The sequence below is a fragment of the Sorex araneus genome, chromosome 3, assembly GCF_027595985.1.
Source record: "Sorex araneus isolate mSorAra2 chromosome 3, mSorAra2.pri, whole genome shotgun sequence".
Lineage (NCBI taxonomy): Eukaryota > Metazoa > Chordata > Mammalia > Eulipotyphla > Soricidae > Sorex > Sorex araneus.
This window is the reverse complement of record NC_073304.1, coordinates 76,182,527-76,251,364: the sequence shown is the minus strand read 5'-3', so window position 1 is coordinate 76,251,364 and position 68,838 is coordinate 76,182,527. Positions and strand designations below refer to the sequence as shown.

Below are 68,838 nucleotides of genomic sequence, written 5' to 3'. Positions count from 1 at the left end.
TCCAGAGAGCCAACAGTTGAGCCAGAAGATGTTACATGTTTGCTTTCTAGTCCTGTCCTGTGTATCTCCCACTTGCAAATTATCAACCAACAAAGAACTTGTGAAGTTTAAATCAGGAAGAAAAGAAGGCTGAAGAGCAGATCTCAAACTCCTTCTTGATTTCCCCACCATTCCTGTTCTGTGGGTTATTCTTTTTTTTTTTTTTTTTTTTTTTTTGCTTTTTGGGTCACACGTGGCGATGCACAGGGGTTACTCCTGGCTCTGCACTCAGGAATTACTTCTGGTGGTGCTCAGGGGACCATATGGGATGCTGGGAATCAAACCCGGGTTGGCAGCATGCAAGGTGAATGCCCTACCCACTGTGCTATTGTTCCAGCCCCTCTGTGGGTTACTCTTAATATTTTGTAAGGACAGGGGCTGGGAGGTTGGGGGTTGCTCACCAGTGATGGTGTTTGCTTGGGCTTGGCCAGCAGTGTTGGGGGAGCCTTGGGAGAGGAGTGTTACCATAAGGTATCGAGGATCCAACTCAGCCTCTGCGTGCAGGACATGTGCTCCCACTTGTGCTACCTCGCTGGCCCCTCTGTGGAGCTCCTGCTCCCTGTCTTCACCTAGAGGGCTGGCAGTTTTCAGGCACTATTAGACACTCTCGAGAACACAGTACTGACAGAATAGACTCGGTCTTTGAACCATGGAGCTTAGTTTTGAGTGATCTATGGAGGCAGGGCGGTGTCCTTTAGAGACAGGAAATAAATAAATTCATGTTCTGGGGCCCGGAAGGTAGTTTGTCAGCCACTGAGCCTGCCTTGCGCCTGGTAAGTTTGCCCGCTGCTGCTATTGCTTTCATTGATCTTGGTTCCAACAGGCCTGCTGCTGTGCCTGGAGGCTCTGCGGTCTGTGGTCCGACAGTACCAGCCACTTCTGGCTGCACCACGGACAAAAGTGGGGAGACTGCAACAAAGGGGCTCAATCCTGGCACCCACAAGGTGTTCAAATGTTACAGCTAGACTTTAACCCCTCGTGAGCATGTATGTGAACACACACACACACACACACACACACACACACACACACACACACACACACACACACACACCCCATATACATGCGACTGCCAGAAACAACTAGAATGTGTTTGAGCACAACTAAGTGTGACCCCCCCTGGCTGAATGTGTGAGCTAATGTATTATGACCCAAAAAGCCAGGAGTAACCCCTGAGCATCGCTGGATATGGTCCCTAAACAAATAAGGAATGCAACCCTCTCGTTCAACATGGGAGATGAGAGTCAGTCACTAGAACTGTGAAGAGAGCAAGCTGGCCGCAGGGGAAAGGAACAGAAGGATCCAAACTAGGAATAAGCAAAGCACGTGTGAAGACTTGAAAGGGCCAGGAGTGGCTTCCACATGAAGTTGAGCAGGGAGAGAGAAGGCTGAGGGAACAGCAGGATGCAATTGCCAGGAAAGCACAGGAGGGGAGATGACTTAAAAACAGGGGCTCTGGGTTGCAACCTAGGACAGTCCCCGAGCACTGTGGGAGTATCCCCAAGCAACACAGGACGTTGCCCATAAACTAACAAAATGGGGTTTGAAGTTGTCACACATTAGCGAGGTTTGAGGTGGTAGCCTGACTGCGTTTGTTTTTAAATCATTTTTCTTTTGTTCTTGCTTTTTTTATGGGGGGCAGCCCCAGCCAGCCGGTATTCAGAGGCTACTCCCAGCATGTTGCTTGGGGGTAATTCGCAGCATCTTAGGGAACCGTGTGGTGCCTGCCTAGAACGAGGCCTCCTACATGCTAAGCATGTGAAGTAGCCCTTTGAGCCGTCTCCTCAGTTGGCTGCCAATTTAGACTATCACTCTGGCCAAGGTGCAAAAGGATAATTTATCAGAAGGTAATGGCAGAGTTTATAGACCAGAATGGAAAACAAGGCAGGAGGAGACGGAATGTGTAGACTGGTCTACCGTTTCAGAGAAGACGATTTTTATAGATTTTAATTGGATTTTATTTTTTCTAATTACTGAGAAACAACTATATAGCCAATCATACATTACTACTAAATTAAAGTTTACATTTTGATCACCAATTAGAGAAATTGCTTTCATGAGCAGATGCATCTGCACCAAGATGCCTCCGAAGCTCTGCCCTTATTATAGGCTCATTGGATGGGTAGCGTAAACTCAAGAAAAGGATGGTTACAAGCAGCAAAAGGTTCTAGGGTTTGTTGTTTGGTGGGGGAGTGTTGGGGGGCAGGCACACCAGAACAGTGCCCAGGGCTTACTCCTGTCTCTGTGTTCAGGGGTCATGCCTGGTACGCTCAGGGGACAGTGGACTGATTATATGGGATCAAACCCTGGTCTGCCATGTGCAAGGCAAGCCCCCACCTGCTATACTACCTCTCCTGCCCCCCACCAGCAGCAAAAGTTTTAGGGAACAATAAAAATAAAACCAAAGTCAAGGGAGAAACTAAACATAATATAGAAGTAGAATAAACCGATAAATATGGATACATATACTACAGCAGACTTCTTTCACTAAAATAGCTGAGGATTGATCTCAGATTTCTTTGGAAGGCACAGGCACCACCAGAATATGCTCCTTAAGTCTGTGCCTCTAGCTCTAAAATTGTCCCTTGTAGACAAACATTAATCCCCCTCTTCTTTTATTTTTTTTGCTTCTTGGGGGTCACACCCAGCGATGCTCAGGGGTTACTCCTGACTCTGCACTCAGGAATTACTCCTGGCAGTGCTCGGGGGACCATATGGGATACTGGGGATTGGACCCTGGTGGGCCACATGCAAGGCAAATGCTGTACCCGCTATACTATCGCTCTGCCCTTCCCAATTCACTTTAAAGCAAGGGACACAGCATTAGGCACAGCTCCTCTACAAATAGACAAATAATGTTAACAGCGAAAAATCCCAACCTCAAACACCAAGTAGAGGATGTTGGGAGGACCCATTAGGGTTGAAAGATGCGTGCCAAAAGAAGACTATAGACCAAACAGAATGGCCACTCAATATCTCTATTGCAAACTACAACACCCAAAAGGAGAGAGAACAAAAAGGAATGCCCTGCCACAAAGGCAGGGTGCGGTGTTGGGGGGTGGGGTGGGGGTGGTGGGAGGGATACTGGGAACATTGGTGGAGGAGAATGGGCACTGGTGGAGGGATGGGTAAATGATTACTGTATGACTGAAATGCAAACACAAAAGTTCATAAGTTTGTAACTGCACCTCATGGTGATTCACTAATAAAATTTTTTTTTAATCCCAACCTCGGGGCTGGAGCAATAGCACAGCGGGTAGGGCGTTTGCCTTGCACGCAGCCGACCCGGGTTCAAATCCCAGCATCCCATATGGTCCCCTGAGCACAGCCAGGGGTAATTCCTGAGTGCAGAGCCAGGAGTAACCCCTGTGCATCGCCAGGTGTGACCCAAAAAGTAAAAAAAAAAAAATCCCAACCTCATGTAGATCAATAGTTACAGCTCTTGGTTTACATAAACCAGGAATTCCATGTAAGACACATATGTTTCTTCTGCCCTCTCACATTAAGCTACCACTACCTCCCCATTAGAGCCCCAGAGATCCCAAGCACTGAGAGTATGGCCCAACACCCCCACTCCCCGCCCCCACCCCAAATATAGAACAAGGGCTGAAGAGATATGTAACAGGCAAGACACTTGGCTTGCATGCAGCTGGCTGGGTTAATAATCCCTGACATTATATATGGTCCCAGAACACTCACTAGGAGTGATTCCGAGTGCTGAGAAAGCTCTGAGGACAGCCAAGTGTGGTCCAAAATGAAGGATAATGAAGGCCAAAAATGTGGCTCAGTGGTCTCAGTTCACTTGCCTTGCTGGGACTCGAGGTCAAGTCCCATCATAATCCCCTGAGCACTGATCAGCATCGTAGCACTGTTGTCCCGTTGTTCATCGATTTGCTCGAGTGGGCACAAGTAACATCTCCATTGTGAGACTTGTTGTTATTGTTTTTGGCATATTGAATATGACATGGGTAGTTTGCCAGGCTCTGCTGTGCAGGCGAGATACTCTCGGTAGCTTGCCAGGCTCTCCGAGAGGGGCAGAGGAATCGAACCTGGGTCGGCGGCATTTAAGGCAAACGCCCTACCCACTGTGCTATCACTTCAGTCCACTGATGAGCATAGCCCCCCAAAAGAAACAAAAACCAAATTGAGAATTTTGTTAAAGATTATTATTTGTGAGAAGGAGAGATTTGGGGCCACATCCAGTAATGCTCAGGGGGTACTCCTGGCTCTGTACTCAGGGTTCATTCCTGGTAATGCTCAGAAGACCTTAGTGCTCAGGCTGCTTAGGGATCAAACCAGGGTCAGCCATCTGCAAGACAAGCACCTTATAGACTGGACTAACTCTCCAGCCCCAGGGTTTGTTTTATTACTTACTCCAAAACAGGAATTCTTAAACTTTTTCCACCAGGAGCCCTGTTGTACCTGAAAAACTTTTATGTAATCCCCAGGTATATCAAATAGAAATGCAAATTAAAATAACAAGTCATAAGTTTATTTAAAGCAAATTTTTGTGATATCTACATTAAGTTACAAAGAAACCATATGGAACTGTGAACCACACCTAGGAAGGAAATGGATTTATTTTTTGACCCATAGGGATACAAAAATCACCTTTAAAAATTCTTCAGCTCATCTAGTGGGGTACTCCTAACAACAATAGTGAGGTTTGTGTTGAAATATTGAATGTAACCAAAGTAAACAGAATGTAAAATGAAACTTATCAGTTACAAGATAGGGGGTGAGAGGGCAGGATGGGAGGTGTACTGTGTGGGTTTTTTTTGGTGGTGGTATATGGGCACTGGTGAAGGGATGGTTGTTTCAGCATTGTATAACTGAGACCTAAGCCTGAAAGCATTGTAATCTTCCACACGGTGTTTTAATAAAATAAAATTTTTATTTAAAAAAAAAATTCTTCAGCTCAGGGCCAGAGTGATGGCACAGCGGGTAGGGAGTTCACCTTGCACGTGGCCGACGTGGGTTCGATTCCTAGCATCCCATATGTTCCCCTGAGCACCTCGAGGGGTGATTCCTGAGTGCAGAGCCAGGAGTAACCCCTGTGCATCAACAGGTGTGACCCCCAAAAAAGCAAAATAAAATTCTTTAGCTCTGGCAACTACAAATATTAGTTTTTGTAGTTAGTCAACTTAATTTTTGATTAATCAAAAATTAATCAGCTTTGGAACCTGATGGTTATGTGGCAAAATGGTGATGCTGTGTTCAGGTGCTTCTTACATAGCCTTAGCAATGTAGATTAGCTCCTTCAGTTAATGGTTAAGAGGGGCCCAGGGGATAGGGGTTGAAGCGATATTACAGCAGGCAGAGAGCTTGCCTTGTATGTGACAAGCTTTCATCACAAGCACCACATATACTCCGTGCCCTGAGCCCCACCAGGAGTGACCCTTGAAGACAGATTGAGAACTAAACCCTGAGCACCACCAGGTATGGCCCCTATAAAATAGGGGATCCAGGAGATGGTGCAGAGGCTCTATAGGCATGAAGCCTAGACTTCAATCTGTGGGATCACCACATACACCAATTTTGGAAGTTCTGTTGTTTGTGTCTGAGATTCCCAATGCTGCCAGTGATTTCCTGTGGCACCACAGTCAGGAGTGTGCAAGCATCAAACTGAAGGGTATGACCACTGTTTAAGTATCACTGGTGAGCACTGCAACCAGAATGTGAGCACCACAACTAAACAAGTGTGACCCTCCGGGTGCGTGTGTGTGAGCACCTAAACCTGGTGTTCAAATGTTTAAAGCACCCCAACCAAGTGTGCATGTGGTCACCTCCCCCCAAGTCATGGAAGCATCAAAGGGGGTTTTAAAAGGATGAGAAATTTGGGGAGAAATGTTTGTGGATGCAGGGGAAGGCTCTTATTTTATTATTGAATCGCTGTGAGATAGTTACAAAGTTATCACGGTCAGGTTTCAGTCATACAGTGTTCCAATATCTGTGGCTCCACCAGTGTATATTTCCTACCACCCATGTCAGTGTGCCCAGTTTCCCTCTTCCCACCCACCCCCAGCCCATCTCTATGGCAGGCCCTCCCCCCACCCCTCTTCTCTCTCTCTTTCTCCTCTCTGTCTCCATCTCTCTGTCTCTCTCCCTTTTGGAGCATTGTGGTTCGCCATACAGGTACTGAGAGTTTATCACGTTTGTTCCTTTACCTGTTTCAGCACGCAGTTCTGATCCAGAGTGATTATTTCCAACTATCTTTGTCATGGTGGGCCCTTCTCTATCCCAGGGAAAGGCTTTTAAACTTGATCTATTCCCAGCCTTTAATCCTTATGATTAACATTATGATCTTCCATCTTCTCCTTCGTGTCTCCCCCCAAAAAAACACTTTAAAGCACATTCATTCTCTCTCTCTCTTTCTCTGTCTCTCCACTCTGTCTCTGTCTGTCTGTCTCTGTATGTCTGTCTCTCTCTCTCTCTCTCTCTCTCTCTCTCTCTCTCTCTGAGCTGGCATTTCTGGAGAAAGTGGCATTTAATCACTACAATTATATACGTCATCTTAATAAAATAAACATTTTAAATTTACGAGATTAAAACAATTCCTGGAAAGGAGTAACTGGATCAGAGACCCTTCATCCGAACTCCCTCACGCACAAGCTTTTCCATGAGGGGGAAAAATGACCCTCCCCCTTTTTCCCAGAGCTCCTGGATTCCCAGGACTTTATAGACATCACCTTTACTCAGTGTGAGAACCTTGCAGCCTCCCCCATGCTCCCCCGATTTGCCTGAGTCTCAGGAGTGGAAGGACTGTGGCAGCACGGGAATGAGTGAGCCAGGTTTGAAAGCAGCAAGGGCGGCTCACATCCCGGGAGCGTTGTGGGCAGCAGCGGGGCAGCCTTACAGAGTGGACACCAGGGGGTAGCATCCTCGCACTCTCCCAGCCCCCGGGACTCATCTCCAGCAACTCCAGGCCCAAGAGGCATTCAGGGAAAAGGTCTCCAGATCCGTACTTTGTTGGCTTTATTGGTTTGAAGATGGTCCCTGAGGTGGTCGCCCTCGGTTCTATTTTGACTGTGGAGCAGATGAATCTTCTTGCCTCCCCCCACTCCGACTCCTCAAGGATGAACGTTCTCTCCCCCCCTTTTCCAGATCCAGACGCTCCCCTCTCCGCAACAACCCTCTGCAATCGCTGCCCCGGGCGGCGGCTGCACCCCACGCTCCCGACATTCTCCAAAAGTCGCCCCCTCGCTGCACGGCCTTTGGCGGTCGAAGACTGGCGGTCCGTCCTCCTCTCCGCTGCCCACCCTTTTGGGAGCGTCTCCGCACCCGGCAAACCCTGCCCGCGGCGGCGCTTGCTTGAGGGTCCAGGCATCTGTCCGCTGCGGCTGAGCTTCTGCGGGGCCTCCTGGGACACCCGCGCCCGGCCCTCCTTTCCCATCCAGGAGCGGTGGAGGATGGGACAGCCCAGAACTTTCGGAACTTGGCGAACCCCGCTTTGTCTGCAGCTCCCCGAGCCCTCCTCCCCTCACGGAGGCAGGGTCGACCTCCGCGCTACCCGGATCCAGTCCGGCCCACCCTCGGCCGGCCGAGAAGGGGGCCTTAGGGGCCGGGGCGCGGAAGGGGAGCGCCGTGAGAAAGCGGCAGACGCCCTCCCCGGGCGCCCAGACTTGAGCCACCGTCCCACCCCCTACCCAAGCCCTCGCTGCTCCCGAATTCCCCCGTCCGCCCCCGCCCTGCCGGGGCACACAGAGAAGCCCTTTGTGGGATCCCGAAGGCTCCAGGCCCGCGACTTAAGAGGAAGACACGAGGGGTGGGAGGGTCGAGCAGCCCCAATTTTCCAGCCCTCCGCTACACCCCGGCGGGCAGAGGCGGGATGAGGAGGGGGCTGGGGGCTTCTCCTCCGGAGCCCCAGGTCCTGCCTACGGTCTCCCAATTGCAGGGAGGAAAGGGTCCCAGCTGAGTTGAAGACGAAACCCTCCTAGTCCCGGGCTGGAGACCCCAGCCTCTGGGGCGGGGGAAGGAGGGGTCTCTCTTGCAGAGCCAGACCGGAGCCCACTCTGAGCGCGCCGGAGAGAGGCACCCTCGGGGGCGGGGCGGCGACTCCGAGTCCCGGGGCGCCGTCGAGGGGCCGCACCGAGGCTGCGTGCGGGCTCGGGCGCCCCGGCGGGGGGTCGGGCGGCGCGGCGGAGGCGGTCGGCGGAGGGCGGGGCGGGGCGGGGAGGGGCGGCCGTCTCGGCCCTCCCTGGCGGGGCCCCGCGGCCTGGGCGCCCGAGCGGGCCGAGCCGCCACCGCGGCTGGAGCTGTCCCCTCGCCAGAGCCGGCGCGGCGCGAGCGGCGGGAGGGAGGCGCGCCCCGCCCCGCCAGCCCGTCCGAGCGTCGGACGCGGCCCCCGCCGAGCCATGGTGAGTCCCGCTCGGCCCCGCGGCCCCTCTGCCTCCGCGCTGCCCACTCCCGGCTGCGCCTGCCGCGGGCTGTTGGGGCGCTCCTGGGACTCGCTGCCTCCCCTCCCCCTCTTCTTTTCTTCGCTCGTCCGCCTGTCCGCCCCGCAGTCTGCCTCTGTCCACCCGGGTCCGGCCCTCTCCCTTTCTTCCCCCTCCCCGCGCCCCCTCCCCCAGCCCCCTACGGTCACCCCGCGAATGCACACGCACCACCCCCCTGCGCCCCGCCGTCCTGACCTGTGCCTTCCTTTGCAGGGTCTTTCCTCCCCCGCCCCCTGCCCCTGTCCCCCGCCCCTTCCGCGTCCCCAGATCTTTGCTGGAGGGAGACCCCTGCGGGTGGGTCCGGCGGCGGCGGCGGCCCTGGAGGGAGCCGAGCCTCGGGGTCATGAGAACTGACCTGCCTGGAACCACCATTTTCCAACCCCAGTCCCCAGCCCGGTGCGCCGGGTCCACCCATCCGGCCCTGGGGGACCGGCCACAGCTGTGGCTGGGCTGGAGCCAGGGACATGGCCACAGAGGGAAATTCCCGCGGAGAAAAGAGGGGCTGCTTCAGGAGCGGGGACAGAGAGAGTCCCGAAGGGGTCGCAGTGCCAGGGGGCGTGACGCCGCCAGACAGACGAGAGATTTGGGGTGTGGGAGGTGGATCCCCTCAACGCACCCTCCCCCCACCTCACTGTGCGGGGAGCAGAAGGTCGGCCTAAGAGCACCCCCTTCCTTGGCCGCTGCACCGGAGCGGGAGCAGGGGCGGGAGCTGTGTGCAGGGGACACGGGGGACCCGGGGCGCAGGAAGCAGGAGGGCACTGCAGAGGGGGAAGCCCCTGCCGGCCCGCGGGGACCCGAGGCTGGGAACTTGCATCCCAGAACTACTCTCCGAAGAACCGCGGGGCGGGGGGGGGGGGGGGGGGGACCGGCCCGAGGCTTACTGCAGGGAGTGGAGGAGGGGGAGAGGCCCTGCCAGGGGGCGCTGGTGCAGGGACGGGGAAGGAGGAGCCCCGCCGGGCTGCCCCCTCTGCAGAGGGAAAGCCACCCCCCCCCCCCCGCCCTGGCAGAGAGGCTGGACTGAGAAGAAAGAGGAACCGGGCCAGGGAGAGCTGACTCAGTCGCTCTTGGGCTGCTCTTGGGTCGGGTCTCCCAACCCGCGCCTGCCGCCTCCCACCCCAGACCCCTCCTCCCCGCCTGCCGCGGCCGTTTCCTGTGGCTGCGCCTCGGCTCTGCCATGAGCTCACCACCCCTAATGGGTTGCAGCTGCCTCGCCGCCCCAGCTCCGGCTCCCCCTTCCTGGCCTCCGAGCGGACGGCCCACTCGGCCTGCCCCCGTCTCCCCCCCTCGCGCGCCCCTCTCCGCGCGCCCCCCACCCACGCTCGCCGCGCGGGCCGGGTCCACAGAACACTGGGGGGTCTGTCTCCTCGCCCACACACCTTGGGGCCGGGGCTCCGAGCTGACGCACTGAAGGGCTGTCTCTGGGATAGGCCCACGCCGCGGCTGGAGGGGCTCAAAGTTATACATGCAAGTTTTGTCTTCAGGGCAAAGAAGGAAGCAGTGGGGGAGGAGGGCAGGCGCGCGGCGGGGGTGGGGGGTGGGGCTGATGGGTAAACAGGGCAATGCACTGCCCCTTGCCCATGCGGGGCCAAGATGTCTGATAAAAGGAACTTCAAAGCCATCTTGAAAGGGAAATCAGTTGGTTAAGCAGTAGCCCGAGGGGTGGTTTCCAGGGGCGGGGATGGAGAAAGCATCCCATTGATTCAGGTTTGGAGGCTGCCGGAAGCAGGACTGGGTCTCCTCTGACTGTGGCGTCCAGGTGGAGCCACAAGTTCTGAATCTGCAAACACTTAGGTGCAGGCCTCACTTTTCCCCTGTTCTGCACGTTCCCTTGGTGACTTTATTTTTTCATCTGCCCCCACCCAATGCTTTGTAACTCAATCCCACATGTTCTGGGAAAGGGTTGGCCTGACTCTGAAAAAGAGGGGAATGGGAAGTATCATCAAGTCAGTCCTTCACTCTTTCCCACTCAAACTCATCTCCAGCACAGGCTTGTTTCCGGTCCAGGTGGCCCGTGCAGCCCGCCGCTTCTGCAGGTCTCCTGCTGCATGACCCAGCAGTCTGCCCTGAGCAGGGCCTGTGCAATTGTCCTGATTCAACCTTGATCTCAGAACAGCGCCCTCAAGTTCCCCCCTGGGTCTCAGAGCTTAAGGAGGACATGCAAGGCCTCTGTGCTGACCCAGCCCAGCCCTACTGGAGCCCATTCAGTTGCTTCCCCAATGCCCTCCCTGTGCCACACTGGCCTTGGAGGAACACAGCCAGGCCCATAGCAGTCTGCTCCCCAGGAGCCTCCCTGGCGTGATGTCCGGGACCCTGAAGCCTGTTCTCATCCCTGCAGGAGCCGGAGCCGGTGGAGGACTGTGTGCAGAGCACGCTCGCTGCACTTTACCCGCCCTTCGAGGCCACAGCACCCACTCTGCTGGGCCAGGTGTTCCAGGTGGTAGAGAGGACCTATCGGGAGGATGCGCTGAGGTACACGCTGGACTTTTTGGTGCCTGCCAAGCACCTGCTTGCCAAGGTCCAGCAGGAAGCCTGTGTGAGTGGCTGTTTTTCCTCCCCTGAGATCCATTACCTCCCATCATTCTCCGTCCCCTCCACTGGAACACCTACCTCCCCTGTCATGGATCCCTCCAGCCCCTGCAAGAGGCACTTACCACTCAGATACACTCAGCTCTCGCCTCCACCACCACCACCACCAATCCACCTCTGACATCAACTCCCAAACACCCCAACCCTCCAAATCCAATTCCCGACATACCCATTTCTCCGGTGCCCAACTCCCCCAGACCTAACTCAACAAAGACCCTGGCACCCACAGAAATAAAGACCTCCTAAGAGGCTGGATGGACTCCTCCGAGACAATGGCATCTGCTGACCATGTCTTTGTAATGAGTCACTTCTTTCCTGCCCACACTTGGGACGAGCTTTCTACAAAAGCTTCTTGCCACCAGAAAAATAAAAAAAGAAAAGTCTTATCCCAACCCTTTCCTCTGTAACCTGCCTCTTCCGAAATATCCCCCTCCTGCATCTCGGAACTTCATCATGCTTCGGGCTGTCCCATTCCTACCACCAGCCTAAGCGCTGCTCCCGCTTCTCTCCCCAGGCCCAGTATAGTGGTTTCCTCTTCTTCCACGAGGGCTGGCCGCTCTGCCTGCACGAGCAGGTGGTGGTGCAGCTCGCAGCCCTGCCCTGGCAGCTGCTCCGCCCGGGAGACTTCTACCTGCAAGTGGTGCCCTCGGCTGCCCAGGCACCCCGCCTGGCACTCAAGTGCCTGGCCCCAGGCGGTGGCCGCGTGCAGGAGCTGCCGGTTCCTCATGAAGCCTGTTCTTACCTGTTCACACCCGAGTGGCTGCAAGGCATCAATAAGGACCGGCCCACAGGTCGCCTCAGTACCTGCCTACTGTCTGCACCTTCGGGCATTCAGCGGCTACCCTGGGCCGAGCTCATCTGCCCTCGATTCGTGCACAAAGGGGGCCTCATGGTGGGACATCGGCCAAGCACATTGCCCCCGGAACTGCCTTCTGGACCCCCAGGGCTCCCCAGCCCTCCCCTGGCTGAGGAAGCCCTGGGCACCCGGAGCCCTGGCGATGGGCACAATGCCCCTGCCGAAGGACCTGAGGGCGAGTATGTGGAACTGCTAGAGGTGACCCTGCCCGTGAGGGGGAGTCCCCCGGATGCAGAGGGCTCCTCAGGCCTCTCCAGGACCCGAACGGTGCCCACCCGCAAGGGTGCTGGAGGGAAGGGCCGCCACCGGAGACACCGCGCCTTGGTGAACCAGAAGGGGCAGGGGCCTCACGACCAGGACGGGGCCCGCCCACCAGGCGAGGGCAGCAGCACTAGTGCCTCCCCCGGGTCTCCCCCAGGAGCCGAGGCTCTCCCTGAGGCTGCAGCCCCCGAGGTGGTCGAGCTCCCTGCAGAGGCACTGGGGGAAACCTCGGAATCCTGCCTTCTGAGGCCGGGCGAGGTTGGGGGAACAGTCCAGGGGGCCGAAGGACCTCCTGGCACTCCTCGGCGGACAGGCAAAGGAAACAGGAGAAAGAAGCGAGCCCCGGGGAGAGGAGCTGCAGGGAGAGGAGGTGACAGTGCCCCCCTGAGCCCTGGGGACAAGGAAGAGCCGGGTCCTCCGGAAGCCCCCAGCAGCCTGCTGAAGGAGGAGCCCAAGGACTCGGGGAAACCCGAATCAGAGCCCAAGGAGGAGCTCGGACACGCAGATGACAAAGAACTTCAGGCCCCAGAGCCCTGCGGGCCTCGTGGGGAGAGGACTCCGGAGAGCGAGCAAGAGGCCCTGAGCCCAGAGCATGTGGCTGGTGAGAGTTGAGGCCAGTGGGTGAGAGCAATAGGTGCAGGGCCAGGGGGGATGCTGGGATCAGGACAGCCAAACCCGCCCTCACTTGAGGCCCACAGCTCTGCCTGTGTCTTTGCAGGAGCCACAGGGCCCGGAGAATCCCTGTCCGACTCCCCAGCACCTCCCCTGGAGGCTGGGCAAGAAGTAAACGGGGACAGTGTCGCAGAAGAGGCTCCCCCAGCCTCCGTCTCTGATGACCCTGATGTCGCTTGGGACTTGATGGCTTCCGGATTCCTGCTGCTGACGGGTTAGTAGGCATCTGTGGCAGGAGGGAGAGTGGGGTGAGGAGAGAGAAGCCGTGGCCTCCCCCAGCCAGGACAGCCTGGCCATTTTGTGTCCTCAGGTGGGGTGGACCAGAGTGGGCGAGCCCTGCTGACCATCACCCCACCGAGCCCCCCTGAGGAGCCCCCGCCCTCCCCAGACATGCTGAGCGCCGCGCTGCGTTACCTCCACTCACTGCTCAGGTAATGCAGTCCCCTGTCCCCTGACCTCTGGGACACCTGCTTCCTCAGCCCTCAGGTCTTCACATCCTGCTCTTTGTCTTCTCCTACCTTCCATCCCTGTAATGTAGGTCACTGCTAGGGTTTTATGACATCAAGTCTCTCCCCATCTCGTGCGGTGAGCTGACTCTGAATTCCCACCTTTCCAGAGTACAGAATCTCTCTCTCTCTCTCTCTCTCTCTCTCTCTCTCTCTCTCTCTCTCTCTCTCTCTCTCTCTCTCTCTCTCTCTATCTCTCTCTTTCTGTCTCTCTCTCTCTTCTCTCTCTCTCTCATTTTTGGGTCACACCTGGCAATGCTTAGGGTTGCTCCTGGCTCTGCTCTCAGAAATTACCCCTAGTGGTGCTTGGGGGACCTTATGGGGTGCTGGGGATTGAACCCAGATCTGGTGCATGCAAGGCAAGTGCCTTACCCACTGTTATATTTCTCAGTCCCTCTCTCTTTCTCTTTCTTTTTTTTTTTTGTTTGATTTTTGGACCACAACTGCTGGTGCTTAGGCCTTATTCCTGGCTCTTCACTCAGGCTCTGCACCCTGTCTCTGGCGGTGCTCAGGAAACAGTATGGGGTGCTGGGGATCAAACCTGGGATGGCCACATGCAAGGCAAGTGTCCTACTTGCTGTACCTTCACTCTGGCACCCAGAGTATAGAATTTCTCACATTCCAGACTTTGATTCCATGATTCACTTGCCCTGGGAATAGGTTCCTTAATGCTGGGTCATAAGTTTTGGATACACATCCCAGACTTTGGCCTCTTTGCCTACTGTTTGGCCTCTCCCAAATGTTCCAGGAACTGACTGCTCCTAAGCACTCTTGACGTGAGAACCAGATCTTACACCACCTTCTCCCTCCACCTTGTGCCCCTTTTGCACACACACACACCACTACCCTCCTGGCTCTTCTTGCCTCCGCAGGCCTGATCTACAGAGATTGGGGCTGTCCGTTCTGCTGGACCTTCGCCAAGCCCCACCACTGCCTCCAGCTCTCATCCCTGTCCTGAATCAGCTCCAGGTAACCAACCCCCTGAGACGATACTTCCCCTGATCCTGACGCTCCCACAGTGGCCACCCCCGGCCCAGCAGTCGTCCACAGTTGAGTTATTCTCTGCCTCAGGACGTGGGAGACCCTCCCCTGATTCAGCGGCTGCTGCTTCTCTCTGTGGATGACCCTCCCAAGGAACTCCACGGATTTCAGGTTGGAGCCCCTCAGTGCCACTCAGTCCCCATCCAGAGTGAAGAGGAGAGAAGGGGCTAGCTGGAGCCCCCAAATTCTGAGTGGCCATCCCAGAAACCCCCTTGCATGTCTTCAGGGTGCTGAGTTGCTGTCAGAGAATGACCTGGAAAGAGTGATCAAGCCAGAGGAGCTGCCCTGGAACATGGGAGGCCACCGGGACCCATCTCCCAGACACTGGGTAGAGACACACCAGGTAAGACACTCCTCCCAACCCAGCCCAGGAATGGCCTCATGAAGACATTTTAGGATTTAGGACAGACCTGAGACTTGACCCTGGATTGGGAAAAGTTATTTCCTGTTCCTCCAGTTCAAGAAGTCCCTATGGCTCCCACAACCTGAGCAAACATGCTAAACCATGTTCCATAGGTTGTTGGGGGTATATTTACTATACAGAAGTACAGTAAATAAATTCTCAGGGTCTAGAGAGATAGTACAGTGAGTAGGGTGTTTCCCTTGCAAGCAGCCTGCTTAGGTTTGATCCCTGGCACCTCATATGGTCCCTCAAGCCCTCTAGGAGTTATGCCTGAATACGTTGGGTGTGGCCTCCCCCCAAAATTCTCAGACCAGAAATATGTCTCAGATGACAGAGCACCTGCCATGATTAGGTTCCAGCCCTCCAAAACCCAACACCACCAGGTATGACTCCAAGAACTACAGCAACAACAACAAATAAATTATTTTTTTTTTTTGGTTTTTGGGTCACACCCAGCAATGCACAGGGGTTACTTCTGGCTCATGCACTCAGGAATTACTCCTGGCTGTGCTCGGGGGACCATATGGGATGCTGGGATTTGAACCCGGGTCGGCCGCGTGCAAGGCAAACGTCCTACCCGCTGTGCTATTGCTCCAGCCTCTCTCTCTTTTTTTTTAAAAGGAACAATTTTTTTTGGCTTTTTGGGTCACATCTGGCAATGCTCAGGGGTTACTCAGAATTACTCCTGGGAGCGCGCAGGGAACCATATGGGAAGCTGGGCATTGAACTCTAGTCGACCGCATGCAAGACAAACACCCTACCTGCTGTACTATCGCTCTGGCCCCAACGAATAAATTCTTATGATGTGAAAGAGCACATGTTTTGGCGGGGATTGGGAGGAGATAAGTCAGAACCAACTGGTAAGGACTGTGAGTAATAGCACAAGGACAGAGCTGAAAGGCAGACAGGCCAGCTCAGGCTCCAGGTGACCTTGGCCAAGTGACTGTAGCCCTCTTTCAGAGATAGTGTTTCTCTTACCTGTTTCTGCATCAGCACACCAGCCTCAGGCTCCCCGCCTGTAGAATACAGCAGTTGTGCTGTGATCTCCCGTTCTGTGCCTCTAAGGATGCTGAGTGCTCCAGGGAAGAGATGCAGAGCCGATCTGAGCTGAACCCTCTAGGGGAGGGGTCATAGGATGCGATCCTGAGAGGGCAGAGAGGTGAAGTCCCAGTGCAGGCTACAGGGACAGAGACACATTTGCTCCACTACCCATTGTGCCGGGCCCTTGCTTAGGGCTTCCCTGGCATCGTCTCTTCACACCTCACAGAAATCTGTGTCTTACCCTGAAGAAACGGAGATTCAGGGAGGTTTCTGGACCTGCACAAGGTCGTACAATTAGTTAGCAACAAAGTCGGAATCCGACCCATCACTGACTCCATAGACATCTCTGGGGGCACTTGCATTGCATGCAGCCAACCCAGCTTCAGTCCCGGGCATCCCATGTGGTCCTCTGAGCACCACTAGGAATAATTCCTGAGCACAGAGCCAGGAGTAACCCCTAAGCATTGCTGGGTGTGACTCAAAACAGAAAAAGGAAGTCTCAGAGGTTAGAGGCCAGAGAGATAGCTCAAGAGTTAAGGCACTTGTTTGCAGCTGTGTATGGTACCCCAAGCCTTACTAAGAGTGGGGCTGGAGCAGCAGGTAGAGCAATTGCCTTGCATGCAGGCAGCTCGTGTTCCATCCCCAGTATCCCATGTGGACCCCCAAGCACCACCAGAAGTGATGCCTGAATGCAGAGCCAGAACTAACCCCTGAGCATTGCCGGGTGTGACCCAAAATCAAACAAAAGAAAAGCCCTACCAGGAGTGATCCCTGAGCACCACTGGGTGTGGCCCCAAGCCCTCCCCCACCCCCCACCCCCCAAAAAATCTCAGGCACTGCCCTGTTCTACCCCAGCGCTCTGGTTCCCCTCCGAAAGCCCGTCCCCCCTGGACTCTGTCCCTGTGTGTCCTCAGGAAGTGGCACGGCTGTGCCATCTGTGCCACGGTGTGTTGGGTTCTGTACGAACAGCCATTGAGGAGCTGGAAGGAGCTGCAGAGCCGGAGGGAGAGGTAGGAGGCGAGAGGGGATCAAGGGCATGAGATGGGATGGGGTGGGGCGGGGACTTGCATGGCTCCCCCAACTCTCAACTACTCCCTCTCACTAGGAGGCGGCTGCAATGCCTGAGCCACTGCAGAAGGTGCTGGAGGACCCCCGGCTGACAGAGCTGCAGAGGGACGGCGGTGCCATCCTGATGAGGCTGCGATCCACCCACAGCAGCAGGTAGGAGGGCACTGCGGGGGTGGATATGAGGACTCGACACAGCCGAGGGCTAGCTCGAAGCAGGATCTTCCTAGCTGGGCAGGACATGCTTCTCCCTTTATTTTCTCATCACCCTCCAGCATGCTGGAATGTTTAAATGGAAAATGATGTGTCGGGTCAGATTTGAAGGATCAGAAGTGTCAAACATCTTTTTTTTTTTGGCTTTTTGGGTCACACCTGGCAATGCACAGGGCTTACTCCTAGTTCTGCACTCAGCAATCACCCCTGGCAGTGCTCAGGGGACCATATGGGATGCTGGGAATCGAACCCGGGTCGGCCGTGTGCAAGGCAAATGCCCTACCCGCTGTGCTATTGCTTCAGCCCCAGTGTCAAACATCTTGTCCCAGATTAGTCCATCCAAGGAAGAGTCAGGGTTCAAATCCAGAGGCGTATACTGGGGCTGGAGAGATAGCACGGCGGGTCGGGCTCTTGCCTTGCATGCAGCCAACCCAGGTTTCATCCCTGGCATCCCATATGGTCCCTTGAGCAAGCTAGGACTGATTCCTCTGTGCACAGCCAGGAGTAAAGAAAGCCCTGAGCATCACCAGGTGCGGCCCCCAAAAACAAAACAGAGGCATGTGCTGAGCCAGGGTGCTGCTCCACCTCTGGAAGGTAGAGTGCACAGAGCAAAATGGAAAGGGCGAGGTAGGGGGCCTGCTCAGGACTGAGGTTCATCCTGTCCTACTCATTCCCCAGGCTGGAGGGGCCAGGTCCAGCTGCGCTGTATCAGGAGGTGGATGAAGCCATTCACCAGCTCGTGCGTCTATCCAACCTGCATGTGCAGCAGCAGGAGCAGCAGCAGCGGGTGCGTCGACTCCAGCAGGTGCGTGGGGAGCCCCATGTACCCCTCACTTGACCTGAGCCTCCTTGTGTTCTCCCCTGGGAGGAGTCAGTGGCCCCCTCTCTCTCCCACTTCCCTGTGAGGGTCAGTCATGGTCAGCTTGAGGCTAAGCAAGAGGGAGCTAGTGTCTCAGCATCAGGCAAGAGGGGAAGCCTCTTTTCCCCCATCCCTCTGTTTTTTTGTTGGTTGGTTGGTTTTTTGTTTGTTACAGACTGGAGTGATAGCACAGCGATAGGGCGTTTGCCTTGCACGCGGCCAACCCAGGTTCGATTCCTCCACCCCTCTCAAAGAGCCTAGCAAGCTACCGAGAGTATCTTGCCCGCATGGCAGAGCCTGGCAAGCTACCCATGATGTATTCGATATGCCAAAAACATTAACAAGTCTCACAATGGAGACGTTACTGGTGCCCGCTCGAGCAAATCAATGAGCAACGGGATGACAGTGACAGTGACAGTTATTGGTTGGGTACATACCCGGCCATGCACGGGAATCCAGCCCAGGTTGACCACATGGAGGCAAGCACCTATGCTCTGTTCATCTCTCCAGCATGTACACCCACATGCACACACACACCATGTATGTTTGATCAAGAATCCATAGTTGGGCCAGAAAGATAGCACAAGGGTTAAGGTGCTTGCCTTGTACGTAGCCAGCTCCAGTTTGATCCCTGACACCTCATATGGTCCCCTGAGCACCTCTTGGAGTGATCGCTGAGTACAGAGCCCGAAGCTGTGTGTAACCCAAACCACCCCTTTCTCGGGGGGGAAAAAAAAAACATAGAAATAAATAGAGGGGCCAGAGCAATAGTACAATGGGTAGGGTGCTTGCCTTGCACGCGGCTGACCCAGGTGTAATCCCCAGTATCCCACATGGTCTCCTGAGCTATCTAAGAGTGACCCCTGAGCACAGAGCCAGGAGTAAACCCTGAGCACAGCCAGATGTGACCCCAAAACCAAAATAAATGCATAGAGGGCCAGAAAGATAGTCCAGCAGGTAAGCACTTGCCTCGCGTGCAACTGGCCCCACCCAGTTCAATCCCCAGCACTGTATATGATCCCTAGAGCACTGCCTAGTGAGACCCGTGAGCACAACACCAAGAAGAACCCCTGAGCACTGCAGGTTGTGGCCCAAACACCAATACCAAATAAGGTATCACCCCCAAGGGATACAGTTAGCATGAAAGTGGCTTTTCTTGAGCTGGTGGGTTCTTGAGAACTGTATGAAAAGATTTGCATACAACAAAACTTTGAAGGTTAGGAAGTTAGAGTTCAGGGGTCAAAGAGATAGGTATGGTCCAAAACCAAAAATAAACAAGGAACTGGAGCAATAGTATAGTGGATAGGGTACTTGCCCTGCATGAGGATGACCTGGGCTCAGTCCTCGGCATCCCAAAGGGTCCCTCGAGCCCCACCAACCAGTCATCCCTGACTAGAGAGCCAGGAGTAACCCCTGAGTACTGCTGGGTGTGCCCTCTCCACCCCCCCCCCAAAAAAAATTTTTTTAAAAAGTTTTGACTTTATTGTATAGTTTAAGGAGATAGATCTGGGTCCCTCCCCAAATGTCCTTTTTTTTTCTGCTTGACATAGTGAGCCCTCTTTTTTTTTTCTCCTTTTTTTATTTAATATTTTTTATTGATGAATCACCGTGAGGGTACAGTTACAGATTTACATATTTTCGTGCTTGTGTTTCAGTCATACAATGCTCGAGTACCCACCCCACCACCAGTACCCATTCTCCTCCACCGATGACCCCGGCATCCCTCCCACCCCGGCATCCCATCTCCCCCCACCCCACCCCACCTTTGGGGCAGGGCATTCCCTTTTGCTCTCTCTCCTTTTCCCCAAATGTCCTTTACCCATGCATGACATGACCCGTCTGGTCCCACACTGCCCCGTCCCATGAACGACTTCCTTGTCCCGTTCAAAGTCACCGTCTGTCCAGATCCAGTGCATGGCGACTTGGCCTTGTCCCTGCGCTGTTTTCTCTCCGTGTTTGCTTTCCTGGTCCACAGTCATGTCCCTGGGCCTTTCCCAGGATGTACCCCAGTTGCTCCATGCTGTCCCGTCCTGGCTTCCCTTAAGTGTCCAGCCTGCTGTCTGTCCAGGTGTAGGACCCCTGCCAGATTCTGCCACTTGTCTAAGTCAGTGAGCTTCATCTCACACTGTCTTCTGTCCGGGGAAGCGACCCGACTAGATTTTTCAGTCTGCCTTAGCATACAAGAATGAGAAAAAGGCTGGGGCCGGAACAATAGCACAGCAGGTAGGGTAGGGCGTTTGCCTGGCACGAGGCCGACCTGGGTTCGATCCCCGACATCCCATATGGTCCCCCAAGCACCGCCAGGAGTAATTCCTGAGTGCAAAAGCCAGGAGTAACCCCTGAGCATCGCTGGATGCGACCCAAAAAGCAAAATAAAAAAATGAGCGAAGGGCTGATGGGTAGAAGGGGCAAGAGAAAAAGGGGTGAGAGGAGAAGGACAAGAAAAAAGAGGGCCGAGATAAATGGTGTGAGAGAAAAAGTTGTAAGAAAAGGGCTGGGCCTGGCTGGGGGCTTCCTTTTATCTGCTGCCATCTGTCACCCACATTATCTATTTTGACTGGCTGCCTGTTTGATGGTGAGATATTTGAAGTGACCGACTAAATTCACCTGGCACACCACCCTTCCACTCCCACTGTCACGAGGTCCTGGGTTTGCTCCTCAACACCCGCCAAAAACCAACAACAAAGCTCTTCGCTGCATTCCACGCATGCTCCTTTGCTCCTCTCACCATTGTTCCCCAGAAGGAGGGCAGCAAACACGGCAAAATGCTTTGGGAACCAAGGTCGCTTTGCAGAGGAGTGGCAGGGGACCGGGTTCCCTGAGCCCTGATTCTTCTAGGCCAGGCTTGAGGACTGTTTAGGAGTTTGCTCTCCACTTCCCAAGCAGGGGAGCAGAAGACTCTGAAATCTGATTGTCCTTCTCTAAGCCCCACGCGTGGGAAGGGTCATCTCAGGGTCAGTGTCAAAGGCGGGACAGGACGCTCTGCTTCCCAGCATTTCTGTGTGTGTGTTTCCTCCAGCTCCTTGTCTCGGGGCCTCCCCTGCTGAGGGCTCCTTGCTCACCCATTGTCCCCCTCCCCTCTCCCACCCACTCATCTGAGTCCAGGTTTGGGTTTTCAAATGCTCAGCGTGCGCCCCAGCTCTCTGGGCGTGAGATGTGAACAAGTCTGGAAGCATCTCCGAGTTCCCGAGTCCTCCCCTCTAGAGTAATGAGATGAGTCGGTGAATGCAGCGAAGGTCCTGAGAGGCCCTTTCAGTTGCTCTGCCTCTGCAGAATGGTCTAGGACTCGGCTTTCTCAGGCTCACCCCCGCTTCCTTCAGGGAAGAAAAAAATTTCTCGTCCCTTCTTTGGACATTCCAGAACCAACATGAGCATCCCAAGAGATCCACAACGGGCAGCTGGCACTGAAACATGCACACACATGTGCGCACACATGTGCACATGCTACACCTGGGCTTCATGAACATGAAATTTCCTCGTGGCCTCAGTGCTCTCCTCCTGCCTCGGGCTTCCACCGCAATCCTCCGTTTCCGCACCCTCGACCCTAACCCACGTCCTTCAGTGCTTTCCCCGCAAACTCGGCTTCCCCTGCCTGGGGCTCTTCACCAAACATCCTGTACCATTTCTCTCCACCTGCACAAACAACTGTCGTTCACTACGATTGACTTGACCGATGAGATGAGAACTTGCCCCCACGGTCTTTTGTTTGGGGCAGAGGGTTGAGAGAGAGCCACTCTCGGCATAGGCCTTTCTCTCGCCACGGGTGCCCCCTCCATCGTGGCCCTGCCCTCACCCTGAACCCCTGCCCTCTTGGCCTAGGTGCTGCACTGGCTTTCGGGCCCAGGGGAGGAGCAGCTGGCGAGCTTCGCAGCTCCGGGGGACTCCTTGGCTGCCCTGCAGGAGACAGAACTGCGCTTCCGGGCTTTCAGTGCTGAGGTGCAGGTGAGAAGGGGGAGTAGAGCAGGGAGGGACTGGCGGGGACCGAGGAGCGGGTATGACCTCAGCCTGTCTCCTCCAGGAACGCCTGGCCCAGGCCCAGGAGGCCCTGGCGTTGGAGGAGGACATCGCCACCCAGAAGGTTCTGGATGTCTTTGAACAGCGCCTGGAGCAAGCTGAAAGTGGTCTTCATCGGGCGCTGAGGCTACAGCGCTTCTTCCAGCAGGTATGTGCACAGCCCCTTCGTCCTCTGCCCCCTCCACCCACCCCCCACCCCACCCCATCCACCTGCAGTTGCTAAAAGCAGGGCCCTCAGGGAGCCTTCTTCTGGGTCCCGACACTGTGGAATAACCTAGCCCAGGCGAGGTACAAAACCTGAGCCTCTCTCTAGGCACCCGGGAGGGCTGCAGTGAGAATTATAAAGGAAATAATGAGGCACCACAAGTCTAGAATCTGCCACTGGCCTGTTCTTTCTACTGTCTCTGCCCACTCAGCGTGGCATGGTCTGGCAGTGATTCTGGTTGGGAGGCGGGTTGTTTGGGGGGAGGGGACAATGGGGGAGTTTGGGCCACACCTAGCAGCGCTCAGGGCTTACTCCTGGCTCTGCACTCTGGGATCACTCCAAGCAGGCTCAGGGTACCATACAGGGTGCCAGGGGTCAAACCTGGGTAGTCTGCATGCAAGGCAAGTGCCCTACCTGTTGTCCTATCACTCCAGCCCTGTTTTAGGGTTTCTGCTGTTTTTATTTTGTTTTCTGGCAGTGGTTCTGGGCGTGTGCGCAGACATGTTTGGAGGGAACAGGGAGGGTGGTGAGCACTGAGGGAGTCACTGAGCAAGAGAACAGGAGCTGGGGGTGGACCCCAGGCCCTCACTCCCTCCTCTCCCTTTCCCCAACCCTCCTGGCCCTGCAGGCACATGAGTGGGTCGATGAAGGTTCGGCACGGCTTGCTGGAGCAGGCCCCGGCCGGGAGGCCGTGCTGGCAGCCCTGGCCTTGCGCCGGGCCCCGGAACCCAGCGCTGGCACCTTCCAGGAGATGCGGGCCCTGGCCCTGGACCTGGGCAGCCCCGCGGCCCTGCGTGAGTGGGGGCGCTGCCGGGCCCGCTGCCAGGAGCTGGAGAGGAAGATCCAGCAACAGCTGGGCGAGGAGGCGAGTCCCCGAGGCCACCGGCGGCGGCGAACAGACAGCGCCAGCAGCGGGACCTCGAGGGGCCCTCACAGCCCCTCACCCAGCCTCAGCTCCCTGCTGCTCCCCGGCAGCCCCGGGCCGCGGGCAGCCCCCTCCCACTGCTCCCTCGCCCCCTGCGGGGAGGACTATGAGGAGGATGGCACCGAGCTAGCCCCCGAGGTCGATGGCCGGCCCCCGAGGGCCGTGCTGATCCGAGGCCTGGAGGTCACCAGCACAGAGGTGGTGGACAGGACCTGCTCACCCCGCGAGCACGTACTGCTGGGCCGGGCCGACGGGCCCTGGGGAGTGGGCACCCCCCGGATGGAGCGCAAGCGAAGCATCAGGTAAGAGCAGAACCCCACTCATGGCCAAGAGGCACATCCAGGAAAGGGACACAGCATTGCCGGGGGTTGGGGGTGGGGGTGTCTTGCCGGGCACGAACCTCTTTTCCTCTCCTCCCTGACCCTCCTCTCTGTCATGGTATCCGCAGTGCCCAGCAGCGGCTGGTGTCTGAGCTCATAGCGTGTGAGCAGGAGTACGTTGCCACCTTGAGCGAGCCCGTGCCCGTCCCTGGGCCCGAGCTGACCCCAGAACTGCGGAGCTCGTGGGCCGCCGCCCTGAGCGCCCGGGAGAAACTTCGCAGCTTCCATCGGACACACTTCTTGAGGGAGCTGCAGGGCTGTGCCAACCACCCGCTGCGCATCGGCGCCTGCTTTCTGCGCCACGTGAGTGAGCCACATGCAGCCCTGCGCGCCCCCAGAGCCCCTCTCCACCCCGTACCACCTTCCTGCCACGCCTCACCGGTGCCTGAATGTGTGGTCCAGGGGGTGCCGGCACCGGCCGGGGGTTAGGAGTGGACTCGGGTACAATGAGGGGTGAGAGGTTTGCTAAAAAGGAGGCCGAGTTCCAGGGAGGTGCTGAGTGATTTCTGTCTGAAAGGAGGCGGCTGGCCACTAAATTGGGAGCCTGTGGCCTGGAGCCAAGCCCTGGGCGGTCCCCACCAGGCACCTCCAGCTGGCTGTCCTCAGCTGTGCCCCTCTCCTCTTGTCCCGCCTTCCCAGTCTCCAAGGAAGCCGTTAGTCCCCAGGCAGACTCCGGTCCGTCCCTGGATTGGGCAAATGGGAGGAGGGGGACAAGAGGCCGGTCTGCAGGCCCGAGGGTCTCACCACACCACTCTACCTCTTCCCACGGGTGCAGGGGGACCAGTTCAGCCTTTACGCCCAGTACGTGAAGCACCGACACAAACTGGAAAATGGCCTGGCTGCACTTGGGCCCCCGACAAAGGTAACATGCACCCCAACCCTTAGGAGCAGGGATGGGGGCCAGCATTCAGATTCAAAATCCCAGCCTCAGATTCCTGGGGAAAAGCTTCCTTGGGTGTACCCAGAACATCACTTACCGATATCCCATCCCAATTGCTGAGGGCCTGCCAGGGAACCTGACTTATCGCTTGTGAAAGTGACTTCAAAAGCTAATAAAAAAAAAAAAAAGCCAGAAAACAACAAGGGATTCGTACTCTTCTGATCTGTTCCCGAGGCAGACCATGCTGGCCACTCCCGCAGGCCGCTGCCCTGTTTCAGAGGCCAGGGAGCTTCCGCCTCACCTTTGGGAATCCCCACCTCCCCAGCCTTAAGGAGCTCCCATCTTCCCATCTTACCTGCAGAACGGTGGGGCGCCACTGGCCCTTGGCCCTGCAGCTTAACCCCATTTCTGTCCTCCCCATCACAGGGTAACCCGGAGGGCGGCCCTCACCTGCCCCGGGCCCTGCAGCAACCTCTGGAGCAGCTGGCTCGGTACGGAAGGCTCCTGGAGGAGCTCCTTAGGGAGGTCGGGCCGGAGCTGAGTTCTGAACGCCAGGCCCTTGGGGCCGCCATGCAGCTGCTGCGGGAGCAGGAGACACGGGGCCGAGACCTGCTGGCCGTGGAGGCCGTGCGTGGGTGCGAGGTGAGGCCTTGGCTCCAGTCACCACAGTTCACAGGGGCTTGGGCTCTGATTTTTCAACCAGCTGGGAAAGCCTTGTGAAGTCACTACATTTCATGGGGGTATCTTTTCCCATCTGTCAATAGTCGCTATGCCTTGCCCCTCCGTCCCACCTGGTCCCGTGAAGGCACGTGCTTCCCTGTCCCGTTCTTATCTTTCCTCCTGCATCGATTGTTGCTCCCAGCATTCCTTACTCTCCTCCACGCAATCCCTTTCCGGAGCAGGGAAGAAGCCCTCCTCACCTGGCTGCGATTTCTCCCTACTTCCGGGAGACGTGTCACCCCACCACCGCCCTGGGGTGCTAAGGCAGATGGGTGGTGGGTGGATTCTAGGTGGAGCTTCCCCTTGGTTTCCTGGCTCTGAAAACCATTGCATGCGCCCCCTTGGCCTCTAAATCCCAGGTTTACTTGCCCTCCCACCCCTGCCCCTGCAAAAATGGCCCAGTGCACCAAAGCCAATGAGCTTTCCTTTCCCCTTTCCCAGACAGATCTGAAGGAGCAGGGCCAGCTCCTGCATCGAGACCCCTTCACCGTCATCTGTGGCCGGAAGAAGTGCCTGCGCCACGTCTTTCTCTTCGAGCACCTCCTGCTCTTCAGCAAGCTCAAGGGCCCTGAGGGGGGGTCAGAGACCTACGTTTACAAGCAGGCCTTCAAGGTAGCCCGGCCTGGGTGCAGGGGAGGGGTCAGCAGAGACAGGCTCAGCTGGAGGACTGAACCCAACCGGGGTTCAGCATCTGCTTCCTCTAGAGCAGGCTCTGGCTTGTAAAGGGACCCTCAGGAGAGGGTGTGAGGCTGACTGAAGGAACTTCCTGACATTTGTCTCTCCGTGACATTTTCTTGGTTGTTCCTGTGGGAGTCTCACGGGACAGAGCAGAGGAGGAGCCGTCCCGTGACTAGGAAATGCCTTTCGAGTTCGGGGTGGTCCTTCAGAGGATGACAAAGGACAACCCCCAGGGAGAGGCCTTGCGTGAGGGAGAAACCGCCATCTGCACGATGGGTCCCCTGGGGGCTGAGAGCAGGCAAGGTGGCCTGATTCTAGGCCGGGTCGTGAGACTGTCCACTCCCAGTCCACAAATCCTAGATTTGGGATAGTGTAGAGGTGGGTTTGAACCCTTCTTTCATAAGCTTATGCTAAGCCCTGGGCAAGTTACTGCACATCTCTGGGCTCCCCTGTTCTGTAAATTATGGTTGTTATGAAAACTAAATGTAGAGCACTTGGCACATGGTAGGTGTTGAGCAAACATTTACTGAACATCTACCAGATGCCAGGCTCAGCGTAGCGCTTCTCCATGTGGCACCGTCTAGCCAGGACCCACTCTCCTCCGCTCTTTCTCAGACTGCTGACATGGGGCTCACAGAAAACATCGGGGACAGCGGGCTGTGCTTTGAACTGTGGTTTCGGCGCCGGCGTGCGCGAGAGGCGTACACTCTGCAGGCGGCCTCACCGGACATCAAACTCAAGTGGACCAGCTCAATCGCCCAGCTGCTGTGGAGACAGGCAGCCCACAACAAGGGTACTGACCTGGGCTGGGCAGGGCAGGGGAGGACTGCTCAGGGTCAAGAGTATGGCAAGAGGTTTGCTGGGAGGGGCTGGGGATGGAGGGCAGTGGTGGGTCTCAACTTGCATGTGTGAGGCTGTGGGTTAAATCCCCAGCGTTGCAAAATGGAAAAAAAAAAAAAGTAAAAGAGGTTAGCTAGAGGGTAAGGACAGTGCTTGAGCAAACAGGCAGGGGGCAGAATGAAGGGGAAAAAGGGCCAGAGGCATTGAGGCACTTGTCTTGCTTGCAGCAACCCCAGCACATATGAGCCTTGCCAGGAGTGATCCGGAGCACAGAGCCAGGAGTCCCTGACTGCCACTGGATGTGGCCCAAAAACCAAATAATTTTTTTTAAATTAAAAACAATAAAGAGGTCAGGCACTGGAGTGATAGTTAAGCAGTTAGGGCTCTTGCCTTGTACGGAACCAACCTGGGATCAGTCCCCAGCACCCCTTCTGATTCCCCAAGCACTGCCATGAGTGACCCGAGTGCAGGGCCAGGAGTAAGCTAACCCCTGAGCACAGCTGGGTGTGGCTCCAGAACAACAACAACATAATGTTGGAGGGCTCTAACTTGAGGTTGCTCTAATAGAAATTAGTCGAAGGTTACCCAAAGGAGTGAAGAGCTGGCAAGTATCAGGGAGGCAAGCAAAGGAGAGCTGAGTCTTCACTGCACTGAGGTTCAGGAGCTTTCTGCTCTGTGGCCAAACATGATATCGTTGTTTTTGTTTTGTTTTGTTTTGTTTTTGTGTGTGTGTGCGCATGTGGTTTTGTTTCCCTTTTATTGCTGTTCTGCATTATTTTAAATTATTTGAACCTCATTGCACTTACCTGAAAAGAGGAAAGTGATGAGGGATTAAATAAGGTGATATATTTGGAAACAATAAAATGTAAAGGTGTGTCAAAATTTGAATTTGGGGAGCTGCAGAGATAGCGCAGAGGGCTAGTGAGCATGCTTGTGTATGCAGGAATCCCTGGGGTTTCCTGCCCCCCATGCTCATGGTCCCCAAGCACCACCAGTGCCCCTAGGACTGCCCACTGCCCCCCCCCCACACACACACATACAGTGAATTTTGCTTGTAATGTGCAAGATAAAGGGAAGGTGAGTTTAAGCAAAAAGAAGTTGGGGTAATTAGAGTGCCAGATGGTCTCGATATAATAGAAGACAGACTTCTTGTTGGTTTCGGTTTGGTTTTGGGGCCACACCTGGCTGTGCCCAGAGAGCACCTTTGGCAGGGCTCAGAGGACTATCTGCCATGCCAGAAACTGAACCCAGGTTAGCTGCGTGCAAGCCAAGCACCCTGCCCACTCTACTATTGCTCTGGCTCCAGAGGGCATTCCTAAGGGGGGAAGTCAAGGCCCACCGTGTTCATCTGTGCCATGATAATCAACAGGCAAAGCAAAGAGAGCAGAGGAGCCAGGGAGAAATGAGAAGAGGGAAGGAGTAGGAGACCTGTGACATGTCGGGTCCGGAGTGGTGGAGGGGCAAAGGGATACTAACTGGGCTTCTTTTTCCCAGAGCTTCGAGTCCAGCAGATGGTCTCCATGGGCATTGGGAACAAGCCCTTCCTGGACATCAAAGCTCTTGGAGAACGGACATTGAGTGCCCTGCTCACTGGAAGAGGTGAGGGCCAGAGGGCTGGGGGGTGGCCCCCCACCCCCAGAAGACCTTAAGCATGAGGGCACAGGGAACACCTGGTGAAAAGTGAGGGAAGGTCTATGTCTTCCCAGAAACCGGGGACTGACTGGGATGCCCTTTGAGGATGAACTGAGGGTCATCTCTGGAACCTAGGAGGGCTTTTCCACACCAGCACCCTACCCCCCACCCCCCCTTTCTGCAGCCGCCCGCACCCGGGCCTCGGTGGCCGTGTCATCCTTTGAGCATACCGGCCCCTCCCTTCCCGGCCTCTCGCCGGGAGCCTGCTCCCTGCCTGCCCGCGTCGAGGAGGAGGCCTGGGATCTGGACATCAAGCAAATTTCCCTGGGTGAGGCACCTCTCAAGGGGTGGCTCCCCACGGCTGGGTCTTCGTGGTGATATTCAAGCTGCCTGCTGCTGAGCAATCCCTTTTTCTAGACAAGTAACCCAGTTGCCATGACAACTGTACAGCTTCCCATCGCTAAAAGAGCTTTCCATCTGGTTGCCAGGGCGATGCTTACAGCAGCCTGTTGCTAAGAAGCACTTCCTCTGTACCTCTCTCTAGCTCTCCTTGGGTTTCTATGGAAACTGCCTCAGCTTCCTGTTGTACCCTCCTGGTTCACCACGGCAACCCTTATAGTTTCCTGTCTGCTCCTTCCCTGGTTGCTCTAATGTTGCTGCTGACAATTACCTGCCTCTTGGTAGGGGGTTTCTCTTGCAAGTAGATTGCTATGATGACTCACAGCTTCCTGTTGCTATGGAACTTGTTCTTCCCTGATGGAGCAGCTTGGGTGCTTAAGGTAATCTAGAGAGAGTCTATACCGTCTCTCACCCTAGCTTCCCCTTCAGCGCCAGAAACACTTGACTCTTCTGGAGATGGGTCCCCAGGACCAAGACACAGCCCCAGCCTGCAAAATCCCCACCCTGGAAGCAGCACTCCCACCCTGACCAGTGGAGGGATCTTAGGGCTGTCTCGCCAGGTAAGTCCCTGCAGAAGGCTGGGAATGGGGTGATCTCTTGGACCACTTTCTGGGCAGGCTCATCTGATTGATGCATGCAGGAGTCGGGGAATGTGCTCCCAGAGAGGCTATAGGCATCCACCAAAAAGGAGTCTTGAATGAGGAGCCCAATGCAGGGATGAATTGGGGGCGGATGGGGCAGGTGGGGGGGGGTATTAGGGGAAAGGAGAAGAGATGCCAATAGCCTGGTCTGTACTTGGATCAAATCAGCAAGATTCGGGAACTTTGGGGAAGCAAGAGAGGTGAACTGACAAGCTTGAGAGAAATAGATGAAGAATCTAGGGGAGTTTGTTTCTTACCCTTTAAATTCACTTTCTCTCCCTTTAGGGCCATGCTCGAGCCCTGAGCGACCCCACCACACCTCTGTGAGTTGGGTGAGTGAAAACCCCTTTTCTGCCACATCCAGCACACCCCTCCCTGCCCCCCACGTGGCCGCCTTCCTCCTCCCAGCTGCCGGGGTGTCATCGGCTCCCTTCTCCTATCCCCCTCTTCTATCCTGGCTTCTAGAGAAGATCCTGGACTTGGCTACAGTCCCATCTCTCAGCACATTTGGGACGGAGACGGCAGAGGGACCCGGAGGATTACAAGAGCAGTGGTTTCTGTCCTGAGGCTTCCTGGAGAGAGGGCTTGCGTATTCCTGGTGACCATCTCTCGCTCTCCCCTAGCCAGAGGCTTCTCCTGCAGGAACCAGTGGCCATCTCACTTGCCTTAGGGCCTGTCTTCAGTCCTTCCCCATCCTGACCCTGCCCTGCTCCCAGCACAGGACTCCGTGTCAGCCCCGCCCTCCCACAGCCTGTGTTCTCCCCTTCTTCCTACCCCCAGCTTTCCCTAAGAAGACTCATCTCTGCTGGGCCAACTGTAGTTCCTGGCGTCTCCATTCTGCAGTGCCAACAGGAAACAGAGCTATGCAAAATATTCTAGGCGGGGTGGGGCAGGGAACTTCAGACTTTATACATGTAATTACTGCTATTGTTGTACTATTGTTATATTAAATGTATTTACTCACACTTTGTCTCTGAAAAGCTAAAACAGTCCACCTAGTTTGAGCTGGAGCTATAAACTAGAGCATTTCCACTCACCCAACCATTAATTAGAACAGAGCCCAGGGAGCAAGGTAACCCTGACTGGCCCAAAGCTAGGCCTGAGCTTGGTGGAGTAGGTAGGGCTCCTCCTTTCTCTGAGCTGGTCACAGACAAGCTGAGCTCTCGCAGAGTTCAGCAGCTGTTAAAATTGAGAGGGCCAAGGGCTGGAGCCATCGTACAGCAAGTAGGGCATTTCCTTGCATGTGGCCAACCTGGGTCCAATCCCCAGCATCCCATATGGTCCCTCAGCACCGCCAGAAGTAACTCCTGAGTGCAGAGTCAGGAGTTACCCCTGAGCATCACCAGGTGTGACCCAGAAAGAAAGAAAAAAAAAATCTATGAGAGGACCAGAGAGGCATTACAGGAGATGAGGTGCTTGCTCATGTATGGCCAAACAAGGTTAGCTAAAAAAAAAAAAAAAATACCTGTCACACATGGTTCCCTGAAACACTAACTGCTGGGAGTGGCCCCTAAACACAGAATTGGCAATAGCCCCCAAGCACCACCAGGTGTGGCCCGAAAACCCAACAATAAAATGAGGTCCTCAGACCACCTTGCATGATGATCCCCAGTGCTACTTGTTACATGCTAATTCCAGGGCCCATCCCGGGGCTACTGAATGGGAAATCTAGGCGGGTGAAGACAGGAGCCTGCCTTTCCCACCAAGCCCTGCAGATGACTGCTTTCTGGACATTACAGTCCCAGGAGGACAGGACAGAGGCAGACAGACACAGTGCCCTGTGCCTCAAGACACCTGTTTATTGGGGACACAACTCTGCGACAGGGAATGACAGGAATTGTACCAAAAATAGCGAGGTCTACAGGGCCCCTGAAGGGGCTAGAAGGGTACAGTGCCCCCACCCCCACCCATTGTACAAAAATAAACTCTCACGCCTATGGACCAGCAAAGACTGGCAGAACGGCACCTCCACGGAGGCACCACCCTCTCTGCCAGCCCTGGGACCCCGTTCTTTGATCCACACCCCTGCCACTTCTAAGGCACTGTGACTCTCCCCTGGGCCGGGTGGGGTATTGCCCGCCCACCCTTCTATGCCCGCCGCCCCCAACACCTCCGGTCCGCCTGGGGCTGGGATACGGGTCCCACGCTGCCCCCTGCTGGCTGCTCTACCCAACTACCTCTAGCGCTCCCCCGCTCCGGCGGGGTGAGCTCACTAAGCTAAGTGGCCCTAAGCGGGCTCCCTACCGTTCTTGGCCCCCTAGCCCGGCCTCTCCCGACCTCGACAGCCCCGGGCCCTCCTCCCCTTCCTGCGGAGGGCTGGGAGGCGATTCCCCCGAGGGCGCTCGGGCGAAGGGCGAGGCGTCGGCGGCCGGGGGCAGACGGCGGCCCCGGGCCCTGCGGCTGTGGTGCACCTGCAGGTGCAGAGCCATGAGCTCGGGGGCGCCAGTGGCGAAGGGGCAGAAGAGGCATCGGTGGAGGGCACCCCCGGGCCCGGCCTCCCCTCCCGGGCCCGCCCGCAGGGACAGGTCCAGGGGCTCGGCCTCACCGCCTCGCCCGTTGCGCAGGGTCCTCCCGGGGCTGGCGGGCTTGCGACGGGGCCCCGGCGCGGCGGCGCCGCTCGACGGCGGCCGCGGGCTGGCAGCGCCCTCCACCCAGGTCGCGGGCTGCGGAGGGGCCGACTTGGCGGAGCCCCGCTGGGGCGCGGGGGGCGGCTCTGGGGGTGGCCCGGGCCCTGCCCCGCTCCTCTGCTCCCGGTGGTGGCGCTGCAGGTGATACTTGAGCGAGCCAGACTGGGTGCCCGCGTAGTCGCAGTGTGGACACTTGTAGGGGCGTTCACCTGTGGGGGGAATGGGAAGGGGGGCGGAGGGGTGCAACATCGTGATCAAGGCATGCCTTCTCACCTTCGGTTCGCTCAACGTACACCCTGAGACCCAGGAAAGAAGCACGGCCCCTCCCACCCCCTGCGCATTCATGCAGTGGATCGTCCCCGTAGCCCCCTACAACAACCACCCCACTCACCCACCCAGGTTTCCTCTCCTGCCCCCCTCACCTGTGTGCACTCGAAGATGCACTTTGAGGTGATGTGCCGAGCGGAAAGACTTCCCGCAGAAGGGACAATCCTTGCCAGTGGCACCCCGGCCCCCTTCAGACGGCCGCGCCCCTCCAGCGAGCAGCCCATTCTCTTCTGCAAGGCACACATTAAGGTCGTCAGAGGGGATCTCTGCGCCCCCCAACACCCTGCTAGGTTCCCCTGTCCCAGAAAACGTCTTCGTGGGGCTGGAGTTGCTGCGAGTGGAGTTGGGGGCGTGGAGTGGGACAGAGGCGCCCCCGACCTACCCTGCGTGGCGGCGGGTCGCGCCGCGGCCCCCGCGGCAGGCGCCGTGGGCCCGGACCCCTCTCCTGGCCGTGGATGCATGGACGCCAGGGGGCCCAGCGTGCGCCCACTCCGGGCCCAGGTCTCCTCCTCGGCCTCCACCACCTCCTCCTCCTCCTCGGGCTCCTCGGTGCGGTGCCTGCGCGCGCGGGCCGGGAGCGCGGAGGGCAGCGGGCAGAAGCTCCCGAAGCTTCGGCCGGCGCCGGGCTCGGCTCCCTCGCCGTTGGGCCGCGCCTCTCCGGCTCCTCGAAGGCTCAGGTAGCCGAGGAGGCTCGGGGGCTCCCGGCGCTCGGCCGGGCTGGGCGCCGGGGCCAGCAGGAGCGCGGGGCCCAGCGGCTCGTAGGCCAGCAGGCCCAGGTCGGGCGGCGGGGGCGCGCGCGCGGGCCCGGAGGCGGGTGCCGGGGCCCGCAGCGGGCCCAGCTTGCTGGCGTGCACCTTCATGTGGTTCTTCAGGAACCAGGGCTCCTTGAAGCAGCGGCCGCACACGGGGCACGCGTGGTCGAAGGAGGCCTTGTGCTTGCGCATGTGGCCCTTGAGAAACCAGGACTGCGTGAAGCTCTGGCCACACACTTGACAGCGGAACTCGGGAGGCGCCGGCGGCTCCTCGGGTGCGGCGGGCGCCGGGGCCGGGGTGGCCTCGCGTTCGCGTTCGCGTTCGGGTTCGGGCTCCGGCTCGGGCTCGGGCTCCGGGACGGATCTGGGTTCCGGCGCGGGTGGCGGCGGCGGTGGCGGCGGCGGCGGCGGCGGTGGCGGTGGCGGCTGGGGTGGCGCCGACGCGGCCGCCAGGGGGCGCTCGGGAGCCCCGTGGGCCGTCAGGCTGTGGTGCAGCAGCTCCTCCTCCTGGCTGGCGCCGAAACTGCACAGGCCGCACTTCCAGGGCCGGTGCAAGATGTGCAGGTGGCGTTCGCGCTCGGCCGCCGTGCGGAACTTGCCCTTGCAGAAGGGGCAGCGGAAGGCGGACGACGACGACGACGACGACGACGAGTGGGCCTGGGATCTCGCCAGGCCTTCGGGGGCGGAGGGGGACTGCACGCCCCCGGAGCCTCGGGCCCGCCCCATTCGGGCCTCGCGCAGGAGCGCGCGCTCCTCCAGCTCCAGCAACAGGCGCGCGGCGGGGCTGCGGGGCCGCTCGGGCTGGTGCGTGCGCAGGTGCGAGCGCAGCAGGGCGCGCTGCGCTGCCCGGTGGCCGCAGTGCGGGCACTGGAAGGCCTGGGCGCCCGGGTGCGCCCGCAGGTGCAGAGCCAGGATGGAGTTGAAGCGGAAGCGCTTCCCGCACACGGGGCAGGGGAAGCGCCGCTCGCCCGTGCGACTCTCAGACCAGGCCACTGCTCCCATTCCCGGAGAGCCGGCGCTCACGCCCGGCCCGTTGGAGTAGCGCTGCAGATCCAGCTCGCCTTCGAAGGCCGGTGGTGATGGCGCTAAGTGGCCGCCCGAGGCGCGGGGACGTGAGCCCTGCGGAGAAAGATGTGAGTAGACCCAAAGGAGGGGGAAAAAGGGGCGGGGGCGAGCTGTGGGGTACGCAGGGGCACGTTGAGGAGGGGGCACGCACAGAAGCCGCCGAGGGAAGGGTGGGTTGGAGCTTGAACGAGAAACTTAGGAGTCCATCCCCACTCACCTAGGGAAAGTGGAGGGTAAATTGGGAATTGGGAGGTCGGGGCCAAGGAATAGGCGACCAGTTCTAATTATGGGGAGAGAGAGACAGAGAGAGAGAGAAAGAGAGAGAGAGAGAGGAGGAAGAGGAGGAGGAGGAAGAGGGCGGGGAGAGGGGGAGGGAGAGAGTCTGGGTACAGGCAGAGCTTCACTCACCTCCATGGACCCCCTTCACATTCTTTGGTTCTGGGGAGTGCAGGGAAGAAGAGGAGGAAAAGCTGCTAGTGAAGGCAACAGGTGCTGAAGAGCTAAAGCAAGAGAGACAGATGTGAAGGAAAAGTTGAGCCCTTATTTTCATCAGTGAACACGGTCACCCCTAACCCCAGGCTCGGCATCCTCTTATCTCAGAAACCTGGTCTCACATTGCCTCTGGAGGAAAGAGAGGGCTACTGGATTCAGAGCTGGCATCCCTTGCTTTGCCAGATTCACAAAGTTCCCAAACAGACCAGTTCTTCCCCCCACCAACACCCCCAACTGTTGTTTTCAAGGCCTGTTCAGGAACCGGCACCACCACCTGCGCGGCCACCGTCCCCCTGGGGTTAGGGGAGACCTCTGAGTACACCCCTTCTATCTATACCCCTCTCGCATTTAGCTGGGGCTGTGCCGCGCCACGGGCAAATGGAAAGAAAGGGCTGGGGAGTGTGCTCCCCAGTTCCCCAAGGGGGACCAGTTGCTCCCCCGTCCCCCTGGCCAGCCAGCTAGCGAAACATCCTTCCAGGCTTAACAGACCTTCCTTCTGCCCTTACCCTCTCTTTCTATCTTTCCCCCTCATTCTCCCTCCCTCCGCCTGGATTCCTGATCCATTCATTTCCATTCATTACAGAGACTCATTCATGCATGGGAGAGAAACACCTCCCAGCAGCCGAGTCTGGAGACAGACATAGGGGGAGGGGCACGAAGGGGGAGAAAATCAGAGGCAGAGGCAATGAACAGAGAGAGTTAGGGGAGGAGTGCAAGTTAAGGGGCGCTGCTGGCCTGGGGACCGGGTTAAAAAAAAATAAAATAACCTGCCAAATACCAGCTAGCATTGATTCCCGTGTTTCAAACCTTGGAGCCTGCAGTTTGATGGGGCATCTCGGCCCCTTTGTCCAAGGCTGCTCCGAAGCAGGCTTTCCTCCTCTCGGCAGGGGAGAGGCTCCTGCACACAAGAGGAGGATTACACTGGCTCGGAGCTCGAGAGGCTGGAGTGAGGGACGGGGGGCGGGGCCGGGCCATCTGCGCAGATAGGGGCTGAGCTGGAGCGCCGGGCAGGAGAGGGTTAAAATTCTCCCGGCTAAAATTCCCTGGGCCAGGGATGTGCAGAGAGCTCCAGTTCCGAGGGAAAGAGAAGAGCACGGGAGAGGACGAGGCTTGGGGTGGGAGGGGGTGGAGGGGCACTTGACGGATTCGAAACCGTGGAGGTGAAATGTTCGGATTTAGAAGCGACCCAGAATTCAGATCCGCTGAAAAAAGGCCTGAGATGGAAGACCAGAAATCAGCCAGTCCACCTTCCTGCTTACATAGAGAATTTATTGTATGGAGGCGGGAGATATGGGGGGCTCTAAGGTGGCTTGGTTCGGGCTTTGCCTGAGATGGAAAGAGTATCTGAGATATAAAGAACTTCTTTACAATAGGTATTGTGACGCTGAAAGATTGGCTGCTGAGAAAGAAAAGGAAGCCGGCGTTAGCTTCCTTCAGGATTTTTAATAGAAGGCAACTGGGTCTGAGTCAGCCCTGCTTATCATCAGTAAAGAGAAAAGGCGCTGCGAGTCCAAGGGGCCTTTACTTTTGACATTTAATGGATGCGATAGGACTCCCTGAAGGGGCAGAAACCTGTTACATATGGAATCCGGGTTATGAGGATTTTATTAACGGGAGGTTAATTAACTGAGTGTCCTTGCCCGAAGGTCGCTAAACAACTAGCACTACCACTTTTGATATTTGGATGTCTCTGGCTCCAAATTCAGAGCATCCACCCCGGCCATTAGTATCTGTGGATCCTCCACGGATACTAATTCTCCCTCCCTCCGCCCAGAAATCACAGTCCTTGCCGGTTCCTTAAATAGTGTCACGAAAGGTGCAAGGATATGAGGCCCAGGCTATTGTGGGTCCAATCTGACCATGTGTAGCTCTGCAACCTTCAGTCAGGTTTACTTACCCTCTCAGTTTCAACTATAAACATAGGAGGGTTGGACTAATTTATACTGATGGGGACTTCCAGCTCACAAGTGTTGCGGTTCTGAGTCTGGGTACTTTTCTGGACCCCAGAGATAGGTTAAAAATAAATGGTCATTCCTTCAGTACCATGGAGAGTGCAGTGGGCTACCAGAAGAGCCACTTTGGCCACCACAGTACCATAGATAGAGCTCTGAGGTGATAGAAGGGCCACATTTGCCATTTTAGCACCATAGAGAAGGCCGTGAGAAAAGCTAGAGAATTCTTAAAAATTCCTCTCCAGCAACCATAGTGAGGAGGGCGGAAAAAAAAAAACAATCGTGGTACCACTGAGATTATTTGGCCTTTTGGATGTCACTGAAAATAGATACATGTAATAGAAAATAGATGTCACTAGAAGAATTTTAATTAGCTAAAGGAGTGTCCTGACAGTTACAGTTTGTACATCCTGGAATGAGTTACTGAGGCATCATATTTGGGTCCATCACATTCTGTTGCTCTCCTGGGGATTCCCGGAACATCCTGGTGTACAGCCAATCTGGTGTAGTCAGAGGAAGCAGATGGTGGGGGAGGAGGAGGGAGGCTGGGAATACTGCATGGTCATAGCTGACTAAACCTATGGGCACATACTCTAATTCTGAGAGATTCTAGGACCCTTAAACCTGCCTGTGGGTTTTGCAAGCAAAATATTTCATGGGAGGCTGGCCTCATGACAAACAGACTCGGGTAAAACTTGCCCCCCCACCCCAACAGAAACAAAAACCGTATGTTGGGGCAAAAAGATAGTATAGCGGGTAGGGCGCCTGCATTGTACGTGTTTGACCCAAGTTCAATCCCCAGCATCCCATAAGGTCCCGAGTCTGCCAGAAGTGAGTGACCCCTGAGCACAGAGCCAGGGGTAAACTCTGAGCACCACTGGGTGTGGCCCCCAAACAAAAACAAACAAAAAATACCCCATGTAGCACAGAGCAGTTTCCAGGCTGGAAAATATAGTGATATGCAAAGAAGGCCCAAACTGATGCTGAATTCCACAGCAGAAGTTTCCCCAGCGTGTGACCTCAATCAACAAAACCCACAGGCCGACTCTCCTGGGTCACGTCATAGCCCCTGAATCAGCTCTCCACCAAACCAGGTCCCCACCATCTGATCCCATGAATTTATCTTCACAGAAGGGCCTGAGCTTCTGTGGGCTGACTTACAACCCAGGCCATGCATATACCGCTCGTGGGCAATAAATCACAGAGTTTTCAAGGCCCTAAACACCATTCCACGAGACTGGGTCTGATAGTAGCACTGACCTACTTTCCATCTCCACTGGGAAAAGGGGGTTATCTTGCCCTTATTTGGGTTCTACAGGGAGGCAGGGCCAGGGATGGGGATTAAAAAAAAAAATCTTTCCAAAGCAACAGGCAAATTAATTTGATGTGCTCAAAGAGCTGGTAGCAAAAGGTCTGGTCCACAAGACCTCACTGAAGAGGAAAAGGCGGAGGGGTTGGTGACAAGACTGAGGAACGACAGGGACAGTTTACACACCCCAGTGCTGACTGGAAGACCACGAAAATCAGGCCTCAGCCGTTGTGGGTCACAGGTTTTAGGGGCAAAGTGTAAGGGGCAAGAGTTCAGGGCTGTGGCATGGACTAGGCCTCTGTCCCTGCTCATCTCTAACATTCCATTTTTCTGTTAAGGATCCTCCACCTTCCAGGGCAGTGAACAATAATAATGAACATGGTGGCGCAAGGTGGGGCCAAAAGGAAAGGGAGCTGCTTAAGGGGACCACACAGATGACATGCGGGGCCACCTCCCCGCCCTTCTTGGTGGCCCTCTGCTCCACGCGGCTTAGGTGGCTGAATCCCACCCAACAGTCTGCCCCCCTTTTAGACCGAAACTCAGTGCTGCCTCCCTCCCGCCACACTCACTGCCCTGTGCTGGGGGCACAGAACCTTAGTCATGGACACACACCAGCAGGAGAGGAAGCTGGGGCGGCTCACCCACTGCCGCCCTACTGTGACGAATAGCATCCCAGAGGCATGTCCCAACTTGACCCCTCTCCTCAAAGTTGTGCAGGGCTGGTATTGGGGGGGAGGGGGCAGGCAGTGCGCCCAAAGTCCCCATACCTGGAACTGATGACCCCAGAAAAGCCTGAGTCTGAGCACCCTTCCAGATTGGGGAGGGGGGGCGGATGGGGGGGGGGCAGGAAGGCCTCTGGGAAAATCGCTCTCCCAGAAGTCGGCTGGCAAGTGGGGCAGGCCCAGTGATTCTGCACGAGCGCTTCCTCCAGCAGCACCCGGACCCCCTCCCGGGAAGACGAGCCAGAAGGATGAGGTGGGGGGGTGGGGGGGCAGGCTAGAGAGACTGGGAGGCCAGGGCTCAGCTCCCCGGGGCCGGGAGAACAAAAGCGGAGTTGCAGCCGCCTCCGCTGCAGCCGCCGGCCGAGCTCTTTGTGACACTTTGTTTGGGACGCAGAGAGGGAAGCACCCCCCCATCCTCTCCCCTCCCCCATCCCCGCTCCGGGAGAGTTTGGGTCCCTTCCCCCTCCTCCAACAGCCCTACCTGGGCCGGGGAACGGGGGGGGGGAGTGGGGGGAACGGGAGGGGGGGCTCATCCACTCGGGCTCCCGGCTCGGCCGCCCGTGCTGCACCCCCAGGCCCCTCGCTCCCTGCCTTCGGGCCCCTACAAAGACGCCCGGCAGCGCCCCCCCTCTCCTTCCCCGCCCGCCCCGGAGCTGGCCTTTCCCCTCCCGCTGTCCGCTTTCCCGGTTCCCCCACCTGGGCCCCCCCCTCCCCGGAGGCCCCCCGAGCTCTCGGGGCTTCCGAGGCCGCCGCCCCCAGCCCGCCCCCCCAGGCGCTCTGGGCGAAGTTTGCTCGGGGCCGCGCCGGCGCCCCTCCCCCGCCCCCGCCCCCTGCACCTGCTCCGAGCCGGGCGCGCCGAGGGGGCCCCCCCTCCGGGAGGGGGGAGGGTTCGGGGCGGGGGCGGGTGGCGGAGGGGGGGGGCCGGCGGCGGGGGCAGCGGCTACTCACGGGCCCCGGGCGGGCGGCGGCGGAGCGGGCGGCGGCGGCGGCGGCGGGCGGCGGGCCGGCGGCGCGGGCGTCAGCGTTACGTGGGGCCGGGGGAGATGCGCCGGGCCCCGGCCCCCCCGCCCCCGGCCCGGCCCCCGCCCCCTCCCCGGTCCCCCGCCCCCGGCCCTGGCCCGCATTGTGTGCGGCGGGAGGCGGCCCGGCCATTAGCATGCGGGGGGCGGCGCGGCGGGGCTGCGAGCCGCGCGGGAGCGGGCGCGGGCGCGGGGCGCGGGCTCCGGGGACACGGAGCGGGGGACCCCGGGAGCCGCGCGAGGCGGCCGCCAGGGGCGGGGTGCGGGCCGTGTGGGGACGGGGGGCGCTGCGCGAGGGAGGGCGGGCGGGAGGGAGCGGGGGTGGGGCGCGCAGACGAGTCCAACAGGAGACTGGAAGAGATTTTGAAAGGTCATCTCGTCCTTCCCCCAGCCTCCAAGCGGGGTGCCCCTCCCACCCGAACCCGGACATACCAGGGAAGGAGTTGGCGCTGCCGCTCTTTCTGCCCCGACATGCACAGACTCGGGAAGTTCTTCCTGGGGTTTTATCTCAAAGCCTCTCCCTTACAATCTCTCTCTCTCTCTCTCTCTCTCTCTCTCTCTCTCTCTCTCTCTCTCTCTCTCTCTCTCTCTCCTCTCTTTTGGGGGGGAGGAGGAGGGGCGATTAGGAGAGATAGTTCATGTCTGCCATATAAGAAACATGATTAAAGTTACTCTTGGGTCCCTTCTGTTCTTGATAAACAATCCCTGCTCCTTCCTCTCAAATTCTGTTTTCCCATTCCTTAAGTCACTCCGATGGCTCTTCAATATAATAAATATTTACTGAGCGCTTACTAAGTACCCCGGCACTGTGCTCAGCGCTGGGGGGTGGGGGGGTGGGGGGGATGATGCACCGAGCCTCGCGGGAGTTCTAGACCCGGTCTTCCTCCTAAGCGGTCCACTCCTGTTTCAGCAGCATTCTCTGAAGGCCGGTCCAGGGGCAGCGTTATTGGGTAGCCTAGAGTGTTTGCAGCAGCGCTGAATTAGAATCGGTACCCCGAGCTTAACAGGCTCATCCCGGAGAATCAGGCGCTAGGACTCTCGGGCCATTGGCCTGCCAGTCCAGACATCCTCATCCCACATTCTGTTAGGCTACGGCCACCATAAAAATCAGTGCACCAAGGGGAGCGAGGAGGAAAAAGACTGCGATTCTCAGGGTCCCTTTCCCTGGGACTTTTTTCTTCCAGGAAAGAAATAACAGGCATGAGGCTCCAAGGAATGTTGACCCCAGGCCGGACAGGGTGAAGGCCTCTTGCCTCCCAAGGGCCTCCCTCCTGGTTACCGACTCAAGTCTTCTCTCACTAGTAGTGGTGACAATAGCCCCTAACATTTAGTGAGTACTTCTCTGCCAGGTGCTGGGCTGAGCTGGTTCATAGGCATTTCCTCTTTTAAATACTTAAGGCAACCCCTTAAGATTGGTATTATTAACTTTCCTGTATAGATAAGGAAACAGATCAAGTAACTTGCCCTAAGGTCACCCAGAGAGATCTGGGATTTAGACATAAGTCTGATAGCCTCCATTCCTCAGACTCTGCACCTAGAGGGGCCCTTCCTCTTTTTGGTCTACTGAGAATACCTTTTAGGGCCAGCTGATTCTGCTTCTGACCCTAGAAGTAACTGTCTCTGGCTTCATTACTGAATTAGCCCTTTAGTATATGGGCATCGGCCACATCAGCATGACCTCATTATAATAACCACTAATACTTATTAAGCAGCCACATGAGTCAACAATTCTTCTCAGCCATGTTATTAGTTCCCTTTTATCACTCAGTGTGACCAAACTGAAGTTCAAATAGGTAGAATAAACGTAACCAAGGCCATACAGCTCGGAAGGTGGCTCTGCCCCACTGCAAAGCACATCTATCTCTCAAAAAAGTTTCAATAGTGCCCTTCCCAAGACTAACCATTTGGAAACATCTTCCACACATGTCTAGTTGCAGGTGATCAGCTGAGTCGGAAACATTCCCTACTATAAACAAGCTTCCCATCCTCTTAGTGTCTCATCCAGAGTAAATACTTCAAGAAAGAAAGAAGGGCAAGAGAGAGGGTACAGTGGGCTCAGTGCATATTTTGTAAGTGGGAGCCCTGGGGTTTCATCCTTGGCACCACATGGTCCACAGCCAGGAGTAGCCCCAGGACCCTTGGGTGTGCTACCCCTCCCCCAAACACACACAACACACACACACAAACAAAGGTAGAAGAAAAGAGAAACTGTCTAGAAAGAAACAGGAAGCCAGACCTTACCTGGTGTTGGGACAAAGTTACAATTGGTAAAGAGAAGAATCAATTCAAAGAGTAATGTGGGAGCTTCCTAGGGAACAGGAAATACTCAAAGGATGAAATCAAAAACAGGAGAAAGAGGAGATGGGGGTGGAGAGTGGGTTTAAACTGGGATTCTGGATGGAAGGGTCCATGGGATGAGGTGTTTGGGAGAATAATCCAGGATTCGGGCAGAAACAGTGAGACAGGACTGAGCGGGTGGTGTCTACCCACAGCCACTCCCTGGAGCCTGTGGCCCTCACAGGGACCTTTGCTCCATCACACCCCAGCCCTGACAGTCTGTCTCTGCCAGGACAAATCTGCCATCTGCTCTGAGCTACCAGGGCCCAGGAGGAGCTCGAGGAGCTCCGGGAGCCACTGGGTCTAATCCATCAGGAGTTGCTGCCTCGGACTAGGTAGGTGCCAGATTCTGAGCTTAAACTCAGTGAATTTGAGAAATAGGGAGGGGGCTGGGGGAAAGGGAGATAGGTGGGCCGGGGTGCAGCTGCAAGAAATGTTGCTGCGTGCTCTTACGTATTTTTCCCCATCTAGGAAGCACCAACATCCAGGGGTTAAGGGAACCATGGAGGAGAGAGCTGGTCACCCAGAGCAGGAGGGACCCCGTTCTCGTTTGGAGCAGCTGCAGTACTGGGCAAGGCACAAGGAGAACAGGCGGCTCTTGGTGCTGGCGGTGAGGCCAGGCTGCCCCACCCTAAGCTCCAGCGTGTCCACTTGTACCCCAATTCAGTTCCATGGAGTTTCGTGCTCCTCTTTAAATTGCTAGGCTCTGAGTGGGAGTGGAAGAAACGGAAGGAACAAAGCAAGACCTTTAATCCTCAAGTAGTTGCCTTCATGTGGGGCTGGCTAAATAACAAAACACTGATAGGAGGCAGAAGAAAACAAAATAACTCTTCCTTTCCTTAATTACTTTTGGTTGACTACTTTTGGTTGACTACCTCCTGTCCCACGTGTTCCCACGTGTTCTTGCCAATTGCTGATCTCCAGGTTGGGAGGGGAAAAGGGGGGCCCCTGACAACTTCCCTTTGACTCCCAGGTGAGCCAAATATGGCTGGCAGTGGCTCTAGTGCCTTCCGCTGTCTCAGTCGCCTGCCTGAACTCTGCTTGCCACATGACCACGGCACTACCACTTGGACCTGCAGCCTTGGTAAGATCTACACAAATGAGGGTGGAAGGAAGGTGCTGAGAGGCTCCCCTGCCTGAGGGTACCAGAGACCAACACTTCTTCACCACCAGGGTTTCCTCGCTGGGATTGTTACCTTGGAACTTCGCAGAGTACCCAGAATCTGGAAGGTGAGAGGAAGGGAGAATGCTATAGTATCCTTACACAACACACATACACACACATACCACACCCCACACCACACACATATACACACACACACACACACAGAGAATCTGGAAGGTGAGAGGAAGGGAGAATGCTATAGTATCCTTACACAACACACATACACACATACATACCACACCCCACACCACACATACACACACACAAAGAATCTGGAAGGTGAGAGGAAGCAAGAATACTATAGTATCCTTACACAACACACATACACACACATACAACACCCCACACCACACACACACACACACACACACAGAATCTGGAAGGTGAGAGGAAGAAAGAATGCTATAGTATCCTTACACAACACACATACACACACACACACCACACCCCACACCACACATACACACACACAGAGAATCTGGAAGGTGAGAGGAAGCAAGAATGCTATAGTATCCTTACACAACACACATACACACACACACACACACCACACCCCACACCACACATACACACATACACACACACACAGAATCTGGAAGGTGAGAGGAAGAAAGAATGCTATAGTATCCTTACACAACACACATACACACACACACACCACACCCCACACCACACATACACACATACACACACACAGAATCTGGAAGGTGAGAGGAAGAAAGAATGCTATAGTATCCTTACACAACACACATACACACACACACCACACCCCACACCACACATACACACAGAGAATCTGGAAGGTGAGAGGAAGCGAGAATGCTACAGTATCCTTATACACACACACACACACACACACAATCTGGAAGGTGAGAGGAAACGAGAATGCTATGTACCTTCACACACACACATACAGCACACCACACACACACATACACAGAATCTGGAAGGTGAGAGGAAGAAAGAATGTTATAGTATCCTTACACAACACACATACACACACCCCACCCCACCCCCCCACACACAGAATCTGGAAGGTGAGAGGAAGCGAGAATGCTATAGTATCCTTATACACACACACACACACACACACACAAAATCTGGAAGGTGAAACGAGAATGCTCTGTATCCACACACACACACACATACACACACACACAGAATCTGGAAGGTGAGAGGAAACGAGAATGCTTTGTATCCTTACACACACCACACACATGACTAGTTCTGTCAGCTCTCTTTCCCTGACTAACAACTAGAAGACCTGAGAAGCAAGTTCAAAGACTGGTGGTCCTATTTGGATGTAGACTGGACGGAATGGGAACTGAAGTTATGTTTCTCTAGGTCACAGATGGGGTCTGGGGTGCAGTGAGTCCTTAAGGCTGGGCAGGGCTAAGCTGGCTCGCTGGCAGGTGCAGGCCATGATGGTACTCAACACCTTCAGTCTACTCTTGGGCTTCATTGCGGTGGCGATTGAGCTGATCAAGACCTTCTTGGGACCTGCCCCAACGGCCCCTTCCCAGGTAGGAGAAATAGTACAGCAGGTAGAGCGTTTGCCTTGCAGGTAATCAACCTGGATTCAATCCCCGGCATCCCCATCTGGTCCCCTGAGCACTGGTAGGAATGACCCCTGAGCACAGAGCCAGGAGTAAGTCCTGAGCACTTCTGGAGGTGGCTCGAAAAAATAAAACAAGGGCTGGAGTGATAGTACAGCAGGGTGGGCGTTTGCCCAGCACACAGCCAACCTGGGCTCAATTCCTGCATCCCATATAGTCCCCTGAGCACCTCTAGGAGTGATTCCTGAGTGCAGAGCCAGCAGTGACCCCTGAGCATCACTGGGTGTGATTTAAAAAAAAAAAGGGAAAAGGTGGGTGGTTGGGAGGCAAGAAAAGACAAGTGGACAGTTAGCAAGAACAAGTGCTGGGTGACTTCTGTTAACAGTAATTTCAGGTTTGTCTCCCTGCAACAGGCGGGCACGCTGGTGCTGGAGCTGAGCACTGAGGCCTTCACCCTCGGGGGAGGGCTGGTCTCTGCATCCTCTCTCTTCCTGCTGAGCCAGAGGAAGCCAGGATGCTGCAGGAGCCACACTCTGCACTATCAGGAGCTGCAGGAGGTATGAGAGCCGGGAGGAAGTACCCAGGAAGTACCCAGCGGCTCCTGGCTACTTATTTCTCCCCTGGTGACCGCGGTCAGTGGCACTGAAGTGGAGACAGGCGAGGCTGGGAGGGGTGGAGCCCTGGGCTGAAACTGGTTGATATCCAGTGGGGTTAAGAGGGAACTGGGTATCCAAGTGGTTGCAACTAGAAGTGTCGGAGAAGCTGTCAACATACTGGGAGGTTCTGTGAAGAACGTGAAGGAAAGGATGGGAGAGGAGGAGGAGGAAAGCAGCTTTCATCTGGGATTTCGCCTTTCTCAGCCCCCCACCTTTGTCTGGTTTTCAGGGCAACCCTGAGTTGGTGGAAGTTACTAGTTTGGAAAACTGCCCCGTGGTGGCCAGCTGAAGAAATGAATAAGCTGGCCCCGGGGCGCTCTCCTTCCGCCTAGGACCGTGCTCCAGACCGTCCAGCACCTGAGCCCAGCCCAAAAGTTAGGTGGGGGCCCCAGGGACCAACAAGAAGTCCAGCCGAGTGCCTTCAATTTTCACTTGCCCTGGATCCCGTTCTCTTGCCCATTAGAGGAGAACCGACACCTAGGCCAGAGTCCTTCCTCACCTGATGGGACCCCCACCAGATCAGCCCACCTGCGGGCCATCCTTAAGCCCACTTCCTCCCTTCTGTACTTTCCCTCCTTTCCTCCCGTCTCCTCTCACTAATTCTCGTTAACACCTTTCCCAGCCCCATTCACTCCAAGTCCGGGGACCCTTACGGGGGCCTCCCCCCTCCGCCCCCCGGGCTCGCTGCTCCTCCTCGGACATCAGTTCCTGGGCGCTGTCTTTCCTCCCTGGGACCCGATTTCCTGTCGACTGGGGCAGAGACTCCAAGTCCCAGGCTGCCCCGCCAGCCCCGGGCCTGCCGGGAAATAAAGAGCCTCTTCCCAGCGCGCTGGGGGCGCTGTGTGTGTGCCGAGTGACGCGAGGCCCTGGAAGTCGGGGCCCAGCCCAGAGTTTCCTCGGACGCGACCACTGAGCCCGCGCGCAGGGAGGCGCCGGGCGGGCCACGCTGCGCCCCGCGCCGCCCCCCGGGCGGCGGCCACCGCCCGCCGCCCGCTGGGGCAACGTTCCCGCGTCCCTCGCAGCTCCGGAGTCGGGCGGCGGCCGGGGACCGCCCGCGGCCGCGCGGGGCTTCCGCCGAGGCCGTCGCTGCGCCCCCGGCCTCCCCCCACCCACGGTGCCCGGGTCCAAAGTGCTGAGACTTGGAGCGCGCGCGAGAAAGGGGTTGGAGATGATGAGTCAGAAGCCCGGGGCCCTCCTCGCCCCCTCCCCCCGGGGCCTGGGGGCGGTGGACAGGACTGGCTCGCGGGGCTGCCCGGTGCACGGGGCAGGAAGAGGGAGGGACGCGGCGCCCCGAGCCGAGACTTTCCCGCCTTCGGCCTGCAGCACGCTGCAGGGACCAGCCCGCGCGGCGCCGCCCGCGCGCTCCGCGGAGCCACTGCGCAGGCTCGGGCCCCGGGGCGCTCCGGCCCGACCTTTGATCCCGGTTGCTGGCCAGTGGCTGCCGAAGCGCGGACGGGGCGCTGCCCCCACCATCCCTGACCTCGGGGTGGGTGGGGGTTGTGCAAAGATGACACGTTCGGGTGGGCTCGAGAGAAGCGCGGGGGGCGGGGGGGGAACTGGCAAGAGCCCGCAGCACCAGCCGCTCGAGGAAACTAGGAATGGAGCAGAGCTGGCGGTACTAAGAGAACTCACCCCAAATTCACACAGTGCCCGGGATGGCTGTGCGCCTCACACTCATTTTTGTTCCCACTTGAGGAGACTTCCTTCTTTCCCTAGAGAAAGCTGCTTCGCCCGGGCTCTGCCCAGCCCCAGGCACCCGTGAGGAAAGAGCACAGCCTGGCTGCCTGGTCCGGGCACTGCAAGCCGCTCCTTTCTGTTTGTGACACCTTGGGAGTGGTAATAGTCGCCCTGCCCTATGACAAGGTTGTGTGAGTACTAGTGGGTGGGGACAGTGCCGGGATTAGGCAGAGAGGAATGGAGAAAACAAGAGCCGTGCCTCCCCCTTCTCCCACGCTGCGTGGAGCAGCCAGGATAACAAAGCTCATTTGCGAAGTACTCCACGGGTGTGCGTGTGTGTGTTTCTTCCAAATCATGGGTGTGTGTGTGTGTGTGTATGTGTGTGTTCCAAATCAGAAGATGGTGGTGGATGAGATGAGGAAGCAACAATTCGGGGTGGGACAGAGAGCTCAAGGGTTCTCTCGAGAGCTCAGGCTTTTGCAGGCAGGAGACCCAGTTGGGAGCAACCCTGAGCACGACCCACCTTCGCCCCCCCCCCCCCCCACACAGATCCCAGAGGAGCCCCTGAGCACCACCACCGGGCGTGGCAACCACAAAACAAAAAATCAACAATTCGCTGTCAGCGACTTCCAGATAAACTGCAACAGCTTTTCGTGATAAAATCAGAAGCCTGGGAGTTGTGTTCTAGTCTTTGGAGAAAGTCAATGACCATGCAAATGAAGCTCGTGGCAGGTTAGAGTAGGTAATGCTTTGATGAACAATGCCAAAATCTCAGCGGTTCAAACCACAGAGATTTATCTCAGCACTCCCGTCGGTCTGGCTTGAGGCTGGCAAGAGTCTGTCTTTGAGTTACTCAGATTCTCAAGCCACTGGAACGCCACCATTTTGAGATCCTACCATGTCATCATGAGATTTAGAGTCCCTTCCCCCAAACAATGTGAAATAATCCTGAACAATTGTTCCCTTGTTCATGGGCTCTTAAATGGTTTTATCTCAAAGGAGCACATATCACTCCCACTCATACTTCACTGGCCAAAGTAAGTCCTAAAGCACACTGAATTCAAACTAGAAGACGGTCTTTCTGTGTCTGGAGGGAGGAAAGCTGAAAGACTTCATTAAAAGAATAAATCATTTGAAATTATTGAACAGTTTGGCAGTTGGAACTCTTTTGTTCGAATAAACCTGCGTGCCCCCATAAAATGAAGTTCGATTTTTTTTTTTTTGGCGGAGGCCTTTTGGGTCCACACCCAGCAGCATTCAGAGTTACTCCTGACCCTGTGTTTGGGAATCATTCCTAAGTGCTCTGCAAAGCATGCCCTCAGCCTGTTGAGCTAACTCCCTGACCCCTTAAATGAAATTTTAATAGAAACTTTAATAGAACTGCTAGGAGTAAGGAAATCTAGAATCTGGTTTTGTTGCATTAGTGTGAGCAAATCAAACCTCTCTAAACTAAATTTTGTTTTCTTGGAAATTATGAGCATGATATTTATCCTCTACCTTACTGGAATGCCGATTTTAAATAATTTTTTAAAAATCCATGGAAAAATAGTTTAAAATTATAAACTACTTTAGAAGTTGAAAATCAATTGCCTAGAGGGCCAGAGAGACAGAACAGGGATTAAGGCACTTGCCTTGTGTGTAACTGACACAAATTCTATCCTTGGGACAGCACATAGTGCCCTGAGCAATCCTGGAGCCAAGAACCATCCAGGAGTAAGGCCCTAGCAGCTGTGTGTGATGCCCCAAAAAGAAAAGAAGTTGTCAATAGAGACACGGAATGATATGAATTGCATGAAGCAGATTATGAGGTGATTTGTAATAGTGGCAACTGTGGCTGACTAGGAGCATACGTTCCTTTTAAAGACTTCAGCCCCAGCTGATCATACAGTAGGTAGGATATTTGCCTTGCAGTCAGGTTCAATCCCCAGAATCTTATATGGTCCCCCATGCACCACCATTAATAATTCCTGAATACAGAGCCAGAACTAGCCCCTGAGCACCACTGTACGTAGCCCAAAACCAAAACCAAACAATACTCTCTGGGCCAGGAATGTAGCTCAGTGGTAGAGCATGCACCAAAAATTGGTTTCGTTCCCAACACCATTAAAAAAAAAAAAAAAGACTTTACTCCTCCTCAGCTCCGTCAAATTACTGCCATGTGCAACTGTGGACCTGGATTAAGTTCAAATTTTCTTATGAACATCGGAAATTACTTTATGTTTTGTTTTCGGGCCACACACAGCGATGCTCAGCGGTTGCTCCTGGCTCTGTACTCAGGAATCAATCTTGATGGACTGTGAGAACTATACAGGGTTTGGGGATCCAGCCCAAGTCAGCCGCATGCAAGGCAAGCACCCTACCCTCTGTACTATAATTCTAGCCTCCAGAAAATAAATTTTTCAGTGTGAAATATTCTGATATTAAAATGTTGAAACGGGGCTGGAGCGATAGTATAGCGGGTAGGGCGTTTGCCTTGCATGTGGCCGACCTGGGTTTGATCCCCAGCATCCCATATGGTCCCCTGAGCACTGCCAGGAGTAATTCCTGAGTGCAAAGTCAGGAGTAACCCCTGTGCATTGCCGGGTGTGACCCAAAAAGCAAAAATAAAATAAAATGTTGAAACTGAGCCAGAGAGTACAGTGGATAGGGCACTTGCCTTTCACGTGGCTAACCCGCATTCAGTCTCTGGCATCTCAGATGGCGCCCTTAGTACTGCCAGGAATAATTCCTGGGTGCAGAACCGGGTGCAACCCTGAGTATTTCCAGGTGTGGCTCAAAAACAAAACAAAAAGTTGGAAACGAATTTTTTTTCTAAAATTAAGGACCAGGGGGTTGGAGAGACAGTACAGCAGGTAGGGCACTAACCTTGCATGCTGTCAACCCCGGTTTGATCCCAGACATCTCATCTCATCCCCTGATCCTTGCCAGGAGTCCTTCCTGAGTGCAGAGCCAGGAGTAAGCCCTCAGCATCACCAAATGTGGCCCAAAAGTCTAAGCAAACAAACAATAATAAAAGACTAGATTCAGCCTAAAATCCTTCAATCATAGTCTGGTTTGAAGATGTGGTTGGGTTGGGTTGGGTTTGGGTGTCACACCCAGCTTATGCCTAATTGATTCTGTGCCTGGGACCATTTTTGGTGGGGCTCAGGGACCACCTGGGGTACCAGGAATCCAACCCAGGTCATCCACATGCAAGGCAAGTGTTGTCCACTATGTCCACTGTCCACTATGCTATCTCTCTAGCCTTCAATCAGCATCTCTGAATTGGAAAAAAAACTATAGCAGGAGTTTAGTCTTAGAATGTGTGTAATACAGTTGTTGAACTCATTCAAGATCTCTTCTGAAATCTAAGTCTTGGAGAAACTGAACATTGTATTAGTAACAGCTTTTTAAAATCGGGTCAGAGAGACAGTACGGCAGGCAGTGCCTTGTATGCAGCCAACTCGGGTCCAATCCCCAGCACCACTTATGATCCCCTGAGGCCTGTCAAGAATGATCCCTGAGGGGCTGGAACGATAGCACAGCGGGTAGGGCATTTGCCTCGCACGCAGCAGAGCCCGGTTCGATTCCCAGCATCCCATGTGGTCCTCCAAGCACCGCAAGGAGTGATTCCTGTATGCAGATCCAGGAGTAACCTCTGAGCATTTCCAGGTGTTGCCAGGTGTGACCCAAAAAGCCAAAAAAAGAAAAAATGATCCCTGAGCTATACACAACAAACTTTTACTATCTGTATTGCAAACTACAATGCCCAGAAGAAGAGTCAGAGAGAGAAAGCACCTGCTATAGAGGTGGGCTTGGGTGGAATGGGGGCTGATGGAAGGGAAACTGGGGACACTCATGCTGGGAAATGTACACTGGTGGAGGGATGAGTGTTGGAACACTATGACTGAAACTAATCATGAACAGCTATGTAAAGGTCTATCTCACAAGTGATTAAAAACATTGAAAAATAAAAAAAAGACCAATCCCTGAGCACTGAGACAGGAGTAGCCTCTGAGTACTGTCAGATGCACACCCCCACACACAAAAAAGAGAAAGATGGGTGATTCACCCCATTGCTACTAATGCCCCTTTCCTGTGCATTATCTACCAGTTGCGAGTGAAGACAGACAGGTTTGTGCTGCGATCTTTATCAATCCCACGTCCACACTGCCTTTTGCCACAGTCCCAGGCTGCCTCGTGAAAGCGTTCAGCTTTGCTAAAGTGCTTCTCAGCAACTACTGTACTTGTCCCTCTTTCTTCACCAGTTTGGCAGTCTCCATGGAAGTCACTCATATTGGACTTGAATTGCTGCCCATTGGAACTTCTCAAACAGAAGTGACTGTGACAAGGTTCCTGCTGGCGTCAGCTTTTAGAGACCATGATCCCAATCCCTTGTTTTCAGCACCAGGGAAATATCCAATTCATAGGCGACTTCTCAACAACTGAGTTCTAGGCTCGTTGAGAAATTTTCCATGCTGATAAATTCTACCCTCATGTCTCAGAAACTCAGTCATTTATCCTACCCTTGAGCACAGGGTCATAGACAACTGACTATGATATTTCCCAAGTAATTCGCCTTGGGGGATAGATTCAGGTTTTGGGTCCCAGGTTGTGTCCTTTGCTGCCATCTTGTGGCCTCTTGCCTACTCAAGGTCTCCCAAAGAAACTGGCCCAGGAGCGTATGGTCTCTGGCTGTGGCTTCGTTAGAAATGATCTTTGCTCTCTGGCTGGGGGTTGGGTGGGCGGAGTGTCCCCCAAATTGCCTCCCTTCAATCAGTTCACCACAGAAGCCTCATGAGCAACCCGGTTCAATACCTGGACAAGTTGAGGAGTGGGAAGCCGCAGGCCCTACCAGTGTGTCTCACCTTCTCTGGCCTCTACGTTACACAATCCTGGCCTAGAGCCATTGAAATCAGCAAAGCCAAGAGTAATCAGAGCTGATCTCACCTGCTTGGCCTGACGAATGTTCCACAGCCTCTCCCCACGCCCTACTTGAGGCTGGGATGTTCTTTACCTCAGGGGGAAGAGTTTTCTAGATCTCTTGTCTAGGCCCACGTTGCGTTGCTCTCTGAGTTATCCACACCCTTTGTTTTTTTAGCTTGCCAAAATGGCACTGGCAAAGATTGATATTTAGTAAGCTGAGCAGGACAGTGGCACTGCCTGTCACTGTGAGACAGTGTTTCTTGTGCTTTGTAAGAATTAGAAGTTTATCCCTTACACCCACCTCCAGCAGAAATTAATAGGTGCTCATTTTTTCCTACTTTAATATGGAATAGATATACATAGTTCAAAACCCTCCTGTTGCTGGAGCAAATCTATAGGACTGCCCCTTAGCTGTTAGCTCCTCTTGTTTATTTTTCCACATATGTTTTTTTTTTCCTTTTTGGGTCACATCCAGCAATGCACAGGGGTTACTTCTGGCTCATGCACTCAGAAATTACTCCTGTGGTGCTCGGGGGACCATATGGGATGCTGGGAATCAAACCCAGGTTGGCCACATGCAAGGCAAACGCCCTACCCACTGTGCTATCACTCCAGCCCCTTTCCACATATGGTTATATTTATGGAGCGCTCTGATGCTACTGCAGCATTATTATCTCCAATACCAGAAAAGGAATGGCAGGGACGGAAATGACCTGATGTTGACACTTTTTATGTGTTTGGTGGTGCCTTTTTTTAAAAAATGAAAAAGTCTTATTTGTCTTTTTGGATTTGATTTTGTATTTGACATTTTAGGTGCCATTCCAGTGGTATGGGTCCGACAGGCTTGGACCCTGAGATTTGCCACACACCTCATAATGGTTTGGAGTGATATGGTGCAGGGGATCCAACTCAGGGCCTCACACATGCTGGGCATGTCCTTTACTACTGGAGCTATGGTCTTTTTTTTTTTTGCATCACACCCGGCAATGCACAGGGGTTACTCCTGGCTCTGCACTCAGGAATTACTCCTGGCGGTTCTCAGGGGACTATATGGGAATCAAACCCAGGTTGGCCGCGTGCAAGGCAAATGTCCTACCCACTGTGTTATCGATCCAGCCCCGGGAGCTATCTTCTTATCCCCAGGTCCAGGCTTTTGAAAAGTGCCACAATAGTCACAGAAATGTGGCCCCTGCCTGGCTCTGCAGTTTCACCTCCCACTGGTCCCCTGAGCATCCCTCTTCAATGGCAGCAATCTGAGGATGGTGGTGTTGATACACAGCCTTTAAAAACAATTGGGGGGGGGGGCTGGAGAGATAGCACAGTGGGTAGGGCGTTTGCCTTGCACGCGGCTGACCCAGGTTCGATTCCCAGCATCCCATAAAGGTCCCCTGAGCACTGCCAGGAGTAATTCTTGAATGCAAAGCCAGGAGTAACCCCTGTGCATTGCCAGGTGTGACCCAAAAAGAAAAAAAAACAATTGGGGGGGCAGAGTGCTGGAGCAGTAGTACAAGAGGTAGGGTCATTTGCCTTGTACGCGGTCAACTTGGGTTTGATCCTTCCATCCTCCGCGCACTGCCAGGAATAATTCCTGAGTACAGAGCCAGGAGTAACCCCTGAATGTCACCAGGTGTGATACAAAAAGCCAAGAAATAATAGTAATAAAAAAATGCTTTTTTGCTGGAAGTGGTGCCACATCCAGTGGTGCTCAGGGATCACTCCTGGCAGTGCTCAGGGAACCATATGAGGGTGCTAGGGTGGAACTTGGAGTTGATAAATGCCTTGCCCACTATACTATCTTTCTGACCCTTTAAAAATTTTTTTTTTTTTTTTTTGCTTTTTGGGTCACACCTGGCGATGCACAGGGGTTACTCCTGGCTCTGCACTCAGGAATTACCCCTGGCCGTGCTCAGGGGACCATATGGGATGCTGGGATTTGAACCTGGGTCGGCCTCGTGCAAGGCAAACGCCCTACCCGCTGTGCTATCTCTCCAGCCCCAACCCTTTAAAAATGTTTTTAGTAGCATTAGTATGTATGACAAACACCTCCGCCCATCTTTGTGCCCCAGCCTCTCCCCTCCTCCTTTTTAAATCCTCTGTGATTAGCCCAAGGATGGTGATGATGACAGCACTGACTCAGTGACCTGGTGAGAGGGGGTCAGGGCTGTTCGTTGAGCACATTTGTGAGAAGTGAAAAACATTAAAGCTCTGCCGGGAAGTCAAAACCCTGTCATGTCAAGATCCTATGTGAAAAAGTCTGCCTTAGGCACTTCAATTTCTTCTTTTTTTGTTTGGTTTGTTCTTGGGTCACACCCAGCAGTGCTCAGGACTTAATTCCTTGTCTCTGCACTCAGAAATCACTTCTGGTGCTTGCTTTGGCAGCACATATACTAAAATTGGAACGATACAGAGAAGATTAGCATGGCCCCTGCGCAAGAATGACACGCAAATTTGTGAAGCGTTCCATATTTTTATGGCCACTCAATACCCCTATTGCAAACCACAACATCCAAAAGGAGAGAGAGAACAAATTGGAATGCCCTGCCACAGAGGCGGGGTGGGGGGGATGGGATTGGGGGGTGGGAGGGATCCTGGGTTCATTGGTTGTGGAGAATGGACACTGGTGGAGGGATGGGCTCTCAAACATTGCATGAGGGAAAAACAAGCACGAAAATATGTGAGTCTGTAACTGTACCCTCACTGTGACTCACTAATTAAAAAATAAATAAATTTTAAAAAATCACTTCTGGTGGTGCTCAGGGGACTATAGGGAGTGTTGGGATCGAATTCAGGTCAGCTGCATGAAAAGTAAGTGTCCTACCCACTGTATACTATCACCCCAGCCCCTGGCACTTTAATTTCTTATTTCCATGTCTGATATTGTCCATACCATAACAGCCCTTCCTATTGCCAGTGGCTACCAGCCCTTTGAGATTCAGAAGAATCCTCACCTACCACATGGTCTCCGGAGCACTGTGCTGGATGGAAGTAACCTTTTTTTATCCTCCCCCAAACCAACTTTGGGAGGCTTCCTCGACCTCTCCCACCACCATCAAATCTGCTCTTTCTATGCTTTAGAGTGTTCTATGCACAATTCTATACGTAATAGCATTTTAATAGGAAGGCGGTCAGAATATGGAACTTTCCTGCTCTACATGGTATTCTATACACAGTTCAATATTTAACAGCATTTTACTAGAAAAGAAGTACAGAATATGTTCCTCCAACACATTCTTTGGTATAGAGGCTGTTTCCACGTGAAGACTAATAAGTAACAAACAGAAAATACTCTTTGCCTTCCTCCTGTTTGCCTCAAAGTATGATATTTCCCTCTGTAAGGGTCTTCCCTCTCCTCTCTCCTAAAGCAGACAGTAAAACAGCCATTACCTCTGCAAAGAATCGGCAACAACATGAGAAAAACAGCCCTTATATGCTGCCATTTCCCTCTACCACCCATATCTTTACCTTCCCACAATAACCACTCTGAAAGTTGAAGCCCCTTTTCTTTATTTTTTTTCCTTTCTTTTTTTCTTTTTTTTTAGTCACATCTGACGATGCTAAGGGGTTTCTCCTGGCTCTGGCTCTGCACTCAGGAATTACTCCTGGTGGTGTTCAGGGGACCAGATGGAGTGCCGGGGATCAAACCTGGGTCAACCACATGCAAGGCAAATGCCCTACGCACTGGACTATCACTCTGGCCCCATGAAACCCCTTTCACTTGTCACTTATCATCATAATTTCTCACCCTGTGCAGAAATGGTCTATCTAATGACCTCTCTGATTTTTTTGTATGAAGACTCTGTGAATATAAAAATTAAAATATTAACATCAGGGGCTGGAGAGATAGCACAGCGGGTAGGGCGTTTGCCTTGCACGCGGCCGACCCGGGTTCAAATCCCAGCATCCCATATGGTCCCCTGAGCACGGCCAGGGGTAATTCCTGAGTGCAGAGCCAGGAGTAACCCCTGTGCATCGCCAGGTGTGACCCAAAAAGCAAAAAAAAAAAAAAAAATTAACATCAAATAATATGCATTGAAGAAGTGGTGAAGAGGACAAAGAACCTCTGACTCTGGGCACATCTTTTCGATTCCACCGTTCTTCCTGCACCAATATACGCCTCAGAGACCTGGGCCCTACGAAAACAGGATGAGAACGCTATTCGGATATCTCAAAGAGGAACAGAGGGGGCTGGAGTGATAGCACAGCAGGTAAGGCATTTGCCTTGCACACAGCCGACCCGGGATCCATTTCCAGCATCCCATATGGTCTCCTGAGCACCACCAAGGGTGATTCCTGAGTGTAAAGCCAGGAGTAGCCCCTGTGCATCGCCGGGTGGGACCCAAAAAGCAAAAAAAAAAAAAAAAAAAAAAAAAAAAGAGGAATCGAAAGAGCCATGCTAGGAGTATCACGTTTCACTCAAGTGAGAGAAGGAATCCCGGGTTCCGACCTCCATCGACGATCAAGAATCAGGGAAGCTGTCTCGTTTGCCAAGGCGTCGAAAATCAGGTGGGCCAGACACATAATGCGATTCAGAGACGACCGCTGGACTAGAGCTGTTGCCAACTGGATTCCATGGGATGTCAAAAGACCGAGTGGCTGCCCACCAATGAGATGGTCAGACTTCTTCATCAAAACCCTGAATGAACGGTTTGAGGCTCTTCCTGTTCCTGAAGCAAGCAGATATCATTGGGCTACACTCGCACGTGACAGGGACAAATGGAGACGTTACTGGCGCCTGCTTGAGCAAATCAAAGATCAACTGGATGATATGTGACAAGTGACAAGTGACACAAATAAAATTTGTAGTACTTCTGTTAAGTTGGCTTTTGTCAATTGATTTGTTGGCTCTAGCTAGTAAAACGGAGAGGACAGTGGGAGGCTAGAGTGAGCTCTGAGCACCTGTGATGTAGCCTTCAAACAAACAAAAAACCCTGAGTGGATGGTCTGGAGAAATGGCTCAAAGGGTTAGAGCACATGCTTAAGGGTTCTATCCCCCGTACCACATGGTCTCCTGAGCACTGTGCTGGGTGGAAGTAACCTCGAGCACCACAAACAAAAACTAAGTGGTTGGGAAAAGGCTTTTTCTCCTCTGCTCCAAATCAACATCATCACTTATGGTTCAATCTTTGAAGAAAGAGATGCTTTATTCTTTTTTTTTTTTTTTTTGGTGATGTACAGGGGTTACTCCTGCCTCATACACTCAGGAAATTTCTCCTGGAAGTGCTTGGGGGACCATATGGGATGCTGGGAATCAAAACCAGGTCAGCTGCATGCAAGGCAAACGCCCTACCCGCTGTGCTATCTCTCCAGCCCCCTGTTTTATTCATCTTTGTAACCTCAGAACATAACCAAATGAGTGGCCAATAGGAGAAACAGGATATATTCCTTAATTAAGTCAGATGACATTCTATTCAACATAGAAAGCCCCGTACAACATCCTGAGATCCGTTCAGTCTCTACTAAAATACAAACCATGAATAATGGTACCACTACAGAAATTCGCTGAAGCATGGCAGTTAGTCATAAGTTCAAAGTACAAACCCTAAAGGCTGCTCCATAATACAACTAGTGGAAACTCTCAATTTCTACAAATCTGTTGTCATTTTTAGCCTTGTTCTACAGTGCATCTGGAGTAACAAATGATGAAACTAAAAAAAATAGAGGGAAAGGAAAACAAGGAAAAAAGTGACAAAAAGAACCTGCCTATAACAAGAAGAGCAGTAAAGTAAATTTTGGTATGTTAGCTATTATATATTATAAAGTTAAAATTAATAGGGTGATATTGATGCCAGAAAAGGAATATGGATAAATGGCATAAAGAGTAAAAGGAAAGAAAAATTCAACTATATGCCAAGATTTAATATAATGGCACTATTTCTTATCAACCAGTTAAATGCAAACTGATTTTTTAAAACAAATGATACTTTAACAAGTTATTTTTTTATTTTATTTTATTTTATTTTTTTTGCTTTTTGGGTCACACCTGACGATATACAGGGGTCATTCCTGGCTCATGCACTCAGGAATTACCCCTGGCGGTGCTCAGGGGACCATATGGGATGCTGGGATTTGAACCCGGGTCAGCTGAGTGCAAGGCAAACGCCCTACCCGCTGTGCTATCCAGCCCCTTTAGCAAGTTATATTTTATCATATGTATATACCAAACTAATTCAGGATGACTTAAAATGCAAATTGAAAAAATTAAGTATAAAATAATAGAGTAAATATCAATAAAAATGGATAAAATATTTTATAATCCAGGAACAGGTGAGATCCTTTTAAGTATTCCTCCACTGGCAAAAACTGAAAAAAAAATTGAGAAATTAAGTTTTTTAATTTGGGGGCCATAATTCTTGATGCTCAAGGGTTACTCCTGGTTCTGCACTTGGGAATTGCTTCTGGCCATACTTAGGAGACTATATGGGATGTGGGGGGTCGAACCCCGGCTGGCTGTGTGCGAGGCAAGAGCTCTAACCCCTCTACTATCTCTTTGGCCCCAGACTGAAAGATCCTTAGATTAAAATTTCTTAACTTTTTATGAAAAACAACTACAGCAAAGGTAAGTGGATTTTGAAATGAAGAAAGGGGATCAGAAAAATAGCTCAACAGGCTGGAGTGCTTGTTTTACCTTTGAGCCCCAGTACAGCACGGCCCTGCATACCATTGCACGTGGCCAAATACCAAAAAAAAAAAAGCAGTTAAAAAAGGATGACAGATCCACAGAGATTTAAAAAAAATGTTAATATTAATATTAGTAGAGACAAAAACAGACAATTTACCAAAAAGGAATAGATAAATTTAAATAACCCATATAGCTATAAAGATCCCTCTTAGGGATGGAGAGACAGTATAGTGGTTCAGGTGCTTACCTTGTACATAGCTGACTCCAGTTCAGTTCCTGGCATCCCATACTGTCCCTAGCTACAGGTGTACCTGAACACAGAGCCAGGAGTCAGCCAGGAGTACCCCAGGTGTAGCACAGTCCCCCTTCCCTAAAAATGATTGACTATTATATTTATAGAATATATGACTTGTAGAAGTCAAACTGAAAGCAGTATGAAACAGTAACGTGCATTCTGTGCTAGTCACATCAACATTTCTATTGTTTGTTGTTAGCTATTATGGGGCCATACTTAATGGTCTTCAGAGTTCATCTTTGTAGTGCTAGATCAAACCCAAGGCCTCACACATGCAAAGCATGTGTTCTACCACTTGAACTCTCTCCCGAGCTCCTTTAATCAACACTATTTTAAGTGTATAAAGTCCATTAATGATGTATATGCAAAGAAACCAGCATTCTTATATATCTGATGATTGTGCATTGGTAAAATGGTAATGAAAAGAAATCTAGCAAGTTGTTTCTGCCCCCGGCGCCATGTAATCTCATGAACAGTCAAGATCCAGAGACTATAAAACAAAGCTCCTGAAAGAGAGCAACGCAGAATCTCCTGGAGCTCCCGTCCTTCTCGGAGAGCCCCGCAAGGTACGGAGAGTATCCTGCCCATATGGCAGAGCCTGGCAATCTACCTGTAGCATATTCAATATGCCAAAAACAGTAACAATAACGGGGCCTTGTTCCTCCAACCCTGAAAGAGCCCCCAATATGGCAGCGTTGGGAAGGACGAGTAAGGAGAGGCTGCTAAAACAGTTTGATGCTCTTCAATGTTCCTGGAGTGAGCAGACGCCATTGGGCTACACAGGACAGGGACAAATGAAAATGTTACTAGTGCGCGCTCGAGCAAATCGATGAGCAACGGGATGACAGGTGATACAGGTTTCTGTAGGTTAAGAGTTGCCTGTCCTGGAGCCAGATTGAATAAAGAGGTTAAGGCATTTGCCTTGCATGGGGACAAATCTGGTTCTGTCTCCAGAACCACATATATTCCCCTGAGCACCACCAGCAGTGATCCCTGAGCACAGAGCCAGGAATAAGCCCTAAACACCACCTGGTATGGCCCCAATTCCACCTAAATAAATAAACAAAAATAAAAGCAGATTTTTAGGCCAGAGATATCATACAAAGTTTAGGGCACTTGCTTGCATCCCATCAATTCTGGTTGGATCCCTGGCACTGCAAATGGTCATATGAATACCATTATGGATCATTCTGGTTCTATTCCCAGACTCTCCCAAGCACTGCCAGGACTAATTCTGTTTTTTTGTTTTGTTTTGTTTTTTTGGGTCACACCCGGTGATGCACAGGGGTTACTCCTGGCTCATGCACTCAGGAATGATTCCTGGCGGTGCTCAAGGGACCATATGGGATGGTGGGAATTGAACCCGGGTCGGCCGCGTGCAAGGCGAACGCCCTACCCACTGTGCTATCACTCCAGCCCCCCCAGGAGTAATTCTTTTTTAAAAAATTTATTTATTTACTAATTAGTGAGTCACAGTGAGGGTACAGTTATAGATTCACATATTTTCGTGCTTGTTTTTCCCTCATGCAATGTTCAAGAACCCATCCCTCCACCAGTGTCCATTTTCCACAACCAATGAACCCAGTATCCCTCCCACCCCCCAATCCCATCTCCCCACCCCCTAGGAGTAATTCTTAAGTGCAGAGCCAGGAATAACCCTTGAGCATCATCGCCCCCAAACCAAAATATTTTAATAAAGTCACTCTCCATACCCTATCACTTCTTAGTTCTCTTGTCACAAGCCCTGTGGTAAAAGTAGATGTTTGGGGTAGGGGGAGAATCTAGCTCTTCCATGCACACCCCAGGGCTGGAGGCCCTAATATGAGACAGGAATCCTGATTGCTCGGGGAGAAGTACATATATGGGATCTTTGCCAACTGTGATTTGCTACGTAGTAGGTGATGGGAAACTGACCAGGAAATCTGCTTCTCCTGTCTGTCTTGGTGTGGTGATCCTTTGCTCCTGTTGCTTTGAAGTAGTTCAGATCCTTTTCAGATTATTTTAGAAAAAAAATAGCTGTTTCTTTGTTGCGCCCTTAAGCAGAGATAAGCCCAGGATCTTCCTATGTCCTCATCTAGAAACACCTTTCAATGGAATATTTATTTCACTGTGCTGTGACATTGTGTTTTCTGTGAACCTAGAAAACATTAAGTGGCAAAAACCATGTCCCATATTACATTATTCCAGTTATTTATTATTTATTTATTATTCCATTATCTGAAGTACAAAAATGGGCAAATCCATAGACATAAATTTCTTTTGGCCACACCTGGAAATGCTCAGGGGTTACTTCTGGTTCTGAACACAAGAATTACTCCTGGCAGTGCTTGGGGGACCATCTGGGATGCCGGGGAGTGAAGCCAGGTTGGCCACGTGCAAGGCCAGTGCTCTACCAGCTGTACTATCTTTCAGGCCCAGAATCTGGAAACCATGAAATGAAAAAGGACTAGGAAAGAGGAAAAGACTATTTGGAAAGTCCAGTTTGCACATAGGAAGAAAAATTCTTGGGCCGGAGCCATAGTACAGCGGGTAGGTCATTTGTTTTGTACATGTCCAACTTGGGTTTGATCCCTGGCACCACATATGGTCCCATGAGCCCTTCAGGAGAGATCCCTGAGCACAAAGTCAGGAGTAAGGCCTGAGTTACCACCAGGTGTGGTCCTCTGTTTACCTGCAAAAATAAATTTTTTTAAAGAAAGATAAATTCTCTTCTCTAGCTAACAGAATTAAATAGGAAAACCATCTTTTATTTTAATCAGACTTGATTAAAATAAAATTCTTATGAGGAGAATGCCTTTTTGAAAGGAGAAAAGCAAGATAAGAATGAATAAAAATCAAACGTTATTATATTAAAAGGAGCTAACTAGAATGTCTGGGGGTTTGTGGCGATAGCTCAGTGACTAAAGCGCTGGCCTTGCAAATGTCAAGCTATTTGATCCATTTCCTAAAAGCAACGCAGGCAGTTCTGCTGTTTGTGCCTGGTAGTTCTGCTGTCTGCAACCCTCAGTCCCACGGGTTATTTCCCAGGGTGCTGAAGCAGGGATAGAGCAGGTATATGCAAGCACCTCTACTAAAGGGTGCAACCCCAAAGAAAACCAGAACTACCGAGATGTGTGAGCACTGAGGCTATATGTGTGACTGCTGGAGAGGACGCTTGCAAATCCTGCAACCATAGCAGAGTGACCCCAGCTACAGCAGAGTGACCCCAACCATAGCAGAGTGACCCCAGCTACAGCAGAGTGACCCCAACCATAGCAGAGTGACCCCAGCTACAGCAGAGTGACCTCAACTATAGCAGAGTGACCCCAACTTCAGAGAGTGACCCCCAACCATAGCAGAGTGACCCCAGCTACAGCAGAGTGACCCCAACTACAGCAGAGTGACCCCAGCTACAGCATAGTGACCCCCAACCATAGCAGAGTGACCCCAGCTATAGCAGAATGACCCCCAACTACAGCAGAGTGACCCCAACTATAGCAAAGTGACCCCAACTACAGCAGAGTGACCCCAACTATAGCAAAGTGGCCCCAACTACATCAGAGTGACCCCAACTACAGCAGAGTGACCCCAACTATAGCAGAGTGACCCCAACCACAGCAGAGTGACCCCAACTACAGCAGAGTAACCCCAACCACAGCAGAATGACCCCCACCTACAGCAGAGTGACCCCAACTACAGCAGTGACCCCTCAACAAACTCTGAAGCCAAGTGCGTGAGTTCCACAACCCCTGTGAGCACTACAACCACGTATGTGTGCAATCCCCAGTCAGGGCATGAACACCACCACCCAGATAAGGGAAGGAGGGAAGATATCCTTTTGACTCACATCTTTATGTGTTTGTTGAGTGTAGCAATAATCTGTGTCAGGAAGCTTAAAAACAACACAGCAAAAGAACTAGAAAATATGTCCTAATCAGTGACCTTTAGTTGCAACTGATCCCTGGCTACAGAATAGATAGGTGGTAGCAACCATCAAAATAAAAGTAACTTCATTTCTAATAATATTTACACCTATTATTTTTTCAGCTTTACTGTAAGCTTAGCACTATCTTAAGTCACTTTATAGTGTTTCAAATCGTATACTCCTTACAAGACATCAAAAGGTAGGCACTGTTATCTTGTTTTTACAGATGAGAAAGAAATGAAGCACAGGAAGGTGAAGTAATGTCACATTAGAGGCACATAGCAGGTAAGTGAAAGAGCCAATTCATACCCAAGATCCTTTTTCGAGTATTCAAGTTAACTGCCGTGCTCTAAGTTTCCCTCTCCAGCCAAACCCTCAACTTCCCACAGGGTTTACCAAGGGCACGTCTTTCAGGAAGTCTAGAAGGTCAAAACTACTTTCACAATAACACTGTTTGTTTTGTTTTGTTTTTCACTCTTTTCATTCCCATTCTTTTATAAATATACAGAGGAGTTTTTCAGTGGCTACAGGAATTCCATAACCTCATTAGTGAGTGTAACAGAGTATGTGCTTGTCCAGACTTGTGTTTCCAGGATTTTCTAAGGCAAGTTCTTTAAGATCTTGAAACCAAAACTTTTGAGAACTAGAGGCCAGAGTGAGCCAGGAGTAAGCCCTGAGCATCACAGGATATGGCCAAAAAACAAAAACAAACGAACAAAAAAAGCACCCCCCTTTTTAAATGGAATCATTGCCCTAGGGTAATGGGAACATAATTTCTGAAGGCACAATCAAAACCAATTGCTAAATTGTATTCATGCATACTTTTTTTCTTTGCTTTTTTGGGTCACACTCTGCAATGCTCAGGGGTTACTTGTGGTTCTGCACTCAGGAATTACTCCTAGTGGCGCTTGGGGGACCATATGGGATACCAGGGACCAAACCAGGTTTGCCGCATGCAAGGCTAACGTCCTACCCGATGTACTATTGCTCTTGACACCCCCCCACCCCGGCTTTTGTTTTGTTTTTACACGACCCCTGGCTGTGTTCAGGGTTTACTCCTGGCTCTGTGCTCAGGGATGAGTCCTGACCGGCTCAGGGGACCATATACAGGGTGTCAGAGATCTCACCAGGGTCCACACACACAGGGCAAGCGCCCTTCCCCTTGTACCTTTTTTATTTTATTTTTTTTTTGCTTTTGCTTTTTGGGTCACACCCAGAGATGCACAGGGGCTACTTCTGGCTCTGCACTCAGGAATTACTCCTGGCAGTGCTCAGGGGATCCTATGGGATGCTGGGAATCGAACCTGGGCTGGCTGCATGCAAGGCAAACGCCCTAACTACTGTGCTATGGCTCCAGCCCCTCATCCCATCCCACCCGCCCATTGTACTTTCATTCCAGTCCCATCATGCATTCTTTTGTGGAATAACTGCTGTGCACTGTAGCTCAGGTATCACGCTGGAAAGTAGGGATTATGTGGGAAATAGACTCATGAAGTTTAACTCATTGATTCAGCAGGAGTCATGGACCTCTGACTCATGAAATTTAATGCACTGATGCTAAAGCATTAGGATATATGGGATTGCCCTGGTAAATTAATTAAAAAAATGTAAATCTGGGGGCTGAAAAGCTATTACAGCAGGTAGGGACTTGTCTCGAATGAGGCCAATCCAGGTTCTATCTCCAGCATCCCATATGGTCCCAAGAGCTTGCCAAAAGTAATTCCTGAGCACCTCCAGGTGTGGCACAAAAACCTAAAAATAATAATAATAATATATAAATAAAGTTTTAGTATTGGAATATTGAATGCAATAACTTATTGTGAACAACTTTATAAAAATAAAATTCACTTCACTTGTATCACTTATTGATCCATTGATCTTCAATTTGCTCAAGCGGGCTCCAGTAACGTCTCTATTTTTCCCTGTCACATGCCAGTGCATCCCAATGATATCTATCCACTCCAGGAACAGGAAGAGCCTCAAATCGTTCATTCAGGGATTTGATGAAAAAATCTGACCATCTAGATGGTGGGCGGCCACGAGGTCTTCTGATGTCTTGTAAAATCCAGTCGGTAATAGCTCTAGCCCAGTGGTTGTCTCTGAATCACATTACATGACCAGCCCATCTGACTTTTGATGCCTTGGCAAACGAGACAGCGTCCCTGATTCTTGACTGTCGATGGAGGTCAGAACTCCGGACTCCTTCTCTCACTTGAGTGAGATGTGATACTCCTAGCATAGCTCTTTCGATTCTTCTTTGGGATATCTGAATAGCGTTCTCCTGTTTGCATAGGGCCCAGGTCTCTGAGGCATATGTTAGTGCAGGAAGAACGGTGGAATCGAAAAGATGTGCCCAGAGTTGAAGGTCCTTCATTCTCTTAAGCACTTCTTTGATGCTCTTGAAGGCATTCCACGGTGCTCTCTTCCTCCTGCGCAGTTCTGGCACCAAGCCGTTCCTCATGTTGATTTATTTTTTTTTTCCTTTTGGATCACACCCAGCAATGCACAGGGGTCGATCCTGGCTCGTGCACTCAGGAATTACCCCTGACGGTGCTCAGGGGACCATATGGGATGCTGGGATTCAAACCTGGGTCGGCTGCATGCAAGGCAAACGTCCTCCCCGCTGTGCTATCACTCCAGCCCCCTCATGTTGATTTCTTGACCCAGGTACACATAGCTGCTTCATTCGGAGAGATTCGTTCCATTAAGAGAAAATGAAGCTTCAGGGACTAGTTCGTTTTTCATGAGTATCGTCTTGTTGAGATTCAGCTGCAATCCGACATTTCCACATTCATGGTCAAAGTCGGCCAGCATTTGTGCCACTTGGCTAATGTTTGGTGTTATGAGAACGATGTCATCAGCGAAGCAGAGGTGGTGTAATTGCCAACCATCTATCTTCACTCCCATTCCTTCCCATTCCAGTCGTCGCTTGATGTTCTCGAGGGCGGCACTGAAGAGCTTCGGTGAAATGGTATCACCCTGCCGCACCCCTCTCTTTACATCAATGATCACTTCCTTGTAGAATGGTGAGATCCTGGTGGTGAATCCACAATACAGCTCTCGGAGGATTTTGATATACTGACTTTGAACGCCCTGTTTGGCTAGGGCTTCGATGACCGCTTCAGTCTCAACAGAATTGAAGACCTTCTTTAAGTCGATGAACATTAGACAGAGCAGCATCTTGAATGCTCGCGAAACTTCAATGAGGCAGCGTTAAGAAAGATGAGCAAGGAGAGGCTGAAAAAATCTCGGGGACGAACTAGACTGCCAAAACGAAGAAAGACTAAAATGATTGTCTGCACTTTCAATGCACGTACACTGGTATCACAAGCATCCATCGAGGACCTGATGGTACAAGCACAGAAGATCAAGTACGACATCATTGGTCTGACCAAAACGAGAAGACATCAATCACATCACGTCATTTTCAACACTGGAGAAGAATTGTTCCTCAGAACATGCAACAACAGAGGCATTGGTGTCGTTGGTGTCCTTGTCAACATGAACTTGGCCATGAGCATTGATTCATTCGAATGCCTAACAACCCGAATTGGACAATTATGCTTAAATAGATGTGGCTCACTTCTGCAGTTTCTATCTTCGTTGTCTACGCACCAACTTCCAACTACGATGAAAAAGAAATTGAAAGGTTCTATATGGAACTGGAGAAGTTCTATAAAGAAGACCACACCTTCTACAAGATCATTGTTGGTGATTTTAATGTCAAGATAGGTCCGAGAAGGTCACCCGAAGAACTCCACATTGGGACCCATGGCCTAAATTGGAACGATCAGGGTGAGAGACTGTCTGAATTCATCATGTCGACCAAGACCATCCATGGTAACTCACAGTTCCAGAAGGCCGAATCTAAGCGCTGGACATGGGAGTCTCCTGGTGGACAGTTCCATAATGAAATTTACCACATCATATTCAATCGAAGGTTTTGCCTGACCGATGTTGCTGTTGTCCCAAAATTCCAAACGGGATCGGACCACTGTCTCCTTCATGCAAAATTCTACTTCACAGAGCAGGGAGAAAGGTCTGCAAAATTTAAGTCTAAGAATGCAACTCCCAGAATGACCAACAACTGGGAGCTCTTTGGCACTATTTTTTTTTTTTTGCCTTTTGGGTCACACCTGGCGATGCACAGGGGTTACTCCTGGCTCTGCACTCAGGAATCACTCCTGGCGGTGCTCAGGGGACCATATGGGATGCTGGGAATCGAACCCGGGTTGGCTGCTTGCAAGGCAAACGCCCTACCCACTGTGCTATTGCTCCAGCCCCTCTTTGGCACTATTGCAGCAACGTGGGAAAATGTCGTCCTTGACAACATCGACGAGGAATACGATCGATTGGTTCAGCACTTCTATGACTGTACGAAGAATGCCGAGAGAGAGAAAGCCACAAACAGATGCCTGTCTTCGGAAACTCTCGAGCTCATTTGTCAACATGGTTTGGCTCGAGCCTCAGGCAACCACAAGCTAATGTCCGAGCTCACAAAGCTGTGCAGAGATGCGATAAAGGAAGACCTCAAAGAGAGAAGAGCAGCAGTGTTGGCCAGTGCAGCAGAAGCCAGGAAAAGTGTTCGCAATGCTCACCTATCCTTCGCCAACTACAAGACCAAGATGACTGCCCTCCGACGTCCCGATGGATCTATTACATCTTCCAGAAAGGCCATGGAGAGGATTTTTCACGACTTCTACTCGGATCTCTTTGACAGCCATGTCCACCTGCCCACATACCAAATTCTGCAGGATGGATATGTCCTTCCCAACGTCCTCCCTTCTGAAATCCGACATGGCATTTTGTTGGTAAAGACGCGAACAGCACCTGGTCTGGACAAGGTCAGACCTGAACACCTGAAAAATCTGCTGCCAGTACTCATCAATACACTGGCTTGACTCTTCACACGCTACCTGTCTGAATGCAAGGTTCTATCTCAGTGGAAAACCAGTAGGACCGTTCTGTTGTACAAGAAGGAAGACATCCACGACATTGGCAACTATCGCCCAATCTGCCTGCTGTCTGTTGTCTACAAGTTGTTCACTCGTGTCATCCTGAATAAAATAGGCAGAACACTAGATGAAGGACAACCATGAGAGCAAGCCAGGTTCCAAAGGGGATTCAGCACGATAGACCATACCCACACAGTGACCAAACTCATTGAAAAATAAAATTAAAAAAAGAAAAAGAAACTTGGAAAATACATCTTTGTCCTATACACAGTTTGCAAGGTCAGAGTTTGGTGTCTAGTAAAATTGTCCACCCTTGTATTTTGGAACAGAAAGGTAGAAAATATTCATAAAAGAATAAAAATAAAGCAAAATTTTAGATGCGAGTAAAAATTGGAAAAGAAGGAAAGTTGTTCAAAGTCTTTACCAAAATATTCATGTAGCCAACACCACAACAGAGTGATATAAACGTTATGATCAAGAAGTTGCAAATTAAAGAATGCAAAAAAAAAAAACGTAAATCCGGAGCCCGAGTGACGGTATAGCAGGTAGGGCACTTGCCTTGCATGTGGCCGACTGTGGTTCAATATAGATCCCCCGAGTACCACCAGGTGTGATAGAGGCAGGCTAGGGTGGGGAGTGACTTGAAAGGGTGGAAGAGAAACTGGGGACACTAGTGCTGGGAAATTACACTGGTAGAGGGATGGGTGTTGGAGCATTGTATGGCTGAAATGCAATCGGGAACAATTTTGAATTGCTCTATCTCATGGTGATTCAGTAAAAAAAAAAAAGAAAGAAAGAAAGAAAGAAAGAAAGAAAGAAAGAAAGAAAGAAAGAAAGAAAGAAAGAAAGAAAGAAAAAGAACGAATAAGCATGTCGTTAAAAAAGAAAGAAAAAAGAAAGAATAAGAGAAAGAATGAATAAGAGAAAGAAAAAGAAAGAAAGAAAGAATAAGCATGTCGTTAAAAAAGAAAGAAAAAAGAAAGAATAAGAGAAAGAAAGAAAGAAAGAGAAAGAATGAATGAATAAACAAAAGAAAGAATGAATAAGAGAAAGAATGAATAAGAGAAAGAGAATGAATAAGAGAAAGAAAGAATGAATAAGATGAAAGAAAGAAAGAAAGAAAGAAAGAAAGAAAGAAAGAAAGAAAGAAAGAAAGAAAGAAAGAAAGAAAGAAAGAAAGAAAGAAAGAAAGAAAGAAAGAAAGAAAGAAAAA

At 52.9% G+C, this 68,838-nt stretch overlaps 3 protein-coding genes and 1 non-coding gene across 8 annotated transcripts; 3 read left to right on the top strand and 1 right to left on the bottom strand.

Annotated features, from left to right (window-relative positions):
• Positions 1-8,214: 8,214 nt before the first annotated feature.
• ARHGEF40 (Rho guanine nucleotide exchange factor 40) lies at positions 8,215-31,216 on the top strand. 3 transcript variants are annotated; one of them, XM_055130758.1, is made up of 24 exons: positions 8,215-8,396; positions 10,810-11,007; positions 11,575-12,778; positions 12,896-13,063; positions 13,160-13,280; positions 14,228-14,324; positions 14,427-14,507; positions 14,623-14,739; positions 16,755-16,850; positions 16,946-17,061; positions 17,797-17,923; positions 21,797-21,919; positions 21,996-22,139; positions 22,825-23,423; positions 23,570-23,804; positions 24,277-24,363; positions 24,808-25,023; positions 25,543-25,713; positions 26,395-26,572; positions 28,114-28,218; positions 28,436-28,579; positions 29,080-29,210; positions 29,577-29,623; positions 29,757-31,216. In XM_055130758.1, exons 1-23 carry the CDS (start codon positions 8,394-8,396, stop codon positions 29,616-29,618), a joined length of 4,503 nt encoding a protein of 1,500 aa, XP_054986733.1. In that variant the 5' UTR covers positions 8,215-8,393; the 3' UTR covers positions 29,619-29,623; positions 29,757-31,216. The 3 variants fall into 3 exon arrangements, with proteins under 3 accessions (XP_054986733.1, XP_054986735.1, XP_054986734.1); XM_055130760.1 differs by lacking the exon at positions 28,436-28,579; XM_055130759.1 differs by lacking the exon at positions 28,436-28,579 and having other exon boundaries at positions 29,068-29,210.
• Positions 31,068-40,123, bottom strand: ZNF219 (zinc finger protein 219). Of its 2 annotated transcripts, none has more exons than XM_055130765.1 (5): positions 39,989-40,123; positions 34,471-34,562; positions 32,628-34,116; positions 32,341-32,475; positions 31,068-32,127 (listed from the first exon to the last, which is right to left on the bottom strand). In XM_055130765.1, the coding sequence occupies exons 2-5, from the start codon at positions 34,474-34,476 to the stop codon at positions 31,532-31,534; spliced, it is 2,226 nt and encodes a 741-aa protein (XP_054986740.1). In that variant the 5' UTR covers positions 34,477-34,562; positions 39,989-40,123; the 3' UTR covers positions 31,068-31,531. The 2 variants fall into 2 exon arrangements, with proteins under 2 accessions (XP_054986740.1, XP_054986738.1); XM_055130763.1 differs by lacking the exon at positions 39,989-40,123 and adding an exon at positions 39,486-39,843.
• TMEM253 (transmembrane protein 253) lies at positions 34,571-46,030 on the top strand. Of its 2 annotated transcripts, XM_055130787.1 has the most exons (8): positions 34,571-38,790; positions 42,126-42,228; positions 42,365-42,503; positions 42,867-42,977; positions 43,067-43,123; positions 44,471-44,581; positions 45,028-45,171; positions 45,500-46,030. In XM_055130787.1, the coding sequence occupies exons 3-8, from the start codon at positions 42,396-42,398 to the stop codon at positions 45,557-45,559; spliced, it is 591 nt and encodes a 196-aa protein (XP_054986762.1). In that variant the 5' UTR covers positions 34,571-38,790; positions 42,126-42,228; positions 42,365-42,395; the 3' UTR covers positions 45,560-46,030. The 2 variants fall into 2 exon arrangements, with proteins under 2 accessions (XP_054986762.1, XP_054986763.1); XM_055130788.1 differs by lacking the exons at positions 34,571-38,790; positions 44,471-44,581 and having other exon boundaries at positions 41,743-42,228.
• An 8,185-nt stretch (positions 46,031-54,215) lies between these two features.
• On the top strand, positions 54,216-54,322 carry LOC129403800 (U6 spliceosomal RNA). The gene has a single exon (XR_008629461.1). It is a non-coding gene; the product is annotated as a U6 spliceosomal RNA (small nuclear RNA).
• The last annotated feature ends 14,516 nt before the right edge of the window (positions 54,323-68,838 follow it).

Bases quoted from the DNA above. Each gene is read 5' to 3' on its own strand.
- TMEM253 (XM_055130787.1), top strand. From the start codon at position 42,396: ATGGAGGAGAGAGCTGGTCACCCAGAGCAGGAGGGACCCCGTTCTCGT. The intron at 42,978-43,066 runs GTAAGATCTACA...CTTCACCACCAG, and splicing joins CACTTGGACCTGCAGCCTTG to GGTTTCCTCGCTGGGATTGT. The intron at 44,582-45,027 runs GTAGGAGAAATA...TCCCTGCAACAG, and splicing joins CCCCAACGGCCCCTTCCCAG to GCGGGCACGCTGGTGCTGGA.
- ARHGEF40 (XM_055130758.1), top strand. The intron at 11,008-11,574 runs GTGAGTGGCTGT...TTCTCTCCCCAG, and splicing joins AGGTCCAGCAGGAAGCCTGT to GCCCAGTATAGTGGTTTCCT. The intron at 23,805-24,276 runs GTGAGTGAGCCA...CCACGGGTGCAG, and splicing joins GCGCCTGCTTTCTGCGCCAC to GGGGACCAGTTCAGCCTTTA.
- ZNF219 (XM_055130765.1), bottom strand. The intron at 32,476-32,627 runs GTAGGTCGGGGG...TGTGCCTTGCAG, and splicing joins GCGACCCGCCGCCACGCAGG to AAGAGAATGGGCTGCTCGCT. The intron at 32,128-32,340 runs GTGAGGGGGGCA...TTCCCCCCACAG, and splicing joins GCATCTTCGAGTGCACACAG to GTGAACGCCCCTACAAGTGT.